Below are 70,091 nucleotides of genomic sequence, written 5' to 3'. Positions count from 1 at the left end.
CTGCCAGTGCATCAAGTGGAGCCGTTCAGCAGCTCCCACTTGGCAGCTGGGGATCTACCGGTTTGAAAAAGTGGAAATGTGTGGATGTGAAGCAGGTGTTGTTGAAAGCAGCTGACACTCCCTGGATAAATAAGAAGTTCAAAGCATGTGTGTATCCTTGACGTTGTATGATACATGTTTGTGTGTGTGCAGTGCTGCTGACGGCTGTAATTATACAGTATGAGTTGTGTGAGCAGGCTGCTTGTGCTGCTGCTCACACTGCCAGGCTTGTCAGGACAAATGAGGAATCTGTCTGTGAGATGTCCCAGTGTTGGCCTCTGCTCTGCTCTCTGCTGCCCTGATCCGCCTTCATCCTCTCTGCCCTTCAGACAGTGAGGAAGAGAAGCAAGAAACTCCGACGCGCTCTCCGAGGTGGCAGTGCAAACCAGTCGATGACCAATAAAGAAAGTTACTTTACATCTAGGTAATAACAAATTAGGGGTTTACTCCTATTTCTTGCATGTTAATGTGTCTTGTTGTAGTTGTTGTGAACAAGAAAACACAAGAAAAAGGTCTCTGACCTTGCCAGTAGTGTGCTGGGCTCATGATGCTTACTATCAGTATAAATCAGTTATAAGGGTCTGTCCAGAATGTTCTTCTAACTAAATGAGAAGCCTTCATCATTTGCATTGCGAGACATGCAGAAGGATGTTCACGTTTAGTGTTGCATGCTAATGTCTAGCACATTAACAATATGAATTTACTACCCTGATGTGTTAGCATCTCCAAGTATGGCTTTAAATAATGGGACATCAACAGCTCTGTCATGAACAGAGGTTTTGGTCAATGACAATTGTAGCTAATTTCAAGTATTTAATTATTTCTGCACTGTATCGGCAGCTACAAAGTCAGTCTCACACCCAGAAACAACATGGTTGGGTTTAGGGAAAGATCATCTTCTCTCTTGGTCTTTGGTGTCTTACGTCAAAGTCCTGTGTTTTGACATCACCATGTAATATTCACCGTAGCCGCTCGACGTCATCACACAGACCTACATCTGCTTCATTTCTCTTTAAGCTAGGTTGCCAATGGCCACGGCTGTTCCTGTCATACTTAGTGTAATTAATACGACAGATCTTCGTCGGATTAATTCTGGTCACTAGAGGTCACCTAATTAGAACATCTACTGATGACATGTAGGTGCAGTTTTCCCCCACTGTCACATTACGGGTGTTATAACCACAGATAAAGGCTATTTAACAGCATGATAACACTTGCGTTGCCTGTTTTCCTGGTTTTGGTTACGTTTTGTGGATTTATGCATTTTCCTAATTTTCAGGGAATTGAACCTCTATAAGTCAAGGTATTGGACTTGAAGACAGATACCACCACCACTTGAAATGCTGGTGTGGTTAGTGGCATGCTTAAAGGCCTAACAGCCTAGAGAGTGCTGGTGTTTGAGAACTCCTGCAGACAGTGGTGTGCTCTATAGTTGGAGTTGAGAGATGCAGAGCAACAAGGAGCCAACAGAGCAAACCAGAGATGCTTTGTCTGGAATGATACTCAACGTCACAAGGATAAGGTGAGACCCACCATGATAAGCATGAGCTCACACAGATCATGGCTTTCTCACCACACAAGCTTCTGTACGTTGTTAGAATATCTACATTCACAATGTAAGACAAAACAAATCTCGGCTCAACGACTGGAGGTAAAGAGACAATCATTTCCTGGTGGAGACGTCCACTTATTCACAAGTAGCAGATTGATTATTCATCCTCAAGTCAAAGCTGCTCGGCAAAGCTTGTCTTTATTAAAACCCATTGATCAGTACACAAATACTGAACTCTGCTAAATGCCTCATAATTTACCTCCTATTATAATTCAGCATATTGATGTGTTTAATGGGTAATTAGTTGTCACATTCATTCAGTACAGTATATGGATGCAGATCAGATAGAGCCAGCTGTGATCATAAACACTACAATATTTATTGTTGTGGCTCAGTCTAAGACACATTTTGAAATGTAGCTTCCTCTGCTAGTTTTGACCTCTAGTTTCTACTTTATAGCTGTTGTTTGAATTGATTTAGTCTTCGTTTCAACACATGGAGAAGCATAACTGTAATGCATGAACACATTTATGTTGAAAGCGAACATGACATGCGTGGCGATCTTACTAAAACGGTATAGATTTTGACATTTTAGTCCAATTTAAAAAAAGCCCTGTTGTCTGACTCTTCCCTTGTCATTCCTGTCAACATTCTGTTTACAACTAGAGGTCTGAAAAGTATCACTCAGTTGAAGAATTTCTCATTTTCATAACATTATTGTTGTTTGAATTCCTTTTGCAGTCTCCTTCTCTCTCTAGGTTGTCATGTTCGCCTCATCTGTTCGGTCTTAAATCGCATTACAGATTTTATTTATGGTTTGCGCACACCGTAAAGACTTGAGTTATTCTTCAATTAGACTGGGAACATGAAATCCAGCAGAAATACAGTTTTTCTGGCAGGGCAGCAGAAAGCGTGTGGCCTCTTCAGGTCTCTCTGATTAACAGATGGGTTTGAAATGAAGACGTACTTGAAGTGGACGAGTGGTCCAACGAGGATCGATGGAGAACAAAGAGGCTGAAATAGGAAGAGATACAGAGAGAATGAACAAAAAGTGTTAGTGGGAGATAAGAGCTGTCCAAAGAGATCTGAGGTGATATAAGAAAACCTGTGATCAGCACATGGGAGGTTTGGAGGGACCACCAACCACAAGGTGCATTAGTCAATTTAATTAAAACCATGCATGCAGCAGTAATTATGGCTTTGGTTGAAAACTGTGTTGTACAGGCAAGAACATCAATATTCTGCAGAACAATCTGCAAAACATTTTTAAAACATTCACCAATAACTGCACATGGCAACTATAGTGTGCTTGAGACTGTGTAGTGATCATGATTGTGACAAGGTGAGGTCAACATTAAGGTGAGGGTCGGGTTAATCTCAGGCGTCTCAAACGAAAAAAGACAAAAGACAAAGACGGTTAATTATAGTTCTGTGACAGGATATGAACTCCAGTTGACTGCATCAAAGTGCAGATGTCGTCCTGAGTGCAGCGCGTTGTGACATAGTTGCAGTGACGTAGTTGCATAGTTGCAGACTTACAGTTTGTCGAACATACATCTTGTTGTAGCTTCTTGTAAAACACTTAACTGCTTGATGCTGCAGTGAAGACCTACACCTTTGTGTCCCTGCATAAACATGGAGACTTGGTTGCTATGGTGGCACGCAGCAACCTCTGGCATGTCAGTGCTCTTGTTGAGTTGCTTCACTTCAGATGTGTAAATAAACAGAATAAACAGATCCCTTTTTGTGGCAAGGTTTGGCTGCATTTGGCAGGAAGTTCTGCAGATCTTGTCGAGTTTATTGGAGTGATTACAATGGATTGCTCACAACACTACACAACACATTACTCACTGTGAAACACAATTGATGCATCTGGTTTTCAGTGAAATTTGACTACACAGCTACATTCTCTACAAAGCTGCTCAGCTGGAGGATAACGTGCCACTGAACCTTGTGCACGTGCTGGCTGTACTATTTGCACGTGCTAAAACACGTCTTTTTTTTTTTTTTGCAAACTTTAGCAACTTTCAGGACAGTCAAAATCTACTTTCCTTTACGAGGACTAGGCAACACTGCAGACATTGAGTTTTCCAGATCAGCCATTATATGACCTCCCAGACTACTGGAACCTGTGGTTCTGGCTGCACTTCTGCATCTATCTACATTTGCCTCCTAGAAAAAAGTGTTTTTTTCTTTGTGCAGCATATTTCTACATCTGGTTGTATTGGAAAGTGTCTATGTGGTCAAATTGATAAAGCTGGTTTCTTCTATTGCTTGTGTCTTGTCCACTTGCATGTGTTTTCTCAAGTTGCAGTGTGTTGATTTGCTGCTGGGCTGACGGTCGTCGAGTTCTGTTAGTGCGGTAGGACCTGCAGTCGTAGTATGGGGAGACAGCTACGTAGCTGGAGGCCGAATTGCCACTAAACTGTTGAAGTCTTTGCTGTCTGCTGGTGGAGTTCACCATTGTATTGTGAGTTCAGTCATGCAAATTTAAAAATGGTTTTGTAGTTTCTATAACTACAATGAGCTCAGAGACCTTTCAGCAACACTTATAATCCCCACTTACAAAAGCCAAATGCATTATCTTCCTTTATGTTACATTGATGACTGAAGAAAAAATGGAATCCACATTTCCCCCAAATAAGCACAATGGAAATTAGCTACATGAGAAGAGAACTGCTGAGATTCAAGGTTGAGATATTTAGAACCCCTGAACAAAAGGCAGCGAGGCAGTGTGACACAAACAGCAAAAGACACAAAGCGAGCGAGAGAGTGAGAAGCAGCCTGAAGCCAGACACAGGCTCTAATGAGACCGTCTTCACTGAGGGAGGGGGCGTGACTGGCGGCCAGGCAGGCGACCAATGTTTTAAAATCCTTAACCATTCACACTAGAGTGCCTCTGGTACCGTGGCTCTGAACACAGTGCAACACCCAAAGCTGAGCCGAGGTCGGGGACTTTTTCTTTTTCTTTGAATCTGATTTCTTTTGTTGACTTTTTCAAAGATTTGAAAGAGTTTCATGAGCCAGAGGACCTTAAAGTCTTTCAGTGCATAGAGGACAAGAAGTGCATACCCAAGAAATTCACAAGGAAGTAAGGAAATCAGCAGAACCCTGTGTAGCTTGTTGTGCAGGGGTTGAAGTCATGTAACAGGGCAACAAAAGATCATTTCAATGTTTAAAGCCAGTTCTAAAGCAGATTGCTGGTTTGTTAATAGGCAGGTAACCATAGCAACAACTAATTAGGTATTCAACAGTTTGCCCATTGCATTCATGGGAAATAAATCGCTGTAATCTAATACAGATAAAATGTTGCAGGTACCAGATAAAAGAAAGACCTTTAAATAATTTTAGCTTTAATATGAAGTTTGATAAATATTCAGAGAAGGTTAAAGTTAAAAAGAAAAATACATTTACAAACATGTTCTGCTTTTCTCTGTTTGTCACAGCAGGTTCTAATACATGCAGTAAAAAATCGACATTTAATATATTCATATGAATAATAATCAGCAACTTCTTCTTTTCCTTTCTGCTGGTCCATTTCAGGGGTCGCCACAACGAATCATCTGCCTCCATTTAACCTTGTCCTAATAATCAACACATTCATGTTAAGGTGATTGTTAAGGTGCTCTTCTGTTTACCACGTTGATGATGTGGTGGATTTGTACTTGTGCGTCAATCCATTTACAGAAGGGTTCAAGATAAATGGCTCCAGGCCCACTGTTGTCTGTCTCCATCTTGACGTTATTGTCCAACACAATGGAGGGAAAGAGCAGCAGGTGGCTACATGGCTCCTTTATTTGGTCTTAACCTGGAAATCAAAGCAATAGCTCACACAGTTGATTTCCAGGTAGATCTCCATGGATGTCACAGCGCTCTAAAGAGACCGACACTGAAAGACATCAAACACGACGTGTACCGACAGCCATTGTCAGGGTCCCCTTTGATTTGCTCGCTCACCTCTGACGACTCGATTCTCGATTGGTTTTTACCTGGAAAAGGACACAAACATCAACAGTAATCGTGTTTTCATGTCACCGCCTCACAATGAATAAAGAGAGAGACAGGACAGAGACAAGACAGAGAGAAGACAATTAGAAGTTAATGTAGCTATAAAAATGTACAGTGTCTTTGTAGTGTAAACGCTAACACGCCCTGATGGGTCCCTAAAAAGACTTTACAGGAAGAAATGTCATCAGTACAGGATGTACCCCACCAGCACCACCTTGGAAAAGCATATATAGTCAATATTTAGTGTCGAAGCCCAGCCAGGACGAGGACAAAGAGGAACCTGAAATGATCTTCATTAATTCAAATCCATTTTAAATATGCCAAAAAGAATTCGACCTTGTTTAACGTTATTGTAAAAAGTGTAGTGGTTTAAAGAGCCTGACTCCATATCTGTTTTGATGGTATTGATGTTCTCACTTACATCCTTCTTTCTAACCACAATTCTACGTGACCTCTGGTGAAATGAGAGTTTCATCTCTAGAGACAGTTACTTTGGTAAATAAAGGGAGAAAACACCTCCGTTAGAAGCACAGCCAGTCGTAACTGGGTGAGAATCAATACTGATCTTGTCAGGTGATCAATTATGAACAAAGACTCTCTAACATCTCTTTACCTGTGGACAGAACTCAGTCTTAGAACCTAATTCTAGGGTTTCTAGGGTTCAATAGATTTGACCATAATAACACATCGTTGTTTGCTAGTTCACTCTAATAGCTTGTTACTTAAAAACATGGAACAATCATGAAAGATGTATGTTGTTGTTGAGCTGTGTGACACACTGTTAACTTTCCTTTTTATGATCCTGCAGCAGGCCGTGTGAACGTAACAGCGTCACTGCAGTTTACTGTGACTGTACATTCAGGAACGCCTTATCTCTGATTGTCTGGAGTTTAATACTGTACATGTGCATTATGTGCTGCAAACGCCACTGAACCAACTCCACAGTACTTTTGTCCTCATGTTTATTAATACAGCTGTTGTGGCTTTGTATGCTGTTTCTGCCGCAGTATGCTCCCGCTCTTCATCGTCAAATGCTATTAGTCGCGACCTAATTCATGAGTGGGAGAAATATTGTTCTTTAATTGCCTCGCATCCTGGAGAGAAGCAAGTGGGTTATGTGTTATGTAATACTGCCAGTCAAGCTGCAGGAAAATAACTGGGAAATTGTTAATGACACAAGTTCAGAGCACTTATCAGGAGGTTAATGAGTAATTACAAAGTTTCTTCTGAAAAGATACGATTGAATTATGGTTAATTGTACGGAACATTTACTCAGCGGACGTATGCTAACTACAAAGTGAAGCATGGTAAACTTTGGCAAACTAGCGATTTATAAATGAGGATTTGGATGAATTCTTACAGATTCTACTAAATGTTAAATTCTTATTGTGAAATAAGAAAAAGCTCTTCCCTCTCATGTCTGTGGGTTGATAAGACATACACTGATGAACCACAGCACTGAATCCACCTGGTGGTTCTAATGTTGTGGTGGATGTTTACCACGATCAATAGGTGTCAGAACACAAAGTTCATTGCAGTTTGGTTTGGGACTATTCTACATGGCAGGAGACTGGTCATACTGACCCCTTCTCTGCATACTGGATGTTGTCCTGTATCATTGGATTGCTCCTGTAACCTTTGTGACACGTTCCATGACCTCCATCAGTCACCTGCAGGCTCAAATCTCCCTTCAGCATCTGGACTCTGTGGAATCTTGTGCAGTTTCCTAAACTTCATTTTAGCTTCTAAGGTGCTTTTCATCAGTGGAGTATAATCACTGAAAATGTCTCTGTTGCCCTCTCTGTTAAGCTGTTTTAGAAGAGTAGTGCTTTAACTTTGAAAGTACACGTCTTTCCGTTTTTGAACGTTAAGACTGAGGCAGCTGAGCGTGTAGAGGTGGTAGATCGTTGCACCATCGTGGAACCACAGAGCTGAAAAGTTTAACCTGGGATCTTTAGAGGTGAGGTGAGTGAGGGGATCATCTCCTCTCTGCTTTTCATGCTGCTTCTGCAAATGGGACCTGTCCATGTGTTGGCGTTCTCTTTGATTGACCCTACTGCATCTTGCTGTGTTTCAATATCCAATCATTAGTTTTCTTTGCTTTCCACATTAATATAAAGATAATAATATAATAATAAGGTGTGTATGAGATGCTATTATGCTGCATTATGTCCTGGTAGAGCAGTTGTATTTATTATTATTATTATTATTATTTTGAATTAATTCATTTTGTAGAATACATGAAAAGTTTTTATAAAAACAAAAAAGTAGTGATTTTACACTACTAATGTGTTTAGTGCAGGTAAACGTGTTCCCTGAGAAACCTGGTTACTTGAGTCCATATATACAATATGAAAGTAAAACCTCTGTCAGATGATATGTCGTCAAATTGACACACATGCAGCTGTCTACTCATCTTTTTCTTTTCATTCATAACATACTTTACACACAAAAGAAGACTCATGAAGACTGATGCACAAATTAAATCTAATGGGTATGTGACACACACTTATGCACTAATTCTGTATGCATACATGATCACCAGATGATTAATCGTAATTGCTGTTCTCTTTGTCTCTTCATCTCTTCATCTCTCTCTTTGACTTACTAATTGCTTTCAGTGAGAGCAAATTACAACCTGTGTTTCCACTGTCAGACTCAGCTTTACTGCAGCATCACTGTGAAAATATGCAAAGAGAAAATGTTTGGAGTGGTCAGAGATGTGATGTGGTCTCTTTCCGTTTCACACCAAAACTATGGACCTCATTTGCAAAGTGCTCTTAAGAAGAAATTTCTTCTGAAACCCCACTTATCCACATTTCGGTGCTGTTTGTAATAAATACGCGGTTATTGCATTATTGTCAATTCTACAGTTGTATAATATAATAGTATTAAAAGTACAATCATATCATTGTCAGTATTAATAATACATTCTTTTATTTTGCAAAGTGTTATGTTTTTTTCTTTTCATTAATAATGTCTCACATACAGAAGCTCTGTGGTCTCATTCGTTTTTATAGTAACTGGTGGGGACGTTTACCTAAAAAGGAACAATAAGAATGAAGGTACGAGAAGATTTAAGAACATGTGAACAACTCATGGAAATAACTTAACTGTTCTTAACTGTTTTCTATGTTAGTAACTCAACTAACGTCTCTGAGCTATTAATAAAAAGTCACATCGTTTAAATTGAGTAGTGAAAACTTTACTTTACAGCTCAAATATAAGATAATAGTCATGGCTAGTTAACAACAAAATAATAATAAGTAATGGGGTAATATTGTGCTAAAAACTATGTAACAGGGTTACATCAGAATATTTTTGACAGCACATCTATTGGTGCAATAACTTTTCTCAGGTTGAAGTATCCCTTCAAAAATCAAAACGGTTCATCGGGTGTTTATGTTGGTTATGTTAAATACAAAGGCTAAGGGGTTGTTGCATAGGACTCATACTACACAAGAATTGTACAATATAAATCTGAAAAGTCAAGTGGACGGAGAGTTTCTGAGCCCCTTTATGTCCAGTGCTGAGGTGTGTGAGGATATCAAGTAAATAGGCAGGCTGCACCTTTCACTGAGAGGTGGATTAGAGCCAAATTAATCAATCAGAAGTTAATACCTCCCTGGCTAGTCTTAAACCACCTCACATATACACACGCACACACACACACACACACACACACACACACACACACACACACACAATTGCCTCTACTACTGCCAGATAACCCTGGAGTGGAGATTGATTCATGAGGCGAGTGTCAAGTTCAAACCAAGGACACCTGAGCACCTGCTTACAGCCAGTATCAGCTGAGCACCACACACAGCTGTCAAGATAAATGCTACCAGGCCCACACACACACACACACACACACACACACACACACACACACACACACACACACACACACACACACACGCGCGCAGAAGCAAATCCAAATATTTAACCAGAAATAATAGGCAGGTCAGGACCGACAGAGCTGTTTTAACAAGAATAAATGCTTTAAACCTGTTGATTGGAAGTCATGAATTAAAATGAATGCTGCTCTTAGATCTACCAGACAGCACACACACACACACACACACACACACACAATAAGACACTAGGTGAGAATTTGGCAGCTAAATAAACAGATAATTATTTAAAGACTTACAGCAGTAAGGTTTGAAAACAGAGCAAAAAGAACGTGAATCCTGTATTTACATTCTTCAGTGAAGGTTAACAACAGGTCAACTGATGCCTAACGACTTTGATAAAAGGTGATAGTTACTGAATCCTGGGAAGGAGGGACTCGTCAATCTGAAATATCGTAACCACATCCACAATAACTAATAACACACAGAGAATAGAGTAAGTAAAGTAAATCCTGCAGGTAACTCTCCTGTTTCTCCTCATGTCTGTGAGTCACAGGTCAGAGGTCACAGCTTTGCACCAAATCAAAATCACGACTCTCTGCCTCCTTCCTAGGAAATGAAAAATCTCTGGAGGCCTCACGGCAAACAGATGAGGTCTGTATAGCAGCTGAGCTCTGTCATCCGGATTAGTGTGTCATCCGCAGCATTAGAGTCCTTGATGGTCGTGTGACAGTCACGTGACCTTTGTAACCTTTGTAACTATTCACCACATCACATTTAAAGCATCTACCTGTAGAAACGCTCTTGTCCAAGTACAGGGTAACTGTGATTTCATTACAATGCAACACATTTGGATTTTATCCCCTCAATTTGATTCATCTTACCTGGATAAATCCTCAAATTAATTTCAGCAACAATTTATTTAACAATTAAAATCATTGTTTCCATGCATTCCTGCACAGACGGTGGATTTTATTTAGTATTTGGACATTAAAAGTAAAGTAGTATGGGGTCAATATAAATAGGGAGAACAATGACAGTGAGTAAAAACCTCTACGTATGGGAACCTGATTAATATTTGAACACAGACGTGAATAACGGGGACTTTTTGACAGTTGTGAGTGATACACAGTATGATTGGAAACTCTGAAAACCAAGAGACTGCAGTAAAATCCAGTACACGATAAAGCTTCACGATCAGTTATTCACACTGTGACCTATAGCAGCCACTGTTAAGATAACGATAAAAAAACATGGTGAAGTTCAACGACAAACACCACTGATGTGTGGCATCTATTCTTTAGCTGTATGTGCTGTTACAGCCCAGCTCAAGTCTGGAGAAAGGAGGAGAGACCACGTGAGCTTTAACTAATACTGTATGTGTCTACTTTATATAACTAAAAGGAAAAAAGTAAGATAAAGCAAACACAGTGAGAGACTGGCTCACGGCCACCAGCTTTAAACTGCAGCCAGAATGAGAGGGGCTGAACCTCAGTGACGGTTCAGCTTCACCCATCAGGCTCCTGCAGAGACAGAGGCCAGTACTGGGTTTAAGGAGTCCTTTGAGGTTTGGTTTTATCTCCGAACAAAGCTGTACAACTCTGAGACTTCTTCTGTTGGTTCCTCTGTTGCATCTTTTTAATATACTAATCATCAGTAGGGGTCAAGGTCTATTCAATCACACTTATACAACTTAAATGTTTAGTCAAGACACACTGGATCCTGATCCACGTCCCAGAAATTAAATTACCACGTGTAAAAGGTTGGTCCTATCAAACTTTGCCTCTACTTCACTAAATAAAATCCTCTACATTATTTTGTGCAGAGAAAGTTGAAACTCTCCAATTCTAGAAGACTGGTTTCACTTTTCAGGCGTTTTAACAGGAAACTTGTCATAGACTGAAAAAGGCAAAGAAGGGAGATGGCACAAGGAGGTACAAAGAGTGGAAAGAATCAGAGAGACCTCGGTTCCTCATGACTGACCAAAACAAACAGGTGACACAGGTGAACACTGGCTTCATGCTCAGGTAGACGTGAGCAGCTGCCCTGGAACATCACATCATTTTTATTGGACTGTTAATAATAATAATAATAATAATAATACATTTATTTATAGAGCACTTTTCTAAACATATGTTACAAAGTGCTTCACAAGACAGACAAGAAACACATGTAGCCCAACAAGCTCAACTTGAGCAAGCACTAGGCAAACAGTGGAGAGGAAAAACTCCCCCTAGGGAAGAAACCTCCAGCAGAACCAGGCTCAAGTTAAACGGCCATCTGCCTCGACCGGTTGGGGAGCAGGAAACAAATACAAACAAAAACAATAATACAAACAACTACCACATCAGTCCTTGGGGAGACCAGTTCCAACGTAAAGACATTGTAATCTAATGGAGAGTCTTCCCAAGGACAGATTTGTTTTAGCTTACAGAAGATCGCAAAAGGCTCGCCGGTAGAGGTATGTTTTAAGGAGAGTTTTAAAAGATGTTACTGAGTCAGCTGATCTTATATGCTCGGGTAAGCTGTTCCAGAGTTTAGGGGCTCTAACTGAAAAGGCTCTGTCACCTCTAGTAGTCATTCTGACATCGGGGACATACAGAAGATTAATAAAGGACGTGGATCCTGTTTCAGGTTGTGGGGATGAGAACAGCTTAGACTCTCAGAGCCCCAGGCAGGTGCAGAGGAACTAATAATTGCTTATTAGATGATATCCGGGTCGATGTTACTTATAGACTCCCAGTCATCCTATTTAATAATCAACAACAACGTTAAAATCCAGAAACAGAGAGGATGCAACATTATGTGTAGGTACATAAAATATTCATACACATGCATGTATGTCACTACAAACATACAGTCACTGGTGCATACAGATGGTTTTCTCTGAGCCTTTGTGTTTGTCTGTAAAGTTAACAGTTAAATACCTTTTCTGTTGCACTAGAGCTTCGACCTGATGATGTGAGTTCTGTATGTTCTTCATTCATTAAAAAAACTCATTCTCAACACTCAGAGGAGAAAACCTAAAGAATCTTTTAAATCAGGAGCTGATGACAGAGTTTTTCCCTAGAATCTTCCCCAGAGAACAAATCTTAGTGTGAAGATCCTAAAGCTCTTCACATTTTATGAAAATCAGTTCCTGCTTTGTAGAGATTGAACCCTCATCAATTGTTCTGCCATCGTGAAACCACAATGTCAAATTAACAAATGATAAGACTGAAGACACAAAGCCTTCCTAATAACTTTCAGGGAAAACCATTACTAAAACATGGCTAAGAACAAGAAAACAATCCATTATTCACTCATCCAGCACTGGCATACTATGTGGTCTAATAAAAACTGCAGTCTGTAAGGGCCACCAGCCGGGATTAGACTAGACTGTTTTTATTTCAGTGGTCAGCCTGGTGCTAATACAGAGTAGGAGGTGGGAGTGCTGCTCTGAATGAGTCAAAGGTCTCCAGAGCATCAGGAGGGTGATGAGATTCAGCTGAATATATACGAGCTCATCTGAAATTCAGGTTTGAGTTCAGGGGATAGCCAGGGAAAAGGTCAGTGTCATCAAACCTGGACTGGACACATTTGGTTCTTGTGTCAGTGACGGAAGAGGGAAGAGTTTGTCCTTCTGCCTCAGACGACCTGCCGGTGCAGACGTCAGAGCTGGGTGGTGATAACACGAGCTACCTTTTGTATTTGGGCTATTTCTCCTCATTAAAGTTGGGCTTGTTCCAATAAATCACTGCATCATCTGTAAAAATCACTCAAACTGTGTCTGAAAGTAACAGAGTTTGGTCTTTAAATCATGAAACATTTCCCTAATTAATCTAAACAAATATGACTGTTAAATAAATAGTATTTATGCAGCTAGTGCAGCAGAGGGAGTAGTGGCACGATGGAATGAGAAGTGCAATCATTTGGAGTTCACTAGTTATCATGGAAATTCAATGAAGAGGTCATGTGCAGGTGTTATGAATCCTGCTCCCTGAAGCACTCTGTTACAGTTTGAGCCTGATGAATCCTGTCATTGTCATCTTGGAATATGTCCGTGACATCAGGGAAGAAAAATTAATAACCTGGTCATTCAGTATATTCAGATTCAGCTGAGCTCATTCTTTGGACTCATAACGTTGATGAACCTAGACCTGACCAACTGCAGCAACCCCAGGTCATAGCACTGCCCCCACAGGTCTGTACAGTAGACACTAGACATGATGGATGCATCACTTCACCTCCTCTCTTCTTACCTCATGCTCCACCACTCTGAAACAGGGTCAGTCTGGACTCCTCAGACCACATGACCTTCTTCCATTGGACAGTTCTTAACCCAGTTTTAGTACTTTCATCAGTCTCCTGAGATGTTTTCTTTGTTGATTCATCTCAATAAATTGACCCTTCCTAAACAGTTGGTGAAGTTCTCTGGAAGTTGAGATCTGGCAACCGGACTTCTTATTTCTCTACTAACAAGTAGCTTCTTCAGTCTGAAGTTGATAGTTGGTTAGAGACACTAATTTATCCTCCAGATCGGTTTCACTTCACATTTAGCCTGAATAGACTCGTTAGATAAAACAGTGGAAGGGGAGGATGTGAAGGATGTAGTCACACCTCTGCCAACCCTTCCACTTAGGTGTAGTGCAGGTGTGAATTGGGCCTCATCGTTCTGAGGATGGATGAAAGGGCAGCATAATAAATAGTAGACAGGTTGTGTCCAAGTCCTCCACCTCTATATTTGAGCATGTAAGGCTTCTCTCACACCTCTCTTAAACCACTTGTCTACTCTGTCCAATATGTGAACATCATTGTCCTCCAATGAGTGTCCTTTGTCCTTTAAATGAAGGTGCACAGCTGATTCGGGTCCTGGGGTGTTGCTCCTCCTGTGTAGCAGCTGTTTGGTTTCTTATGGAAGCAGATTAACATCTTTTCCACAACAACAGGATGTGTCTGTTTAAGAAATGAGAAGCTACTCACTGCATCAGTTTGGGTTCAATAACTTGTTACTAGCTGAATAATTATCATCCGTGCAGTAATTGGGGTTTTCATTCTTTCCTTCACACTGTAGAGGGGAGAAACTCTTTTTAATAGACTGATAAACATGACAAGCATGTCTTAAACAGAATTTTGGGTTTCCTAATCTGTTTCTTTATAGATGACAAGCAAATGACTGGTATTACAGTCCTCTTAAGACAAGTCACACTTTAAGAATCTGTCTGAATGTTCCAAGATCCAAACTATACAGCATTTAACTGCAGCTGTGTATTTAATGGAAAAGCATCTGTGTTGCCTACTCAGACTTAAAACTAACATGTAAAATAAAAACACATTTATGCAGTGAACAGTGTGAAAGGTGCTTTTGACTGTCGAGATGTGTTGTCCCCACTTTAAGCAACAGAAATCACACAGCTGGAGCTAAATTCAATTTCCCTCCCTTGGACATTCTGTCAAAAGAAATAAAAACAAGAAAGATAATTGTGAGTTAGATCTGGAAACTGGAAGCAAACTGGGAGCATGAGGGCGCAAATGTCACTCAGATAATGCCGTGTCCCGCAGGGTAACACTGCCCTTTCATGATAGATCATGGTAAGCTTTTTTTATGATGAGCCATGTCTAAACTGAGAGGAAGTGCTTTTTCTCTGGACTCGATTTCCTGCAGGAAGAAAAAGAGGTAGCACAGTTTAAGAGAGGGAAAATAAAAATTAAAGTTGGGAACGGAAAATTGCACCTGACTCCTGCCATATTGTATAAAATGGAAGGAAATTTGTTGAGCTGATCCCAAATTAAAATTGTTATTCAATCAAAGTGATATAAGAGCACTTGACAGTGTGTAATTGCAATCAGTTTAACTGCTTAATTCGAACAGAGAACCACAGGGAGCAGGAAATGCATAGAGAGAGAGAGAGAGAGACCCTAACCACATGTTCAATGTGCTAAAACTCAAAATTCATCTGACAAAATCAACACAGAAAACGGTTAAGGACACAAGCTAATCTGTATGATCGACTGATGATGTAAATAAGTGATTATGAAATTTGCTTCAGTGTTTGGAGTCAAATATGTGATTGGAATTCAGTCACACACTTTAACAAAATGCTCCAGTGTCTAGAAGGGAAAGGCCCTAAGTGCAGGAAATCTTCCTCAAGTTGCCCCAAATGGCAGCCGCGCTGAAAGGGAAATGAGAAATGGTTGTGCAGAGTGGTTAAGTTGTGTTACTCACATTCACTGCAGTGTACAATCAAGCATCAAAGTGGAGAATGTTTTGGCACTTTGCAGGCAGTTTAAACCATTTGCTGAGTGCAAAAAAGATAATGAGCTAAAGAGACAGAAGACTGAATGAGACGGAGGGAAAGAACAAATGAAAGGAAGGGACGGAGAAAGTTAATTCAGAGAAGGAGCAAAGACACGAAGAGGAGGAGGTGGGAGACAGGAGCTCTGTCTCATCCCTCCATTATTTCACCCAGATTTCAATGAGAGGCTGGAGCCTCCTGATTGAAATAATACATTTGGAGTGTTAGTAATGCCACCTTTAGTGCTTCTGCAGGAGTCGGGTGAATTAATCGCCTCCCTCACTCAATCTCAGCCAATTACATTATCCCCTGATTTATGAAGCAACAGGCCTGAGCAGCACCATAACCTTGATAACAGGAGGTGTTGACTAAAACAGGATCTCTGAGGAATTCTAAAGAGTGGATAAAAACACTGTAGTCATAAAATCACAGTTGAATCTGAATATTGTCATACCAGCCGTTACATTTAGTTCTAATAATCAAGCACTCATGTGTTTCTTAGTCTTTATAGCATAAATAACAAAATAAATCAAATCAAATAAAAAAAAACAAATCTAAGAACAATATGGAACTCACTGAAACAATATAGTGATGAAAAATACAGTATTATTAACCTGTTCAGACCAAAAATAAGTTGCTTAAGTTCTCCTAGAGACTCAATCCGACCACAACTTAGACCCACTCATTCATCACCCTGCAGCTTCATCTCCTGGCCTTCCAAACAGTCCATCAGTATTTGTTATCGTTGTCGTTGCTGAATTTTTTTCATCCACATTCAAGAAATCACTGTGGAAAGACAACTAGTAAAAATGAATAAATCACAGCACACGGCTGGAGCTAACAAACGACGAGCAACAAACCCTCCAATTGAGAGAAGACCACAACACAAAGCAGGAACTAACAAATTGCTACAGGGTTGACCGAGCTAACAAACCACTCACTAACTATTCTAGATACTTGACTTCCAAAGTTAGAGGTCGGGGGAAAAGCAAGTGGAAGGAACAGGGTGACACACTAGTAAAGACAAATTGAAACAGGACTAGCTTATAAATACAAAGACAGTAATGACAGAACACAAAACACCTGATAGAACAACACACCTGGACCAGCTGAGACACGCCCCCGGAGGGAAAACACACCAAACCAGGAAACAAAATATAAGAAACATCCAGGGACACAGCACCAGTTGGTCGGAGGTGGGAACTGGAACAATCAGGGTTTATTGTAATAAAGTAAAAAAAACACAAGACTGGGTAAATTGTTCATCACATTCAAGATAAACTGATAACTGAGGTTGTACACACCAACCAGTTTGCTTTTACTTTTTATTTACGCTGACGGTGGGAGCAGCTCCATGGTTTTGTTCCCAGGAGCATCAGGAAAAGAGAACAACCAGAAAGCAGCAGTGGCACCAGCTCTTTGTCTTTTGACAGGCACTGTGGGCGACTGGATTGTCTGTATCAGCATGTCAGTGGCCCAGAGCTGCAAAATGGAGACCCTGAAACACATTAAAGGCCGGCGGCGTCCACCACTTCCTAAATAGCTTGTGACAGGCCCCAGCCTGGCAGCCTCCACAGAGGCTCCGGCTGCAGCGAGGCAGAGGCTGCAGGTGCCATTGCTCCTTAGACTGTGTGCGAGGGGAAAGCTTCACAGAAGGCCGGACAAAACCCACAGAAATCAATGGATGCTCAGCAGCAGCATCGCAGCTCTGGTTGGCTGCTGCTGTCAGGATGCATGCTGCTTTGTTGTGATTCAAAAGAAATGAATGTCCTTTTCTACCTTAGAGGACTGAAGTGAATGAATGGAAGGATTTGTGTTTTTGAACGGGCCACAAACAGCCGTGTTGAAGTTTGTGTGCATCAGTAAACACAGCGAACATAACGAGTTCGTTTGCTACAACCCACAGTCTCTGTCAGATGAAAGCCGATAATGGCTGCTGACGATATCCACAGGCAGAAATACCAGGTATTTTCAGAGAATCCGGGAGAAACCATTATTTAGAGCTGTTAACAAGAGATTACAAGGCCTTTATGTTTTGACATTTTTTTCTCTTCTTTGAACTCCGAGGAAACTAATTGCCCCTATTGATATTCAAGGTAATGTGTGATGCATCCCAGACACATCAAAAGAAAGAAACATACTCTGCACTGCAGCAAGATGAATGACATGTGGCCATTTTCTCTCTCATATAGGATCCATATACTGTGTCATCACTAACACACTAAACACGTGTCTGAACACCTCATGGGTACATGTAGTATTTTCACATCATGGCTCATTTTGACTCAGAATGTCTGTGTACAAGTGACGGTGATGAGCACATGGGCACTGAGGAGAAAGCTGTTTCACACCTCATATGAAACAGTCACAGTTCAAGACCGATCAATACTGTCACATGATGCAGCTTAACAGTGACGTTTCCCACTTCCACTCATTGATTCTGGATCACTGCGGCCGTGGATCAGTCTGCATGCTGCCAGTAAACACGATTCAAACTCTTTTATCAGTGGCTTGGTCTCTGATTTTCTTTTTCTCTGATTAAGTTCATCGCTGCTCAAAATACTTATGAAGAGTGAAATCGAACAACACGTGTAACTTCTAAACGAGACACCACCTTGTTTTATGACCTCTGGCTAAAAATGGAAGACGAACGGAACAGCTGCTGCAGGTCCACATATTGGATTATAACAATGGCTGTATCTGTGAGGTGACTGCGTGTGTGAAAAGAAATTGCTTGCTGTTGCCGCTCCTGCGACTTGACAGCACAACCCAGGCCAAACAAATGACCATTTGCACATACACACAGACGTACGCTCAGGGTCAAGTGTGGGGAGAGCTGCAGATCCATTATAAAGATCAGCCTGCAGAGGATCCAGGTGTCTAGACACAGAGTGCATTACATGATTAAGGGGAGTTAAGACGCCACACAAACCCAGTTTGTGTGTGCATACCTGTTTGCTTGCACTGTGTGTGTGGTGCAGATGAGGAGAACAGGCTTCTCTAGCAGCACAGAGCGCTCGTTGAGCTCTCAGATGAATCACTCTGCAGCTATCCAATTTATACTGTTGGGAAAAGGTGAATCGATCCAGGCTGGGGGGTTTTCCAAACACGGTGGGAGGTTTGGGAAAAAACAAATAAATACATTTTGCACGTCCTGCTCTCGTGCTGCAGCAACCACTACAACATATTTTAACACAGATCCATCACTCAAGGTCTGTGTGGATGAATGGATGAACAGTGTGTTTGTTATTGTTGGAGCCATGATGACAGTGATATGCTCATTTTAAAAACCACATCCATTAAACCTGAGTTTGTTTCTTATGTGTATATGAACGGCGTCATGTGGGGCAACTAAACTGCATCAATGATTTCACTGGTGTAAACACAAACTGCTGGTTTTGTCTCATGCACAGCTGCAATAGGCAGCAGGCTCTGCACTGTCACACATGCAGTGGAGCACGAACAGCATCCACAAACCCCCAGTGAGGTTTACATTAGCCACATACGTGAAGCTGGATTGAAATAGATTGAATCTAAATGTGTTGAATGCACACATTTGTTTGCTGAACTGTGAACTTCTTGTGTTTGAGTGTTGTTCAGGGTGCTGGATGAACCTAAGCAGCAAAAGCCTTGTTCTTGTAATGTGCGTGATGGCAGAGAATGCTAGTATATAAACCACAATGTCTGAATGAGGAAATAACATCGACATGGCGACAAGAAGAGAAAGGGCTTCAGGGAAAATTCAGAGAGAGGAAAGAATCACAAGGACAAACGGAGGTGGTGAAGGACAGGCTGATACCTGTAAATTGGTTGACCTAAACTTCCTTGTTGAGATGCACCCCATGCCTGCTTGAATAATGACTGAGCAAAATACTGTCTAGCTATCAAACCACATATAAACCTTTATCACTCTCAAGTTTTGAGAGCCCAGAGTAAACAGTTCCCTATACGACCAATATAACCAAAGCTGTGTGTTTATGAGCCTGTCGGAGCTGCATGTCTCACCTGTTGATCACCGTCAGGCGTCAAAAAATCAATCTCAATCTGAGCCTCTATCAGCCGAATTTACACACGGTCACTGATGCATTTTACGATCCACTGCAAAAGTCTAGAACATGGATCATGCTCATCACTGGGTTTGCCTCATTCAGCTACCCCATGGCTGAATAATCAGCATCTGTCTGATGATTTCTGCTTCATTAGACCAACTGCAGAGAGGGAAGATAAAACACAGACGGCTTCAATTCAAACAGTGAGAAGTTCTGTATGTCATTTGGTGTAAACGACCTGCCTCTCCGATGGCCGCAGCTTTAATCTGATGAGAACATGTAATTAAAAATGTTTAAAGGGCTGTGTCATTCAAAGCAGCTAAAGCAAATGATCTATTCATTTCCAGGGTTGGCAGCTTGATCCCAGGTTCCTCCTATAGACATCCATATCTTTAGTTTCTCACATGGTAGCTCGCTGACACTGGAGTGTGTGTGTGAATTATAAGATGCATGTGTATCTTTCGTTTCTTTTACTGAACTCTTAACATGTCAGTTGAAAATTAGATGTGTGGATGTTAAAAAGATAATTTGTGCTCACCTGCACAGTTCAAACACCTCGCTCTGATACCAAACGTCAGCAGCAGCAGCAGCAGTCTGTTACAACCATCACGAACGTATTGATTGGCAGTGATCTGTAGCTGGTTTCTGTATGTAGCCAAAGACTGTTTGTGAGTTACACTGCTGCACGTCCTCATGACAGCCGAGTTCTCAAACAGCTTCACTGTTGCGTCTCCTGTCAGGTCAGTTTAAGAAGGTGTTGTTTTCAAATGTGATGGTTTACATCTCACACGGGGGATCCTTACTAGAGGAAGAGGACCAATCTCACAGCTCCTGTTAGAACATTTAAAACCACTGTAATCCAAATAAACATCTTTTAAACTTTGCTAACAGGTGTTTTCACTCTCTGTGCTCAGTTTTTAAATTATTCTTCTGTATCAGAGTAAGACAAGTCAGGGACAAGTTACCCAAATCCACTGGACTGCTGGATAGTGTAGTGGTAACGTCACGTCCTCAACGCAGGAGGCCGGGGTTTGAATCCCAGCTGCGGTCCACCTGCCTTTGTACCTACTTTGGATAAAGAATCTGCTAAATGACTACATGTAAATAAAGGACCACACTGACTCCCCTGTTAGTTTGATGTCACTGTTTCACTGGGATCTGGAAGACGTGAATCATGTTTAATACAGATCATTCATCACAGTGACCAATTAGTACACGGAAGCCACGTGACTCTGCAAATGTTAATTATAACGTTAACGCTATTACTGGTCTGAAGGACACTTGTTGTTGGGCTTGTTAGCAATCTTCCCTTTAACTGACTGTGTTCTTGCAGTATAAGTAACATTAGGCTCGACACAGGTTCAGCTTCCTTTATTTTCATATTGAAATTCAATCACAGTGTAGGTTGAGTAAACAGGGAGTAAGCAGGGTCATGATCCACGTGGGGGCTGATTACCAGATCAATAAACTTAAATAAAAAGGGCACTAAGGCAATTATGGTGCAACACACTTGATCAAACTGATATGGAGCCATATCACAACTTCAGTGCAGACAAAATAAATAACTTGATACTCCCAAATTCTGTATATTATTTATTTTCAACATGTAGTTCAAAGTCGGGAGTCGGTGATAACTGAAGCACTGACAAGAAAAATCCATGAACAACTTCTACTTTTATTATAAAGATTTTTCTCTTCAGCATCTACTATTTGTATCATGAATAAAAACATAGTCAGGGAGTGGGGGATCATTCTGCAGGTTAGAAATCTGTGTATTGGCTCAAAATAGTTTGATGTGATGTACAGCATTTACACTCGTTGGGTAAAAATAATATAATCCTACAAAATCTTTTAATCATAACCTGTGAATTTCAAATATCCCTCTGTAGAACTGTGACAGGATAGAATCTGGAAGAGGTGATGTCATCTACAGGGGAAGTTCAAGATAAGTTAGGTGGTCCTTTAAGTCTTCATGCAATGAACTGTGGGTTTATATCACATCATCAGACAGACATGCAGCTTCCACTGCTTTGACCTCTGCTGAAGTGCTGATTGGACATGTTGTGTCACTGTGATCTGTTACTGTCAATCACCATCAAACACATTCTGAGTCTGCAGGTACGTTCTTGTGGCCTTCACGTGTCAACTTCCTATTATTTTGGAGTCATTCTTTAGTTTTTGCATGATACATCAAACACATCGCACAGAATATATGAGAGGACAGTGATGCATATTAATTTCCACACTTCTCCATCTTACCTTCAACAGCCCCAGCAGCTTGTTACCCTTGAGTTTTGATGCCTCCTGGAATCTTTGCCACAGCCTGCTAAGAAGATGACTCTCATTTATCTTTTTAAATAGGAGAAACATATTGAGGTGTTTTGCCTCTTGCAACAAACCACAACCTTCCCCCAAAACAAACTTGCGTGCAACATTTCCAAACCAATTAAGGACGTAATTAATGAAACCCAGCACCTGTAGTGCCAGAACAATCACCAGAGAGGGGACAGTGAAAAATGTAGCAATCAGATTAATCAAGCAAAAGGCACAAAACAATTACTCACAAACCATCTAGAGTGTGGCACCGCACTCAGAGAACAGGTGATAGTTATCATTAAATTAGGGACAAATCAGTGACTTGGGCTTTTTCATCTTGTGGGACCTTGATGAACTGCAGGCTGGGCCCCGCACTCGCTGTGGGCACAGTGGCAGACAAGGCAGTCCATATGCTCGATTGTTTAAGGAGAGAGGAGGAAAGTGATAATGATTAATGAAAATGTGAGTGACTCTGCAGCAGCAACACAACAACAACATCTGGTCCTGCATCGGGCTCTTGTGTACATCAGGAGAACTGGTGGGGGTCCTGCAGGTGAGCACGCACAGCCTGCAGTGCTGGAGAAGGTTGTTGGAGTTTGGGGGGAATTCACTGATTCACTTACCACTCACAATGGCAGCACAAGTGGAAAAGTGGATTCCTTTTCTTTCCATACTGGATATCAGCTGGCTGATCCTTGAGCCATTCATTCATCATGTGGCTTCGTTCATATGTTGATTAAAAATCCAATTCATGGAAACAAGCAGGAAGCCAATATTGTGAGAAGTACCATGTTCGTTCTTGCATCACTAAGGTTTCTTCTATGTTACTGTGTTGGAGTGTGTGAGGTTCATGTTTAAAGCTTGTATTGGGATGGTGCATAAATGGTTGAGCACACTGGAGCTTGGGATGAAAACAAAGCCTGGACTGGGTGTGATGGAGTGTGAAGCGTTGTGCATTTCAATCGCGTGAAGTCTCGGCTGAGCAGAGTGAGGTGTGAGAGGTGCTGTCCGTGTTGCTGATTAGTCTGGACATACATTACAGGTCGGCTGAATGGAAACGCCACTGATGGACAGTGTGTAATAAACCATGATGACCTCCTGTTAATCCACACACTGCTGCACAGAGTCACTAAAGCACAGCCAATGAATGAAAGGTGGCCCAGGAGCCACTCTGGGCCTAATGTGGTCATGTAAACTGTCCCTTATTTTCTAATGGGCGAGATGAGATGGGAAATAATGTCCAAATAACCTCACCCACATAACCGGAGTCTGCAGTATGTGACAGCGCTGAAGTTACTGAACATTTCAAGTACCTAGTTCAGCTCATTGTTTTGGTTTTATGGCTCACACTTGGACAGCAGAGACACAAAGTTAGCGACTAGCTGGTGAACAACAGTTAACAACAACTGACAACTAAACATCACTCCGAACAACTATTGTCAGAACCTTCTGTGGGTTATCGAAAACACTAGCACTTCCTCACTTTCTACATGAATCCAGCTGAGAGGCTGCTCTAATTTAAGTATGAGCGGCTGCTTACAATTCAGTTCTGTTAATGTAGTAAAACATTTGTTTGACATTTTCATAGTGAAGTACTGTACCGATTATTCACCCATTAACATCTACTGTAGTTTCTAATTACTTCTAGTGGTAGGAATCACTCATCCTATGTGTCGGAACCCTACGTGTGAGGCATTCAGGGACAGTACATAGTGTAGGTCACATTTCAGGAAAAGTTCATTTTTTTCAAATTTGCTTGGTTTAATTGTAAAATTTAAAAAAATTGTGGCTTTGCAATTTAAAAACCACGTTGTTTTGTCATATTAATATGAAAACAATTCATCGTCAACCAATCTTGGTCACGAGACGACGCTGTAAAGATCTTTTATGACTTTTTCTGCTGAATACAGTGGAAATCTGTAGTGCACATGCGGTATTGTACGTGTTGGGCTTATTAAAATGTACCCATACAGTCGGTATTTTCCCTTTTTGATTCACTGCACTGAGTTAGTTTTATCTGACAGTTTGAGTGATGTGGTTCACCAAAGTCTGCTGCTCAGCACAGATACCAAAATAACCAAATTCAGGCACCAAGTGGTTTCCGTTTGGTTTGGATTAGTTTCTTATCTGAACTGTACAGATGGATTCTACGCTGCAAACACATTCACATTTTTTTTCATTTTTGTTTCATGAGGTTTTCAAAATTGGCCCAGTTCGGACACCAGAGACGCACAATCCCATTATAAGGAATCACTGATTGTGAACTACATTTGGAAATGTGACTAATTCTCTCTTTTTTATTCCTCTTTTAACAGCTCGACTGGAATAGGAACAAACAAATCAGCAATGTCCCACTGTCATCGTCATTATGAAACTCAGTTTGATGCCAACATCTTTCATTAAAAAAACATGCAGCCACTCGCAGCGCCGTCAGTTCCCTGGGTACAGAAATGCAACTCTACCCATGGACACAGCGCACGCCAAGCTCGAGGACAACTACTCCGTGCTTTAGGAACATTTTCAAATAATAACATTAAAAAATAATGGCTGCTGAAGTTGGCTCCGAGCAAATCGCTTTAAAAGCTTTCCATTGTCTAACAATAAAATTTTTAAATCAATATTTCATTAACTTGATAGAGGTGCAATGTTCCTTGTTAATAAAGCAGGTTTGGCTCAGAACGGAGTTAATGTTTAGAGAATTTCAGGCAGAAAGGTGGGTGTTTATGTTGTACCTGGCCTTCACACACACACACACACACACACACACTGTCATCATTTCAGAGCACACTACATTAACTTCCAGGAGACCCGCTCTAACATTAAACCATCATTTCACCCTAAAATCGAGTGAATTGTGTTATGGAGACCTGTTTTTCATCCCCATAGAAAGTCATACAACATGGGTAACACACACACACACACACTCAGTAGATACCTTCATTCTAGCGTACAGCATGAGACCCACACACACCTCCCTTGATTGTTTCTGTGTTTATGGGCCATTTTATGACCGGAGACTCTCTGATCTCCAGCATCTATGGGCATCAGGTGACTTTCCCCGCGGCAGCAGTGGGAAACAAACACAGGCTCCTCTGACTTTGGTGACAGCGAAGGTGCAGCCGCGGCACTAACGCTGTAAATAATGAGGCAGCGATTCAGAACAGCATTAGCTCACACGGGGGCTGTAGGCTTCATACTTAAAGGGGTGGTTGGAACTAAGGTGGAGTTAAATCGATTTACGACCACTGAGGGGCATCATTTTAACATAAGCACACAGCTCAGTCCTTAAAGTTTGGTCTAATATCTTACAGTACATCGATCCTATGAGTTGACAAACTCACGACACTAGTTTGATTTGATCACTGACAGCTGATTTCAGTGGGGGGTGTACTGTATGTGGTAACCTCACACTACGCACAGAGAAATGTGTTGTGGTATCTGTGGTATTTGTAGTCGTAGTAGTATTTGTTTCTTCATGTCAGTGTCAATTGCTGCCTTGTTGCTGTGGAGAGACTTTGTTAGATAAAAAACAATTTTAACAGGAGTTGGAAATTATTATAGCTCAGGTTAACAATAAGGTCCCTGTTGGAGCCACATTGTACCAGACTCAGTGTTAATCTGCTCTCATAACTGACCAGGGGACTGAACTCTACAATGAACGTTGACCAAATCTAACGTTTGTTCAAGAAATAAAAAGAACGTTGTCTTTAGAATACAGAAATAAAAATGTTAAATGCTTTAACTCTTAAGGAAAGGATTCTGGGAAGTCAAGGTAGTTTATTTATTATCAAGGTAATTTAATGATTCAATTCATCATTTTAAATGAAGAGACAACAAGTGAGAACAACCAAATGTGTTGACAATAAAAAAGTTAAATTAACTTAATTTACTTTTAGCAAATTAAACTAAATATCTGAATGAGAATTTCCATTTTTTAAGTAGTAGTTATTTCAACACTGAAGACCTTATATACATCTATCGCTCACATCTTGGCATCACAACATCCCAGGCTGAGATCTTTTTCTCTCTATTTACCAGTGTTTCCTACAAACTGTAGTTGTCTGATGCTGATTATGATGGACTCAAAATTGGCCCAATTGTTCCATGGCCACTAACCAAGCAGGAAGTCTAGCATGAACAAACAGACAGAAAACCATATGAGGTCCATTTGAGGTGTTTTCCATCTGTGTCGTTCTCTAAATAGATATTTTCATGTATTGACTAGTGAAGAGTGAATTATTTTTTGGACACAGTCGCTCTCTGTTGATGCCAAATCCCTGATGGAGCTCAGAGGGTTTTCCACATTAACAAACTAAAAAACATTCAACTTTTTCTAAAATGTGGTATAAAACTATTAATAGCAAACCTCAGCTCCTGAATGGGCAGCACAGATCATACATATTACATCAGCTTCTGCTTCAAACACACTGAAAGAGGAGAACGTCCGACAGTCGTTCATGTAGAAACATAAGCAATGCTGTTTATGTTTTTTACATTAACTCAACATCTGGATGAAAATGAGAATCAATCAAAAGTTTCCCAGAGGCTGAGTTGGGAGTGGAAAGTTTTATCTTCAAGACCAGCAGGAGTTCATAAATGCAACTGAAATATACCAAAGTATATCAGCTGCTGTTAACCGTTACAGGGCTGATTGGTCCAAATAGCCGGTGCTTGTTGTCAGAGTTGAGAGAAGGACACCTGATAGCTGTAAGGTGAGGAATCTGCTTCACATTTGTTTGTCACTCTGCAAAATGTGCTTTACTTTGATTCAGTTGTAAATAGATTTGAGTGGAGAGCAGCCACTGTTGGGTTTTGGCATCAATGCAAATGTCATTCGGGGCTGTGTACCTGGACACTTGATTCATTATTGTACAGTTGTAATGAAATATTAGAGTGCACACGTACAGTGGGAGAATTACACAAAGTCAATTTTACTGTAACAGTCTATTTTCAGCCTACTGCACACCAAGAGCTGCAGCATGCATGACAAATTGAAAAACTGAAACTCATATTGATGAAATGAGCGACATGCAGCACACACACCCAGCAGGATTGTGTCCGATTGGTTTTCTGTGTCTGTATGTGATGTGGGACGTGATCCGTTGGATAAATCTGGAGACATGTTAAGGGAAGCCATCCTCAGTGGTCTGTGAAACGTGATTGTCGAGCTTTGAGCTGCTGCTGCTGCTCCCGACATCGGGTTTGGAGCAGGAGGGCTTGGATGTAATGCAACAGTGACACCCAGTGCACCCGAAATGCACGAGCGGCAGACAGACAACGAGAGTGAACTCTGTGGTGGGTCATGAAAACCTTTATAGGAATGATCTGTCACAGAAGCACTAATGTATTCCAGTCTGAATACCTTGAGTTATTAATATGAGTATCTAAATCTGCAGTTCAGGAAGTTGGAACCAGAAAGACATCAATAGGTTTTACATTAGTTACTCTGGCTGCTGCAATAGTGATCTATAAATCTTCACTTTTTAAATTTTCATCTGTCTGCTCTCAGTTGTCTCTTTTCTCTGAGCTTCAGTTGAAAGAGTTTGTGGACCTAATGATGAAGTCATCCATCACACACACACACCGGCGCTACTCAGCACCCACAGGAGCAGGTTGTACATGAAGAAAGTGGCTTAAAGAGAGTGACTCACAGTCATGAGCATAACCTGTCATGCTGCTACGTTTAATGAAACAATGACTGGTTGGAACATGCTGAGCTGAGAAGGAAGGAAATAAGTCGACGTCCCGAAAGAAAAAGTCAAAGAATCTGAGAGTTTAGCAAAATAATTAAAAGAATCAACACTAGTTTTACAGATCAGAGTGTGTTTAGAGTATTTGTCATTAATATCATCATATATAATAATCATGTTTGATTTCCACAAAAAAATCACATCAATGCTAAAACAGATCTTTACAAAGTGGTAAAAATGAATTCTAAATCTAAAACTGAAAATAAGTAACTCACCTAGACATGTATAAGTCCTTCAATGTAATTCACCTAAATCAACACTGGTGCAGCAAAATGATTTCTGAAGTCACACAATTAGTTAAATGGAGAACACCTGAGTGCAGTGAAGCCAGAATAAGGAAGTCCTGGTGAATCAGAACACGGCTCAAAACCTACAGCATGAAGCCTAAAGAACATTTAATGGACTCCTCAGAGAGGGTTCTCATTGAAAAGCTTGTGTTAGAGCAACAGTCTCTCCTATTTCAGCCCTTGAAGCCAAATTAAATCATTCAACGATTCAAATGTCCTTTGAATTATTTCAGGTTGATAATGAAGGAGCCATGAATAAGTCTTTTAGGATTCTCCCAGGAAGAAGTGGAATCAGGAGGCTTCAACCCAACAACTCCTAAAAGTAACTTTACAAACACAGAAAATGAATTTGACCACATGTGTTCAGCTGAGTGGCTTTTAATATTTGATTCATCTGGATTGTGCTAATTCAGAAAAGGTATAAATCCTCTGGTCTCTTTTAGAGTAAGGATGACACAGGAGTTCTTTTGAAGCCCTCTCATGTGGATCAACTCATTGATAATAGAAACCTTGACAGTCACCTTTCAAGGGCAGGTTGACACTGTACTAACAAGAACAAATCATTAGTACAGTGATTCTTAAAAATCGCAGCTGTTATAATTTCCATAACTAATCTAGTGACATAATGAACCTCAGGAAAAAACAGACAAGCAATCCAGCACTTTCATCACTGCTACTTTCTTTTGTCTTACAAACAGATAGGTCCCTGTCAGCTCCACAAAGACTTGAGTTTTTTGTTTCCAGGGAAGAAGAGTGAACGCAGCTTTATTGGAAGCTGTCCAGAGCACTAACAAAGTGTTTCGTGTCTGGATTTGTTTCTCAAGGGCAAAGCATCCAGCTCCAGCCAGCAGGCAGTCTGCTCTGTGGTGTTTGTGTAGAAGATTTAATTTGGGAGCTAACACCATTTTGGGGCTGTCGCTCTCTGCACAGCGCCACCACAGAGAGACAGACTGAGAGAAAAAAACATAAAATAGAAAAGTTAAAAGGAAATGAATAACACCCCAAGGCACTCCCCACCCAACTGGCTTCTGATTTCTATTTGTTTCTCAATCTGAGCCTCCGCTGGGCCGCTCGGCACGTTGACCGACAACTGACATTAAAAACAAATGAAAGGAATCGTGATGACATCCCGTTCTTTTATCCAGGTGTGTGACCGTGTGTGTGTGTGTGGTGGCCCGGGTTGTGTAGTGCATGTGCTCGTGTGCAGAATATGCACAATTTCACCTGTCATGAATAATAAAGTGAAGACGATTTGAATGGTTCCTCCAGTTAATTCCCGACGCAGGCAGCACTTTCTGCTGGATGAGCTCATGCTTGGAAAGAGAAACAATACATAATTGACTTCATGTAACCACTGAACTCCACCATCACGTCCCTGTGGAGGGGGGGTGGGTGGCAGAGCTGGATAGAAACTGACTTTCTCATTTTGATCACTCAGTCACGTGACTTCTCATGAAAAACACAAAGGAGGGAATAAATGTTCCGATGCACCAGTGACTCACAGCAGAACACATTTGGGTTCTGTAATGGTGCCTTCGCTTTTCACGTACTTACAGCGTGTGTGTGTGTCCTAGTTTGGCCAGCACAGAGAGGACCAGTTTGAGTACTTTGCTATTGGAGTGAGGACATTCTGGCTCAGCTCACGACCACTGTGCAGGTTTTATTTCTTGGATGCATTTTCCTGCCATTCCAGACGACCATAGGTTTCTGTTCATTGGTTCATTTATCTACACGCTCTCACACAGCCGTGTCGTATCTATTAATTAACCACTTACACAAACTTGCTTTTATCTGACGTGAAGCCCAGATGGAGGCTCAGCCTCTCAGGTTTATTGGACGAAACTTATCGAAACGTATCTGTGTGTCTGTGGCCGCCGGGTACAGACACTCATCATCTGTTCAATGCTGCTTAAACGTGTGTGTTTGTATGATTATACTTTGATTTGTAGAAGTCTAAATCAATGCAGCGCTTTGTTGTGTGAAAGAGCACTTCCTCTTTTTCATCCTTTGCTTCCTGTTCTTTACCAGACAAACTGAAGGGATTACTGTCATCAGTTTTAACTGACATCATGTGTTAAATATCAAAAATTACTTATAAAACTCATATCAGCCTCAAAATGATAAAATGGACTGTACATAATAAATATTCTGCTAAATGGTTCCTGCATGTTTGTGCTGAAGGAGGTGAACAACAGGAGGAAATACAGACAGTGAAGTAGTGAGAAGAACAACAACAAAAAGAGGAAGATGAAGCATTTTCCTCTTTTCAGAAGTCATTGCTGGTTTGTGCTTTGGGACTGAGCCAGTCTCCAACCTAAGATTGAGGGCGCTTGTCTGCTGAAATTGGGGCCAGTATATGGCATTTTATTTGGAAATACACTCAGGGCTGCTCAGAGCTGACAAGTCTTTGGAGGGATGCAGTGATGGGCAGGTACACAAGCTGGATCACTCGCATCAGGAGCAGGAAACTGAAGACCAATTAGGAACAGCGGAGACTAATATTGAGGCACGGTGACCTTTAGAAAACGCAGATTCCCAAAGAGGACGTGTTGTCGTGTCTCGTCCTCTGTTCACATAAGATGCTTATTTTTCCTCCAAATTCAATTTATTAGGACAATAACAGACTATAATAAGTTGGAGGGTGAGGAGGACATGAAAGGTGCAATGTTAAACAAACACACGAACAGGAAGAAGACGAGGACGAAAAACTGACTGAAATGTAAATAAAGTCAAACTTTTATAACAAGCAGTGTTAAAATGACTTTTCATCTTACATCCAGGGTGAGAAGACTGCTGCTGGTTCACAGGAAATCTAATTGACAAAGTTGCTCCTGTTTTCAGCAAAGTGAAGACAGTCGCTCCAAGATTATTGTTTCCTGTTTTATGAAGGCAGCCGTGTGCAGAGCTGCAGTCCAAGTGAAGGGATGAAGAACAGTGAAGCTGACAGCTTTGTTCTCAGGGGAAAAGTTGTGGTGACTGCTGTCGTGCTAACACAACTGCCAAACTCATCACTGCGAAGCCCTGACAGTTCGACACACACACTCAGAGTTCTGTTTTTGTGAGGATGTGTGTCACTGAACAGATTTACTGAGGTGCAGTGGGATGTTTTTGGTGCTTTGGTGACTCGCTGTGAGGAGACGCCCAGTAGGGGACGTGTCGCTACAGAGGACCAGAGGCAAAGTGCAACAAATGTTTAATCTGCTAAAAGTGAAAATGTGCAATTATTGAAAGATAAAAGCAAAACAGTTTCAGAAACCCCCAGAGATCCTGTTGGTGTGTTACAGCTGCAGGACAGGGGAGAGATATTCACGATTGATCTATTTAATGAACAACGTTAGACATATTAACAATTACTGCATTACCCACTATAACGTCTTTAAATCCAGAACCTAGTTTCAGTTATTCACCTGTGTCAGAGCTGCACTGGTAAACGCACATCAGTGAAACACACCCTGCTACACTGGGTGACATGTTAACAAGAAAAATAATATCAGAGTGATCGTTTGAAGAAAGAGCAGTGGGGAAATGTCGAGTTAATGTTTGTTTCCCACCAGCTGCTCCTGCTGTGATTTGCTTCATAAATGTTTCCTTTTGCTCACGCTCACTAAAACTTCTTAAATGTTTAATACAGACCCTGATTGACAGCACACTTTGTTGTGTTAAAAAGAAAAAAGAGAAACTATGTGCAGATTATATACATCTCACCAATGTCCCAAAAACATAAATTAATCTTAATTTGGAAAAAAAAAAAAAAAAAAAAACTTACTCAGCCAGCAACATAAATAACTGAAATACTTGATTTCAGAAGCTTCTGGAACCAGCACAGTTTCCACGACAGTGACCACAGCAGAAAAGACTAATTCTCTTCAACCTTAAGTTGTGTCCTTTCTAACAACTGCTGGAGATGAGAATGACAACTTTATTTATGCGAGGGATGGAATTCACCCACCTATGAAATAAAATTTCATTACCTGCTGTAGAAAATGATTTAATTAACTTCCCTTTCTTAAACTAAGTGTTTTATTTAAACCTGCATCATTGCCCACAGTCAACAGTGGTCAATTAAAAATCTACATAGGACAACAGCAGGAAGTCTCATTAACATTTATTTACACATATCAAAAGACAAACAGATATACAGTGAAAAGTACAGTCAAACGTCTTATCACATGACCTACAGGCTGTGGATGATGGTTCGGTTCTTGAGGTTCTGGACGTACTCTTTGGCCTGATCGAAACTCGTCTTCTCCTCGGGTTTTGGTGGTGAACCCTCCACCAGCTTCACAAAGTAGTGGCAGTAAACTTTGTCCATGATACCGAACATCCCACGGCCATGGTAACGGATGCGCTTCAGGTACTTCCCTTTGCTGGAGAAGGACTCAGCTGCAGGACAACGAGACGAGAAACATTAAGATAGAGACAAGGAGCAGAACAAATCATTCATGTTGTGAAGGTGACTGAAGAAAAACAGGTTAATAAGACACAGCTTATCTGAAATAACGGCTGCATGTGTGTACAGCATCTGAACTCATTACCTGCTCTAACTGAAGGTTCATTTTCCACCTTTGAAATGTGTTTTCTTTGTTTTTGGCACAATAGCTGACAACATGTGGACACTAAAAGCACATTTCTGAGTAGTTTTAGGAATTAAAAAGGTTTTTCTATAGCAGATCACAGAAACACTCAACACTAAAATACACTGAATAGTTCAAACAGAAAATCACTTCATGAGTTAATGTGTTCACTAGAAACACACAGCAGACTGCTTTTAGTACAGCAGGGTAAACTGTGTTCCTCCTGTAAAGTTACTCACCTACATACAGGTTGGATTTGTACTCTACGTTGTGATTCTTCACTGCCATCTCCTGAGCTTCGAGAAGGACCTGAAACAAACCAAGAGTCGTTTTACACTCTTAAAATGGGGAATGTGTCCAATATCATTTGTGGAAGAACAATTACACTTTTCACAGGTTTTCTAACTATGGATTTGCTCTCAGGTGAGAATAGAATCTATGCACTAAACAGCACAGTCAGACCCATCTGAGTGCTGACAGTGGTATAATACTATAGGATTTAAATTACCAAACAAAAGAAATTGGTTTGTTATTGGTGACAGTTGAATATTTAATTTTGAACACTTAGTATTGAGACTGCAGCCACAAACCTCTCTCATGACTTTGGCTCCCTTCTTGTCATTGAACTCCAGCTGTGCAACGGCTTCATCGATGCTCATCCCTCGGATCTGTGAAGGAGAACAAACAGTGAGATGAATCTACATGTTTCCCTCACAGATGTTGAACTGCCCGACGCTGCCGATCACGCGTAACTCTCTCACCAGGAGAAAGGTGCATGCAGCAGATTACGACTTAAACTAAGCTCCTCCAGTCATAGTTTTCATCTTAATAATGGAATTATTTAAAGAGTGAAAGGTGCAAAACAAAGATAAATGTAGGTCTTACCATTTTAGCCAGGTACCACATCTTGTCTTTGCTGTATTTAATCTGTCTCCTACAGTGGTGGATCTCCTGTGGGAAACCAAAATGTTCAGAAACCAACAACCCTACAGTTCATCTATCAACTGAGTGAGCAGGTTAGAAACCAGCAGAAGGACTCACTGCTGGTCTGCGAAGCTCATCTGGCAGCTGAGGTGGATACACCTTCAGGTTCTTCCTCTCCCAGTTTTTAGACTCCAGTGATGTGCTGGTGTGGACACATGCGAGCTGCTGGGGGCCGACACCCAGAACCTGTAGTCTGAAGAGATGGACAGAATGAAGAAGAAGAAGAAGAAGAAGAAGAAGAGGAGCCCAGTCTCACCGTGGGGACAGGACTCGACTCAGCTTTCTAACAGCCTAATCTAACCTAATCTAATCTAATCTAGTCTAGTCTAATCTAATCTAATCTAATCTCTGCGCTAGCTAAATGTTCTCTGGCTTCTAACGTTACTTTATCACCCGTCCTCCCGTTTGTGAATGACTTTATGTCAATAGGAGTACTGCTCAATATGACCATGCAGAAATAACTAATGTAAATAGAAAGTAGATAAGTTAATTTCCCTGCAAACCGATATGAGAAACATTTGTCCTTCTGCAGTGACAGTGCTAACTGAGCTAGCTAACGTAATGCTATGATGCTTTCTGGTAACGATGCACTTACCTTGAGTGGAAGACCCCAGCTATATTCCTAATAAACGAGAAACCTGGAACGAAGTATGAACCAGTTAAAGCATCGCGGACCTACACACCTAATGTCACAAGACTCAATCTGTAGTTTGTCTGAGTTTCTCTTACCACGTCCTGTCATTGCGGCCGCCATGTCGCATTTTTACGACTCTGCCGCTTCTCTTTACGGTAGAAAGGTTCAGCGTTAACAGCGACAGTTCTTCTTCAGTATTCGAGCTCTGAGTTTTATCCTGTATCCTGTCGAGTCACAACATGTCCCGATAATTTATCAGAAATAAAAAAACACCGTGTTACACATGATGTGATTGAATGTTTGAAGCTGCGAACTCCGCATAGTTTGGCCCAGCTGGGACCCCGTACTCTGCACCGGTAAGATTTACGACACCACGCTGGCCGTACGGCCGCTAGTGTTGTAGCTACGACAGGCGACATGTGAGAAGTTGAGTTTGTGTGTTTCAGGTTGTGTTAAAGAGAAAAGTCACCTGTCTGAGGCGCCATGCACGAAAGGTTGCTCCCCGCGTCTCCCAACTGGTACTGTTCCCGCTGCAGTGACGTGAGCAGCCGCGGTTTACTGGGCGTCGGAGCCAAAAACATCATTTATTTGATTGACGTGTCTGCATCTTTCTGCAGGGTCGTAGGTGAGTTCTGTCTCTGCGGACTTCACCCAGAACACGGGCTGTTCGGACGGTTGTTCTTAGGGTTCTGTAGCCAGTACAGGTGTGAAACAGGTAAAAGTCGTGCCCGGGTCAGATGATCTCAGGTGTGATGATTAGTCTGAATGAAAAGCTCCACCTGAGAGTCTGAAGGAGGAGGAGGAGCTCAGGTAGCTCAGGTAGTTCTGGAAGAAGATGTTAGCATGAGCTGTTTTACACTAAAGTGATCACCCAGTCCAATCTGATGTTAGCTGTTCATTCTACTAGATAAAAACATGTCAGTATAGAGATAAGTTCTGGATCCTTTTATTAATCCAGCTCAGTAACTTCTTTTACCTCCAGTAAATGTTCACTTTAATTCACCTTCTGTAACAGAGTGTCTGTAATAGTTGGACATTTTAAACCTAAATGACATCAGAGGAGGTGTTAATCAACTGTTCATTGTTCCCCAGGACTAATCCTCTAGTTGATCATGGAAATCAACATTAGTGTCTAGTCATCGTTCCATATCTCTGTTAATTATATTGTGTATCAGTGGCTCACTTTCAGACCCCGGTGGTCTTTTTCCTGTCTTTGCATTATGATGACACTGACATCCTGGTCCTGGCGTGTTTTTCAGGTGAGCTCGTCGGCCATAAAGACTTGGTATCTGGCATTTCCTTCTGTCAGCATGCAGGACAGAGTCACATGTGTGTCAGCTCCTCCACGGATGGAAGTATCCGCTTCTGGGACTCGGACAGCAAGGCTCTTATAAGGGAGCATGCAGCTCATCAGGTAAGTGTCATTAATGCATTTTCACAGCATGCTGGCGCCCTCTGGAGACTGAGGGCTGCTCTGCAGTAGAAGAAGAGGGTCATTAGGAGCGAGTTTTTGCAGCTCTGTAGCTGAAGTCATGTCTCTCTCTCAGTCAGACACTGTCTCACATTTTAGTTTCAGTGCTGCCATGGTGAGCTTTGGAGAGTCTGACAGTTTTTCCTCTGCAGCATGACAAACATCTGTGGAAATCCACAGAAATGTCTCTAGGACCTTTTCAAAAATCACTGTCACAATGATTATATTTGCGCTGCAATATTTGCTTTGAATTATGTCTTCAAGGATATTTTGTCAGTGGTTTGATCTGAAATTGAACGGTGACAGGAATAGGTTCGAATTTGTATCTATTAATAGGTCAGAAAGTGCAGGTGACAGGATGGTAGAGTAAAAGTGATTATAGAAATCCATTCAATCCAATCAGAGAAGTATAGTAGAGTTTTTTTGGGATTTTGTGTTTCCACCATTACAAGACATTAAACCGATCAATCCTGACTACTTACTGTGATGCACAGTATCAACAGGATGTCAGTGAAGTTGTTATGTCCACACACAGAGCCCTGTCTCAGCGGTGCACTGGTCCCCGGTGGATAAAAACCTGGTGGTGTCAGGGGATGAGAAGGGCATCGTTGTATGTCACTGGTATCACACAGGAGACACCAGCAGCTTCTTCCCCGAGCCCAGGACCATCTTCTGCCTCACCTGCTCCTCTCACACCTGGAACTTTGTGGCTGTGGGGTAAGAAGAGCTCAGCTCAGTGTGACAGATCACAAATGTTCTAACCAAAGATCATAATGAGACGCCTCGTTTCAGTTCTGCTCGTCTGTGCCCATTTCATAACAACACTGCTGTTATTCTGCCTAAGGTACAAGGATGGGATGATCGTATTGATTGATGTGAGTAAGAAAGGTGAAGTGGTGCACCGGCTCCGTGGACACGATGATGAGATCCACTCACTAGCTTGGTCCCCATCGGACAGGGAGGACGCCTTCTACAGCAGACCTGAGGACATTGATGGTAGCAGTGTACCGTTGCTTTGTAGAAACACCAGTCCTGCATTAGGCTGGTGCAGTAGAACCTGTGTGTTACTTTCCTACAACTGACTAGATTGACCAAAAAAGACAAACTAAAATAAATAAGTTGTGTTTGCTTGTTTCCATGATGTATGGGCTTTTTTACCACACTACAGCAACTAATGGAGCGTGTGCAGAGGGGGAGAAGGGCTGCTATCTGGCCTCTGGAAGCAAAGACCAGACAGTGAGGATTTGGAGCACAGCTAAGGGCAAAAGTAAGATATGAAACTATGTTATGACCAAAGTAGATTTTGTTTATACCTGCAGTACATTCAACATGAAAGCAATATATTTATATAGGACAGAGGATTCTCTAGTTTATGAAACTGGATCTTCTGGTAAAACTGCTCAAAGTCCTCGTGTCTTTAAAAGAAGATGGAACTTGACAACCTTTACATTCTTTGTTTGCTCCTGTCTCACAGGCGTGATGACTCTGAAGCTGCCGTATCTGAAGAAAAGAGGCTCTGCAGTCGATCCCGGGGTCAAGGAGAGGCTCTGGCTGAATGTCCACTGGCCACAGGGACACCCCACACAGCTCGTGTCCAGCTGCTTTGGGTACCCTCACGTCTTTTAGTCAAAACTTCACAGATCACCTTATAGGTATGACTTGGCTTATGTGTGTGCATCCTTTTGTGTCCTCAGTGGCGAGTTGGTGATGTGGGACTTGACCAGGTCCGGAAAGCAGAAGTGGACTCTGTTGGGGGGATCTTCAGAGGGTCAGAATCACACCAGGATCGTCTTCAACATGAGTTCAGTTCACCTGCAGGACGGCAGAGAGCTGCTCATCAGCACCTCTATGGACCGAGAGGTGAGTGGATCTTTGGTCTAAACATACAGACGGACATGATTATTTGAATGTAGGTCATCTGTGTTTTAAAGCCCCCGGTTCTTAGATACTCTAAACAGTTTGTTTAATCAACTTGTAATTGCTGCTCTTACAAAGCAAAAGATGAACTCGGGCCTAAAACGGCTCACTAACAACTGAGTAGTATTTTACTGGGAGCTGAACTGTAAACTGGGCTGGTTTAATCTAGGGGGCAGCTGATGTGGCTGCACACCGACTGTACAGATAAAACATTCAAATGAAATCTATGAATGCGAAGTTTACCACAGTACCGTTACATCGAGAAAGGTGTTTGAGTAAAAGCTATTAGTTAGCTTATCGAGCTAACCCTCTGAGGACTGGTGTGTTTTCAGCCTCCACTTGACTTTTTATTTTCCAGATTAAATGCTGGGACCTGGCCTCTCTAGACTGCTGCTGGACCCTGCCCACCCTGGGGGGTTTCGTCTACACCCTGACCTTCTCTCCCGTCGGTGCTGGGTGTCTGGCGCTGGGCGTCGGTGACAACATGATCCGGGTGTGGAACACACTGACCACCCAGAACCAGTACGACACCAGGTCCTTCTGGCAGGGCATCAAGTCAAAGGTCACAGCGGTATGTATGAGTTAATTAGATTGAGTCTTATTGGTTTGTTGATGAAAGATGAACTTTTATTGTAATGTTCTTATTATGAGGAAGATACTGAGGAAAAACTGACTCTTCATATCTATACTATACACACAGTCTCTGACATCAGTGGGAGAGGTTATGTAGTTTTTAATCAGAGGAAACCATCTGAGCAGTGCTGAACCATTATCCAGGAAACAATGACATTTCTCTGCTGTTGAAATGTCTGCTTTTTAATAAATTCTTCAACTGAGCTGCTGATAAGGCCAAATGCTCTCTTATCAGCCACTTGCAGTCAGAGAAGACATTTGTAAACTTGTTGTGATTCGGGTTTATCAGCTTTAACGTTACATCTTCAAATCTTCATCCTGTCTGAGACTAATGATGAAGGCTGAATGTCACTAGTCATTGCTCATTTCAGAAAATCTTGGATGATATAAAAGAAACTTTAGCTAAGATTTTCATTCATTGCAGCTGGCGTGGCACCCGAAGAAGGAAGGATCCTTGTCTTTTGGAACAGATGATGGCAAAGTTGGCATCTACGATGTCTTTTCAAACAAGTAAGATTCATGATCCCATATTGATGAACGCCCTATGTCTCTGTTAATCAGGCGCAGTGCTGCTGTTTCTGTCTGTGCAGACAAAGAAATTCTAATTCTTCAAAGTCAACTTAAAAGATATTCACTTCATTTAAAAACCTCAGCACACTGAAGCTCCTTCGTTATTGCACAGAAGTAGGATTGTGGACTTTGTTCCCTGTCACTTCCTGGTTACAGCTTTCTAAACCTGACAGTGGATTAAGAAATCTTGAACCCGTTCTTTAAGTTTGGAAACTTTCGGTGAAAGTTATGAGGTTAACTTTTTGTTTTTTGGGGGCATTGTGGATTCTTCTCCAAATCCCTGGAGGCCCCTGAGTCCCATTTTCCTGCAGCTGTTCACGTCATTTATCGTTTGTTCTGCTTCGTCTCCTCCCAGGCCTCCTCAGATATCGAGCTCCTATCATCGCAAAACAGTGTACACGTTGGCCTGGGGACCCCCAGTCCCCCCGATGTCGTTTGGTGAGTTCCTAATTAACTCCTAGCAACTGCTGCTGTTTGTCCTAAAGATTCTGACCCAGCAAAAAACACCGGCAGCGGGATACTGAGAAGTGACGAGTCAGCAGAAAAGTAGCCCGAACATTTCTGCACGCCCTTTTCTAAACGACTCTGTAATTGAATGAGCTGAGAAAACACTTACAGCTCACCTCCCCCCACTTCAGCCGCTCGTGGGGAAATCAAGACGTAGGAAGTTAATTTTACCAGCTGTCACTAGATGGCATTTTGATTAGTGTATCAGTCGCCATCCTTTGAAGCAAGAAACGTAATTGTTGCTGTGCCAACAATCTGCTGATGGCTCCTAACGAACAAAAAGAGCCGCTGATTCGTTTACCCGTAGCGCTGGTACTGATTCAGCTCATGTTTCTGGTGGAGTTCTGCAATCCCATTGGTCCAGATCATCAGAATGTGCTACAGTGAGTGTGCAGAGGAAATTAGGACCAGCTGCTTCCTGTCACGTTCGTTAGTCTTCTTTATGTTGAAATGCTGAAATACTGAGCGTGCACCAACACAGGGTAAGCTAAACATTGTAGACCACCTGGCGTTTCCCTGAAGTGTAGTGATAACTACATTTCCTGTTTAGATAAATCAGATGAACTGGATCACTGGCAAAGTAGAAGGAGAGTGTAAAGAATGAATGTTTTTCAAACATGATTCACTTTCATTTTAAATGAGTTTTGAATCTTTTTCAGCTGCATGTGTGTGTTCAGGCTACAACATACCTCTATATGTTTGTTTTATACTTGCCAGGCGCAGCGGGAGGAAAGCCGTCCTACAGCCTGTATAGCTGTGCTGGTGAAGGCGTCATTCTGCAGCACGATGTGTCCAAGCTGAGCGGCGAGGCATCAGACATCGACAAGCTGATCAGAGACACCAACAACATCAAGGTGGGAGGGAAGATGATGATGATGATGATGTGATGATCTGTGCTAAGATAAAGTTGTGGGCTTATTCTAAAGTGGTTGTTGGTAATAACCTCACCACACAGTGACCTCAGTAATAAATGTACAGTAGAATGTTTAAAACAGACACTATACCCTCGTAAAAGATTCGTGGTCTGCACTGCTTAGAACAGGTGTACCTAGTGTAGTCAAAGGCCAGTAAAGTAAAGCAGGCATTATTTGTGTTCTCTCTGCCTTTTCTACGTCCGTGTGCAGACTTCAGAGAACAGGAGCAGTGCTCAGCCACAATAAAACAACCAAACCCAAAAACAAAGTCACCTCAAGGAGAACAAACTGAGGAAATGCAGCTTTTCAGGGTCACAGCTTTAATCAAGCAAATATTGTGGCTCCTGGCTCTGTGACAGTTTGTAGCATGATTACAGCTGAATATGAATTGATGGGATCTGAAAAGGTTAAAAAGGTGATTTCTGTTTCCCAACAGCACAAGCTGTCTCCACACACCGACCTCTGCTGGAAGCCAGATGGGAAAGTGGTTGCCATCGGCAACGAGGATGGGTGAGTGAATGGCCGAGCCCGAGCCTTCTGATAATATTCCATCAGTTTGTGGAGTCCTGGGAGGGACCGACTGTCCACGGACGGTGCAAAACGTAGCCTGCAGAATAATGACAGTGTTTGTGTGAACCGTCGTACTGAGTCATGCTGAAAGTCACCGTCTTAAAAAGTGGAATTAATTAATTAAATAGCTATTAATACAAATTCGACTGTTCACTTTGGAACTCTTTAAATGTTTACTCTGAACATGTCTTCATACATTTGTTATTTTCAGTCTTTAACGTGCACTTACTTTAAATTCGGTGTTTTCGTCTCCCCTGTTTTATAAATGGCTGACCTCTCTGCTGCAGCTGTATTGATGTGTATCAGGCTCCTAGTCTGAAGCTGCTGTGCAGCATTCAGCAGCACCACAAGATCATCAACACTCTACGGTGGCATCACGGCCACACTTCCTCACCTGAGCTACACTGCCTCCTCGCCTCAGGCTCCAGCAACGCCATCGTCTATGTGCATGACCTCCGCTCCATCATAGGTGGGAGGAGACTATAAACTCACTGTATTATTCCATCTGACCAAAGTAATGGTCTTAAACCTGACATTCCTTTCAACAGCTTGTATTTCTATTATATTATGTTTTAAAATTGTTCTATTTAGAACCTCAAGAACCAGATCACATAAAATTACAGTCTGGCTTTAATAAGCCAAACCTTTTGTCACTTCCACAAAATGTGAAAGCTGCTGCACTTATGTGCCTCTCAACAACTTTGAGATCAACGTCACATCTAACAGGTTTGCTTTTGTGCAGAGAACCCCTCAGAACGTCCTGTGGTGCTGACAGAGCCATATCGCAGGTTGTGTGGTCATACGGCTAAAATCACCAGCATGGCTTGGAGCCCACACCACGAGGGCCGGTTGGTCACCGTCTCCTATGACGGCACAGCCCAGGTCAGTTCTAGGCCTGCATCAAGATAATGCTGTCATCAGATGCACCAAACCTGGACTGAATCAGCTCAGTACATGTTGCTCTTGTTTGCTGCTGAGTAAATCTAAGTCAAGTTTCCACTCCAATGTTTTTTCCTGGTGCAGGTGTGGGACGTGCTGCAGGAGGCAGCTGTCTCCAACTATCGGGGTCATGTTGGTTACCTGCTGTCCGTTGACTGGTCACCTGTGGATCCCAATGTGATCTGGACTGGAGGGAAGGACTTCACGGTGCAGGAGTGGAGAGTCTCCGAACAAGAGTTTACAAAACCACCTAAAGGTGAATATCGGAGTTTAATACGAACTACGCGAACACTCAGGGATGAGTTAACAACTGTACCACTCACCTACTTGTCTTCTCAGGGAAGAAGATGGTCGAGCTGAAGGTGAAGATGAAGACCAAACCCAAGCAGAAGAAAAAGAACAAGAAGCAGTCAGGGCCTGGAGGGGCTGCGTCAGCAGAGATGAACGGACAGCCAGCTGAGGGAGATCAGGGCGGGACAGGACCGGGGCTGTCCAGTGAGGAGGACGAGGATGAAGTCAGCTCAACAAATAGTTCTGTGCCTCCAGCAGGTAACAGAACAGAATACCATGCTGTAACAGACTGTAATGGGAATAATAATAATGGGACCTCTGAATATCAGGCTAAATCTATTCTGACATTTAGTTTCAGCCACTTCTGAAACGCAGAGAAAACCTGCTGCTGCTGTTGTTAAGAGCAAAGACAGACCAGGTACAGTAGGTTCCTTAGTTCTACAAAGCTACTTCAGCTGGATGGATTATTGAAGCTCTGTGTGTGTGTGTGTGTGTGTGTGTGTGTGTGTGTGTGTGTGTGTGTGTGTGTGTGTGTGTGTGTGTGTGTCCAGACACAACCCTGCTGAAGAAGAAGAAGCCTCGCTCCATGCTGCCACTCAGCACGTCCATGGACCATCGGCCCAAAGAGGAGCTGCTGCAGGACTGCATCACTCTGGCCTCAGTCAAACACAACAAAGGTCTGGTTTACTGGTTCACACATTAATTATAGTGTCGTTATAGTTATATCTAGTCCTGACTTCTGTAACATGGACAAACTATCACTGTGCCAATCAACCCTGTCAAGATGATTTAAAAAGCAGCGGCACATCTCATTTTTGATCGATCAAAACTGACCACACTACTTTCACACCTGCTGCCCTGTCAGTAGACGGCGTCTGGTAGTTTGCTGCTCACTTGGAAACTGCTTTGAGTAAAAAGCGTTTGTCAAATGACTGAATATATGAAGAATATGTACTTTAAAGTTATTTTACATATCCTATTTTAATGTTCATTTACACTTTACAGAAGTAGAACTGGGTGCAAACAAACAACTGTGACACTACCCTGTATATCTTGGTAACCTGACCGTGTATTTGTGTGTACCCAATCATGTGGATTCCAGTTCCCCCTGCAGGCTGCGTCCCAGGCCAGGGAGAGCACATCCATCTGGGCCTCTTCACAGACAGACAGGCTCTGCACCGCATGTTTGAGGCAGAAGGTATGTTCTTCTGGGATTAACACAGTTAATAAAACAAAACGGTGTTTGCATCTTCTAGAAATTAATCTTTTGTTATTTTGTACATTTACAGTTTCACAAGTTTAATTGAAGCTACAATTTTCAGCTTTGGTTGAGTTAGTAGAAGCTTAACAGTAGCATGAAACACTTCAGAATCAGTCTTATTATTTACTGTAAATTAGAAGTTACAGAACTCACCAGCCTGTTGATGTTAATGCTGTTTTGTGTAAATCACAGCTTGTGTCACTCTGCTGTTTGTGTGTGTGTGTGTGTGTCACTCCTCAGTGGAGGGTCATGTGGAGGCAGGTCACTTCGAGTCCGTCGTATACCTGCGGCTGTGGAGTGGAGACCTGGAGGGGGCGCTGCAGCTCGCCACAGAGAGAGGAGAGCTGAATGACCACCTCCTCTCCATCGCTCCTATGGGTAACGACTTCACTGATTTATTGAAACTCCTCCTGCGCTGTTGAAACATTCGCCTCTCATCAGTTTTTGCTTCTCATTTCCTCAGCTGGGTTCGAGGTGTGGAACCGAACAGCGGAGGCCTACGTCAAGCAGCTGTGTCTGCAGGAGCAGTACCTGAAGGCAGCGTCACACCTGCTGTCAATCAACAAGCTGTATGAGGCCGTCGCACTGCTGCACTCTTACAAGCTCTACAGGTGTGAGGTGTAATCTTTTAGTTTTTCATGTGGAGTTATTGATCAAACAGCCACGCGGGGTATTTTCTATATATTTATATAAATTTCATCGTACTTACTGTTTTCAGTCAGGTCATATGTCGTACACTAGCAGAACAGGTGTGTGTGTGTGTGTGTGTGCGCGTTTATGTCAGGGAGGCCATAGCTCTGGTCAAAGCTAGGCTGCCAGCAGATGACCCCATCCTGAAGGAGCTGTACACTTCCTGGGCTGCCACGCTGGAGAAAGATGGGCATTTCTCTGCTGCTGCTAAATGGTGACTGCTCGCAGAACTCGACCTTTCTCACTTTTGTGTCAGAGTCAATGCTCATTTAAATCTTTTTACAAACGTCCGTTAACTCGTTTTTTCCCGTCTCCCAGCTACTTGGCTGCTGGTGCCAGTTTTGATGCAGCCAAAGTCATTGCCAGAAAGAATGACGTCTCCTCGCTGATGACGGCGGCCAGCTTAGCAAGAATCTCAGGGGAGGTTGCTCTGGCTCAGTCGCTGGCGCTGAGGTGTGCTAAAGACCTGGCTGGGGTTCAGGATTGGGTCGGAGCCCAGGATGTCCTGAGCACACAGGAGAGCCTGTTGGTCAGTGGCAAACGCATCATAAACGGAAGATTTATTTTTACTGTGTTTTGTGTATTTGTTGAATGAAATGAGCGTAACTCAAAAACAAGTGACCGTGTTCTGCAGGTCCACAGGCTGCACCTCTGTGTTGCTGAGCTGCTGGCTGCCATCCTTGTGGACTCCAAAGTCGTACCTCAGGCCTGCATCTCCACGCACCCGTGGGCGTCAGTGGGCGAGTGTCACATCAGTTTTCAGGCTCTAGTGAGAGACGTGTGGGACGAGCAGTTTGGTGTTTCACAGAAGTCATCGGGACATTGCAGCGCCGCAGCTCTGCTGCAGGAACTGAAGTCTGTGGAGAGTCCAGCCCCCACTGCCAACGTTCCCCTCAGTCAAGTACAGTCTGTTCTAACTGCTGTCTGGATTTTATACAATAAATCAGAGCAGAGATAAGAACATTGACTTAACTGACCTCTGTCTCTGTCGGTCTGTGCATCTGTCGTCAGGTCCTGCTGTGTTCGTCCCTCCATCTGACCCGCGCTGTGCTGAGTTGGCTGCTGGACAATGATGCACAGCTGATAAAGGAGCTGTGGCAGGCGGTGGCGTGGCTCCGTGATGCCGGACACTCGAGTGTCTCTTCAGAGCTTTGCAGGCTGCTCTTTCCTGACGGTGCGTTTGTGTGTAATCAAAGAATCTCACCTGTAATGTTTTCAAAATGTTAATTTTAAATACAGGTTTCAGCAGGAAGGATGTCTTAGTATAACATTTTCACATTCGCTGTACATTTAAATTAATCACATGTGGATCCTGAAGTGTCTGTCACCACTGATTTGGCGACACCTTGTGGGGACTGGTGGTTAAGAAATGAACTAAGCTCCTACTTTGAAAAAGATAAAAATGTGTTATAGCATTTATGTCTTTTGTAGCTGAAATGATAAGTGGCTGGTTTTATTGAATAAGCCAAACTGACTGTGGTTCAGCCTTTTCCAGGTTTTGCTGCTTTTCTCTGTTTTTCTATCATTCTCAAGTGAACATCTTTGAGCTTTGGGTTGTTGGTTAAATCTGTTTTAGTTTCTTTTAGCAGCACTATCCATATTTCTTTCCTCAGGTGATGTTAGTGTTTACTCCAGGAAACATCCAGAAACACTTAATCACACAGAAGAAGACGCCAAAGCTGCTGCCATCAGTCTGCAGGCCTTCGTCTATTACAACCGTCTGTACGAGCGCTGGTGGAACAACTCACCTGAGGATGGATCTTCCCTCTCAGCAGCCAACTCCCGTCCCACAGACGAGGTGAATGACGAAGCTGTGAACGGGGGATCGTCAGAGTCAGGAGAGAATGTGTTCTCACCAGAAGTTTGTCCGCCCAGAAGGTTGGAAAAATGGGACTTTGACGTGTCTCTGCTTCTGTCTGAGACTCACGCTGCTTGTCAGGCCATGCAGAGGTCCATCAGAGAGATCCAGGAGCGGCTGGCCACCATGGTGCTGCAGCACAGCAGAGCCCAGGGAGGGCAGCTCGAGTCTGGGGAGAAACAAGAAATATCCTCCATCACAGAGTCTCCAGACAGACAGGGGTCCACTGATGCTGAGCAACAGTGAGTTCTACTGATTATCAACTCTTTTATTTTTCATTGCATCATGTTTGAGTTTGAAACTACAAAAGTCAACTACCTGGACAAAGTTATTCCAAAAGTAAACACAGTCAACATCTCTAAACATGCTTACTCTTCTGATCGGTCAGTGTGATCCGTGGTTGCATGTATGACTCATTATATTCTTACATACCAGCAACGTTTTAGTGGTGCAAAGTTTCTACGTTTACTTGCACTCACGGCCAAACATTTAGGCAGTGACACATAATTCAACAGAAGCCTGAAAGTTGTTATCAACCTCGAACACTGACAACAGGAGAAAGAAATCACCAACAGAGCTTAGAAATGTTCTGCAGGGTGAAAAGAAGGTGGAAGTTTGTGGAACAAACATTTTGGTCACACCCAAAACCTTTGGCCATGTCTGTACTAAAGTCTTGAAGAACTTGTTACTACAATACTTGTATTGTGTACTGCACTACATTTCTCACCTCTACTTCTATAGGTTAAGATTCAACATATATCAAAGTTGAATCATCTTAAATTAACTTTACATCAAATGAAAATACCACAAAAAAGTAAATGTACTTTCTGACACTGGTCTTTAGCTGCCTGATTGGATATGTGTGCAGTTTCCTGCTGTTGCCGTGTACGTTTGTCCAACAGTGTGTCGTCTCTTCCTTCAGACCTGACAACCAGGAGTCTCTGCTCTCTCTGTCTGCCAAGATGTTGGAGTACCAGAAACAGCTGGCTGACGTGCCGTACACAGTCAAGGTACAACTCCAAACTGATGATGAATTAAGTAGAATGGAGTTAAATTAGCATTAAGGCTGGTTTGATGTACTACAGCAGGTTTAGGTCAGTGCTCCACTATCTGAAACTGCTGGTACTGAACCTTCACCTTTGTGTTGTTTCAGATGTATCCTCGTCCAGATGTTGTCGAATGTTGCCTGGTTCTCCTACACTTCAGCGAGTCTTCACCGTGTGTCTCCGAGTCCCTGCAGCAACAGGCCAAAGATCTGCTGAGTAAATATGGAACAGGTGCGTCTGTCCTGAAGGCCTGCCAGAGATTCCTCACCTGAACTCGTTACTCATGGACTGACAGAAGCACTTCCACTGTACAGCTGTTGGATAAAAAAAATCCCTTAAATTCCACATGATTGAACAGACTGAGTCAGTTTGGTTCTACGTCCAGTCGTGGCTGAAGGAGGCCGTCTGGTTTCTGTACTCTGGAGCTGGAGCTGTAGCTTCAAAACCGCAGGTCATCCAGGTAACGGTTGAATTTCATTTGTTGCTGAGCAGGATTCCATCTTGTTCACCATTTGAGTGCTCATATTTCTATTGGTATTTTGTTAACATCCATTCCACAAGAAGATTTATTAAATATTGAACCAAAAGTTGAAATCAGTGGACTGCAGCTTGAACAGTTTGTTACGTGTAAGTGTAGTTTGTAAAAACCCAACCCTGACTGGACGTGCAGGAGATTCAATAGTTTTCCTTTTCCTCCTCAAGTCTGTCTTAAAGCAATGTTCACTTGTCCATTTGCACATTGAAATTTAGTTTCGACAGATCTAAAATACCTAGATGTCTTTTTTTTGTCTTAGTTTAAAGTCATTTATAACACTGTATTACAAATCTTTGGGTTTTGTTTGTGACACGCAGCTGATAACAAATGCCTGATAAAGTTTCTATTGTTTCTACTTGAAAATGTCCATCTCTTTAACTGCTTCAATCATCATTTCAAACCTCCAAAGAAAAAAGATCGATCACTTAATACAGTCAAAATACAAAACAATTTAATATACAAGTGTTTAAAACAATGTCGAATGTAAAAACAATAGTAACCACAACATCTGTAGAAGTGACGGACAGCTTGGTTTGGTGGTGAATGTACAGAACGACAGTAGTTTACTTGTGGAAACACATGCATAACCAGACAGTTACACACTGTTAAAAGTTTCTGAAAGTTGAAAAGAGCTAAAACATTTTATTCTCAAAATTATACAGTTTAATTTACAGGCCCTTCCAGCGTTAATAAAAAAAAAAAAAAAAAAATCCCTGCAACAAGAGATGAGTCCTGCTGATGAAGAATCGTACTGTTCGTGTTACACCTGGTCTGAAATCACAGTATGATACAGGAGCTGGTCCCACGCTCTAAAGAAGGGTGTCGCTAATGCTGTAATTAAACAAGAGCTTTAAAAAAGTGTTCTGAATATATGGCTGTATACTCAGTAAAAGCCACTAAAAGAAGATTGAGCCAGTGAAGAAAGATCCACTGTTGCCGAGTCCGTTCTACAGTCATTCACGAGGCAAATGTAAAGAAACTTTGAGTCTTGTTCAGGGATTGAAAGCTGATGGAGTTCAGGGGGAATCTGCTGGTTGGCTTTAAAACAAGTGTGATTCCACTTGACGGGTCGAGCGTTCGGTCAGTGCTTGTTGTTCGTCTCCTCCTGGCCTGAGTTAGCGATGCCATTCTGCGGTTGGCTGGACCCCGAGCCCAGGCCGTACAATCTCCCACAATACTTTGCATCATCGATGTTGTCTTCGAAGAAAAGCTGTGGGGAATTAAAAATTATATATATATAAATATCCACTTTGATGAAATAAAGTACGTTTCTTACACAACTCGCATGATCTGACTGCAAGACCTCAGTGCACCATGGGAAATGTAGTTCCTAATGCATCAGTGTAATGATGTAGTGGTAAACTTGTTTAAATTTGTTGACATGATTTTATTTCCCCTTTATAAAGTAGTATTCCGTAAACAAGGTCGTCTGGTTTAAACTGCACCTGTCGTAAAACGTTCAGGGAAATCTGAGGAGTTTCTGATGATACGGAAGCTACAGGTTCAAACTTCTGGATGTCTGTGTTCATACCTCCTTCATCCTGAAGAAAGCCATACCGGTGAGCAGCGAGTCTGATCCAGCCTGATGCTGCCGCCCGATCCGCTTCAGCTCTAGCTGGTCCGCCACTTCCTGTAGTCCCCCCTGCACAGATACGATTTCAATGGTGTAATGTAACTAATTACATTTAACAGCTAGTTACGTTACTTGCCTGGCTCAGATTTAGTAATACAGAACATACCTACTAATTAATTAATAATGTGAAGTTATTGTGGGATAAAACGTCCCAGCAGTAATAATCTTAACCAGCTGCAACTTTAAAATGATGTTTACACATTGATACATAAACTTACACGATCCAATAATTCTACACAATGAGTAGTTTTCCTTTTGGTACTTTCAGTATATTTTAGCTCTTTTATCTAAGCAAAAGTTTAAGTGGCTGTCTTCACTGTGGTATTACTAATTTACTGAAGTAAAATATCTCGGTTCTTCTTCTACTGCAGTACGAGGTGGTGAATGCATAAACACTAATTATTGTGTCAAACTGCTGAGCTAACTGCTAACTAAAGAAAACTCATCCCCTGTATGTTGGTAGGATGTGATACCTTTAGGTTCTTGCAGCTCTTCATCAGGTACTTGACATCATAGATTGCAGGAAAGAACAGGTTGAGAATCTGGAAGAAGTCGTGCTCCTCCTCAGGGAGTCGTGCGTCTGTCAGGAGCTTCACCAGGTAGCCAAAGTCATAGCCACTGAAGAACAGAACAAATAATGGTTCAGACCAGAATAGTTAGATGACACTTAATATTTCTTCAGATTTCTTGATAGAGATGAAGAAGAAGAAACCACCATTTCATAAAAATTACAGCATTCTAAAAACCAGCATCAGAGATACAAAAGCTGAGTCTGAGCAGAACTGAACTGACCTGTGGAAGGAGAGCCACTTGACATTTTCACACAGCACCAGGCCAGACGTCATGAGGAGCTCAGCAAAGTAGAGCGTGTCAATTCCCTCTTCTTCGTGCTTTTTAAACTGGAGGCCTGAGTTCTGAAGCAGGTCTATGGAGTCCTGTGAGTACATGTCTTCTCTGTGTGGAACAAGAGTGACTTTGATTTCTCTTTACATAGATGTGATGGTTTTCAATAAAAGTTTTGTTGTTCAGTATGACACTATCATGTTGGACATAAAAAGCTGAAGCAGTAAAGTTTGAAAACATGTTATTTTGTCCAGTGTTTATATCAGTTAGGCTGAGCTAAATAACAGAAGAAGCCTGTGTATGATGTAGTACAGTTAACAACAGCACAAACACAGATTAATCAACATCATTTGATTCAAATTGAACTTTATCACAATCATGGGGGGGAGGATTCACTGCAGAACCTTTCTATTGGACTGACCTAAAATCCTGGCAACTGCAAACAGACACCAGTGATTCAGGAATCTAATATTCTTATCCTTTCAATATTTCCTCCACTATCTGTTTCTAACAGTTTGTGGATGGGAATCAAAGCGCAGACGGTGTTCTTAAACCTCTGACCACTGTCAGATGAAAACAACTTGTTCAAATTCAAACAGGATTGAAAATGGAGAAGGGGAAAAAAAACTGGCCACTTACGTGAGGTTGAACTTGAAGTTGAACTGCCAAGTCGTCGTGCCAGGGGGATAGTTTCCATCCTCGTTCATGAACGTGAGCCCCAGCTGGATGATCTTCAGGAGGTCCACGTTACACCTCAGCAGCTGGTACTGGTAGTCCACTGTGCTGCGAAACTCGCCAATTGGTCGGACAACCACTCCGGGGAATTCTGTGTCCTGGTGAACAATAAAGACAAATGATTTATCGGTCTACGATGAAGCATCTACAACAGTCTCCTACAGAAAAGGTCCATCAGATTTAACACATTCAAAACACCACATCCTTTCTTCTAATCCTGCTGTGAACAAATTCCCTACACTTTATCCCGACCGACTCTTACCATGGCAATGTAACTGTAGCTTTGAATGATCTGTCGGATCTTCCTCATTTCCTCCTCCACATTGCTCGCCCAGACTTCACAGATTATCTGACTAGAATCTGTAAGTGCGGCTGGCATGTTGGCAGGTCGGGAAGACAACTAAAACCCCAAGAATCGTGCAGCACTTGTGAAAGGGAGGCTGTGTGATGAAGACAGACAACTCTAGAAGGGGAGGAATAGAAGGTGTTAGCCAGTACATTTAAAACTTTTGCTGTTGGCAAAACAAATGCTACACAGAAAAATTCGCTATGTTAAACACATAGATAAGACGTTCATAAAAAATGAACAAGTAAACCAATGTGAGACAACATCATTATGGGGAAAAAAGAAAAACATTACTCAGAAATGGTTTAAACAGTACAGATAAGAGTGATGCAACTCATTTAAAGAAGCAAACCAACTTTCAATTATTTCAGCTATGACTGTCAGATGTTTCTATTTTTAATAATTTCACATTTGTCTAATAAATAAACTTTTAATACATTAATAAAATCGTGTCTTCAAAATATTTGAATTTGGTCTTGGGGGGCATAGAATAAAAAACATTTAATTTAGAGTGATATTCATGAAATAAACCACTTAAGTTGTATAAAAAGCTAAAACCAATATCTTGTTAAAACATAGAAGAAGTACCTTTGTTTTTAATCACATTGATCATCTCAGTACTCCAGTATTAAATAAGTACTCCGCTACAAGCAGAATATCATTTCACAATATCTACTCAAGTTGAAGTATGTGCTCTAAAATGAAAGTTGAAGTACTCCTAAGTACTAAGACACGACCTGATGACCCATACACAGGTAACCACGTCTTGAAGGGTTTAGAAACTCTTTTCCTGAGGCGCTAATTCAGCTGTGCAGCTACTTTCTGCTGCTAATGTAACGTTAACATGCTGCGTTTCAATGAGGTGTTTATATCAACCCAACACTAGCGTTTAAAATGCGAGGCTATGTGACATTTACCAAACATTTAGATATAGCTCACGGGTAAAAGGGAGTTTTAAAAAACTATTAGTTTTTACATTAATTCACTTTTTGTTGCCATGACATCAAAATGATTTTACCTCATAACGTTAGCTGCTGGCTGTGTCTAATATCAAGCTAACTTAGCTAACGTTAACACAACTGGCATCTAACAACACTATATCAGATCTGATGAGTGTTGTTCTGAAGTAAAAGTCTTGGTGAGAAGTTTTTCATGTTTTAAACTTCACAGTCTGAAGTTTTATTCTCACCAACAAACAACGGTGCAGTTTGGGAATAAAGCGTTAGCATGAGCGGCTAACGTTCACAAGCTACATCTCACGTTGTTAAGGAAGCTTTATCACCAGAGCAAAGAAGCTCCAATGTTCACCTCTCAATATCTGGAGATATTTACGTACAATGTAAATACACCACAGTGTTGCTGTAGAAAGTATAAGAGTATAAAAAATAAAATGTTACCAGATAATTTCCTCGACGTATCCTGCCAAGCTAATCGCTAACGCCACTGTATCTTCTTCGTTTACTCTCTGCTGCTGCTTTTCTTCTTCTTCTTCGCTTTGTTTGGATCACACTGAGACTCCACACCGCCACCTACCGGATCTTCATGACGTTAGGCTTTATATGGGCTCAGCGCTTTATTCATCTTAAAGAGTTATAATAACTCTTTTATAAAGAGTATAATAACTCTTTAAGGTGAATCTAATTTGTTTTTCTGATCAGAAAAAGGCGTTCAAAAACTCAAGAAAACTCAATTAAAAAAATTCTAATGTATTACAACAAAGCACACCTTTGTATTTCCAGTTTTTTTAATGACAAGGCTAGTCATCCTAAATATTTCTGTTATTGTCAACAAATGGCATAAAAAGACTAAAATCAGTCTAAATATATCTCAGTGTACGTGACACTGCTCGACTGCTGACTGTAGTATGTCCACAGAGACTGATCCAGAAAGGCTGAGTCCACGATAGCACCTAGTCTTTGCTGGTCTAATGCTGCTTACGTCAGGGTCTGGATGAGGATTATTGTGACCAAAAAGACCAAGGAAATGTGTTTTTATAAACCAAGAAACTGTAGTCTTGTGACGAAGACTGATACTAGTCAAAAAGAAATCAGGAACAGACACACACACAGACAGATTGGCCATTCAAGAAAGCACATTTATTTGAAAACCATCTAAAATACCTGATGTACAGAATATTGCTTGACATGTCCACAACACAGCTGTTAGCAGGTTAGTGTCCCTCAGAAGACAATCACAGTCATCACAGCGAATAAAAACATAAACACACAATGTTCTTACATTTTGTGAATAATAATTCAAACACAGTAGAGAAGGAGACAAATTTAATAACTGGTCAAACATCTACTTTCTGTGTTTGTATGTTTCTCTTTGTGGACACTGGACAGAGATGAGAGAGGAGAATCTGACCTGTGAGGATGAGGGTTAGGGCCTGGTTACTGCGATGCTTATCGATTGTTATGTTCTGTGATTTACCAGGTCAAAACTTCTGAAAGTGTTTTCACACTTGTTTAAATCTAGAGAATAAAAAGACAGAAGGTGTTAAAGACAGCACAGATTTTTAATTAGATGTCATGGTGCTATCAAAGTTGTCAGAAATTACATTAACTATAATCTGTGCACTGGAAATTTGGACAAGTAATAAATAGATAAAACAGTGACCTGGTGACCACACATACTGTTGGAAACCACATGACCTGTTTGTGCTCCAGGACTGTTAACATGTTGGATTTGAAGGGTTAAGAAAGAAGCACAGTAAACCAAAGTATTCTCTGTGTTTTAAAGACAAAATACATTATTCATATATCATGCTGTTGATTTTGTTGAGACGTCTTTAAAAATACCAGTGGTGTTTCCATCCTGTTTGGTCATTTTTAAACCAAATGTTCTTTGAGGCAGAATTGAGACTTTTAAATACACAAGTGCTAACAGGAAAAGTAGTGGAAGAACAATAAGGTGCACCTTGTTTATTATTCTCCCTTGGCAGGTGCTGGAGGATCCAGACCTGCCCCAACACTGTACTTCAGAGAGTCCATCAAATGTGCTTTACAAATAAACCAGCAATGCACAGAAAGTTAACACTGTTTGACAGGAACACGCTTTTCCTCCCAGGCATAAAACTGAGTTTGTCCTGAGCTGAAAACCAGATAAAAGCCGAAGCAGGGATAAAAAAAAAAAAACAGGTTTAAACGTGTCAGTTCTCTGCTGTGAGTCCCAGCGTGAAGCGTCACTGCTCTGTGGATTCAGCACTTCTCTGGATGTGGGAAATCTCCAGGATAGGCATGAGGAGCTGGAAAGCATCCTGGATGTAGGAAGCACTGTTTGAGGCCTGTGATGATCAGAGATTCATAAAAAATGTTAACAACAAATTGCACCACACAAAAGTCTCCACAGTATGTCACAGTTTCCTCCAACAACACACAGCCAGGCAGAAGTTAGTACCCCCCTTTAATTCTATTTGTTTGTATAAAAACATAATAAAAATCAGCTGATAGGAGCACAACATTTAAATCTTTAAATATTAACTGAATTAAATAAAACTGCAGTAAGTAAGTACATTTAATAACACTGACAATCTGTGTGCGCAGTATTTCACCAACCTCTAAAAAGACTCCTGTTATCAGTGGGTTGAGGACGTCTCCCTTCTCATTAGACTGGAAAACGAAAAAAAGTTTCAAAAGAACAAACTGAAGTGATGAGTGAAACCTGAAAATGACATTTCTGACAATGCAAATAGCAGCAAGCTCTGCTACAACAGCTTTGACATTTAAAGGAACCCAGGGTGAAGGGAGTAAAAGATGAAACAGGTCCCCATCAACTGTAAATCTAATGAATGCAGATGATATTTATTTATTCTGATTGTTCAAATAACATGATGAGGAAACTAGATGACCGTTCCTTCCATTGGTTTGGTTTTACAGTAAACAGTAAACAAGTATTTTTCATTATGTGTCCTACTTTAATATTAAAACTATGTTTTATTTTATAACCAAACTGAAGGAGTAGAGATGTAATAATCCCACCTACCCCTGCAGCTGTTAAACACGAAGTGAACTTCTTGGAAAGCAGTGAGATTTCTTTACACAAAACAACCGTTAACCTGAGGACACACACAGACATTCAGTTAGAGAACAGATCAAACAGGTTCAAACAGAATCCCTGTGTTGTCTTACTGTGACAGAACGCCGGCCTCTGTGCTGCTGTTGGAGAACAGGATCATCTCAGCCACTTTGTGGAAAAGCTCAATGGATCGAGCAGTCAGCTCAGCCAGGCTCCTGATGGCTGCGGCATGAACGTCCTGATGAGAGATGAGCGAATGAAACATAAAAACTAAAAAGCATCCAGTCGAGCAAAGGAAAACACTTTAGAGTTACAGTGAAACAAATCCATCTAAAACCATGTGTCCATAAATCAATTACAAGAATTTATCTTAATCAATAAATGCACCCTGGTTACTTTCCAACTATCCCGTCCCCACTCACCTGGTCTGCCCATTGAGATCATTTAGTTCTCTGAAGAAGTGAGTGCCTAGCTAAAATGTTGCTAAAAGCCACAAAGCAGCCTGGGAGCTACATCCTGATTTGAGGCACTTTGTCCACTTACCTCTACAGAGACGGTTTTCTTTACATCCTCCTCGCTCTCCTCCTCTTCGTTCTCTGGATGGGTCATGTCAGTGATCTGCCTGCAGGCACTCTTACAGGTCTGTTGGAGGTAAGAGACTAAGCTATGAACATACCTGCCACCCCGTTTACACACAGGTGTTTACATGGACTCAAGTAACCTGGTAGTAGACATGCAGAAAAAGCGAAATCTGATTTTGGAAGTGTGGTCCATAGATTTTACATTTACATTTATCAAACACTTTCATCCAAAGCGACTGAAAAGTGAGATAAAAGGTACAAAGCAAAGGCAGAGTAAGTGTAAGGAGGTGAGAAGGACCACTACTGGAGGTGGGACACAGCTGGGATCCAAACCTCAGTCTCCCTCATGGAGGGCGGCGATCTTACCACTACACTATTCACTGTTTGGGTTTATGGAGATAGAAAAGACGCTTCCCGATCGCTTTTCCTTTTCCAGAGACTGCGACACACACACACACACACACACACAGTCTCTGAGCTCCTATTTACAGCACAAACTGTCTGAATTAGAGAAATACACAGTGAAAAGTGACTTATTTCAATGTCCTGGGGGAACTGTGTTGGTTTCAGTTTCCATGGACTTGATTTAAAAACGAGGCCCCATCACTTCTCAGCTGATAGTAGTAATGCGGTGAGTGTCTGCAGCCTTTGTCCTGCAAATGCGCTCTTCCAGAAATTATACAGAGTAATCAGCGTTCTCCAGGAGAAATCTACATCAGGAAATCAGGTTTCTCTAATCCCCTACCCTGATTACGGTAACCACGTTTCCTGTTTACATCTCGAGAAAGCCGACGGTAACCTGGTTACTTGAGTGCAGGTAAACGCACTGACCGGCTGACAAACATGTGACTGGTACCTTGCTGAGTTTGTCGGCTGTGGAGGAAACACTAAGACCCTCCAAGGCCTCTGATATCTCCCTCTCAAACTCGGTGCCATCTTCATCTAGAATCAGAACATAAATCGTTTCAGATGATGTACGCTTCTTTTCCCTCTTAGTGCTGGCATTTTCATACAGTCGGTGTCTTACAGAGACATTACCTTTCTTCTCATCAACATCCTCATCATCAAACTCCATCAGTGAGAACGAGTCTTTTATATGATCAAGCTCTTCCCTCAGCTCAACCAGCTTGTCTCCTGAGAGAGTGGTCAGCACTGATTTCACCTGCAGCACACACAGACAGACACAGATATTAGGACTTTTACCAAACGAATCTACACCACGTAGCCATGGACCTTATGCTGTAACCTACACGACATGCACCTCCCCCGAGATAAAACTACCCCATGTGGAGACGACGTATTCAACAACTGTAACTAAACACTAGGTACTGGCTTAGATTCAATGAAGAAGCATCAATCAAGCTAAACTTAACAGGTCTTTGTCAACTTAGGCAGTTTGCACCATCTTAAGTGTCATCGTATGGACCTGAACACTAATGATACCTTAGACTCACTCTCCCGAGACAGAATCTCCAGAGCCTCGAGGTGTGACAGACCCTGAAATTCATCAAACAGCATCCCGTAGTGAGCGACCACCTTCTTCTCAGAATCTGACGACTCTTCCTCTGCTGTCTGCTGCTCCTCTCGCTCCTTCGCTTCCCGCAACACCTAGAAGACAGACAGAGACAGAGCTGAGAAAGTGACAGTGAAAGAACTCCAGTAGTCTGGCTCAGAGAATCCATACTGGCGATCACAGCATCCTCTCTAACCTGAATCATTAAGATTATCTTTATCTATTTTCAGCTTCCATATCGTGTCAGCCCACCTGAGACAGAGTGGCGTTCCTGTTCATCAGTCCTTTCGTCTTCTTAAAGCCGGGGTCGCCTTCCGCAATCACATCCATTGTCTTCTTCCCAATGAACTCCAGAGCATCCAGACCACCTGTGATCACTGTCTTACCCTGTGAAGGATGTTTTGCACAGGGAAGCCATCTCTTCAATTATCAATATTTAACATGAATTTACAAAACAACATATTAAAACTATTGTGTTTATTATTAAGTAATACTGGAGCATCTTTTCTCCTTATTACAACTTCACAGTGTTCCTTAATATGTGTCCTAAAATGTTTTTTGAGTATTTGGGAATAAAAATGTATGGAAAAAGGTAAAATCTCCCAAATAGCACAAACAGCACTCGTGCACAGGTTCTTTCTGCTTACAGTGTTCTGGACAACGCTGGTGAGCGATGACAACATTCCCATTGCGCTTCCCACCGCTGACGATCCGTCTCCCACTGCTGCGTCAGTGTCACTGCTGGCATCACCTGCACAAGAAGAAATAGACAGAACTTAGATTTTTTGTTGTGAAAGGTTTTACACACTATGAGACAATATGTGATGATCTTTACTATCACCAACAAGTCCCAGCTGATGTCTGTCTCCTACATTTCACACAGGAAACAGTAGAATATCTCACCCTGCTGTTGCTGTTCGTCCTCCACCTGTGTTGACAGTTCAGTCGGACTCGGAATTCCCAGTGACGTCTCAGCCTTCTCTATCACCTGAGTGAGACCTTGGCCTGGACACGGATGACACGTGTGTATGGTACAGAAGACATTTAAACAATAACATACAGGAACCAGTGAGGTGAGGCAGCATGATTCCAAACGTAATAATCAATGTTTTCATGAAGTTAATGCAGTTGTTTTCCACATAGAGAACCAAAATGAATACCATACATGTTGTATAGATTACAGGAAGATTGTCTCATGTGCTCTGTACTCACCCACAGTGGCCACAGTAGCTGTTGCTGTGGATAAGATGGTTTTCCCCCAGCTACCCCAGTAGCCCCAACCACCCTGAGACACGGTGGACTCACTGGATGTCTGAGAGAGAGGAGAGAATGAAGACAGGAGGACGATGAGTAAGTACGTTATGAATGAGAAAGAAAAATCCTAAAAAGAAAATTCAACTGCTGTTGAGATTGAAGTTTGGGATTTGAGGTGAAGTCTACTGATAAAAGTCAACATTTATCACTAGTGTTGCCACACTTTAGAATTATGCAACACAGGATATGTCATCAGCCTATTACCACAACATTACTTCATCTTACAGCCACGTGACTGGAGTCAATAACATTTAGTATAGAATGAAGTATTATAAGTTCACACTGGTAAAGGCCAGATGATTGCAGTAGTATTTTTGCTGTTTGACTGTATTTGACTGCTGGACCCAGACTGCTATTAATAAAGTGAGAATACATTCAATTGTAAAAATTGGATCTAATATTTGTCAAGTTAAAAGAATAAGCTCTCAAACTGTAGATATATAATATGTTTGCCATAGTTTCTACTTGTGTCTAATATAAACTGAGTGTGTGAAAGTGATTTTCTCATCAGTACTTTTGGAGGCTGCTGTTCTACTTTTGATGTCTGCTCAGCTTCAGCTGAAGTTTTGGTGTCCGGTCTCCTCCTGGCTTTCCTCGTCGGGGCCACGTCAGTGGCGATGTCAGGTGTGGTTGGGGTCGAGCCATCAGGAGTACTGGCGGAAGAAGCATCCTGACTATTTGGTGCCACCTCTGGACCCTCTGCTGCTGTAGCTTCACTGTCTGACATCTTACTGTCTTAGTGCATGCCTTCAAAGTGGGAAAAGAACAGGAGATCAGTATTAGAAAGAAGAAAATCTAATTAATGTCATGCACACACACACTGCTGTTTTTGTAATGAGAGTATTAAATGCTGACAGTGAGGAACAAAAGTGAAAAGATTACTAAAGGTTAATCAGACTTTTTGGGGAGTTATAAACACTCCCAAGCTGGTGAAGGCAGGGTACATGTGTGAGGAAGACAGCTGATTATTAGTTAATGATCTATCCGAAGATGTTGAGGTGTTTTGTAACTGAGGAGATCTGATAATCAAGTTGTAATGTTTCAACAAAAAGTCAATCACTCTTCCAGTTATTTTGTATTAACATGCTGAAATTCAGAAAACACATCCCTTACTACACTTTTCCCAGTTTACATTACAGCACCACCTTGGAAAAGCAGAGAGTCTTAGTTTAAAGTCGAGTCCAGGTTTTCTGAACTACAGGGTCCAGATTCACAACCAAGCTACATGTATAACTCCATAAATCCATTATACTGCATGTGGTAGATCTGTGTATACAGTATGTGTGCTACAGAAAGGACTGGCATGAAATGAATGTGTTATGAAATAAGCCAGATAAACCTTAAAGCATCTTATTAGGATTTAGTTACTGTATCAGAGCTGGTTTGTTTTCACTGACACATCCAGCTTGTTGCTAGCACTTTGATGAGCTACAGTCATTCCTTCATCTAGCTCACGCTGTCTTTCTGTGATTTAGTTGTTTTATTAGCTACCAACACAGAAGTTAGATGAAATAAACCACGTTTATTGTGCTGAGACCTGCTCACCTTTCTGCTGCCCAGCTGTCAGTCCTCAGGTTAGCAGTGAGCTAGCAGTGAGCTAGCAGTGTGCTAACAGTTTCCGTCTCCAAATTAAAACAAGATTAATTGGTTTTCACTCGTTTTTCTATCCTTCGGTTGGTACACGTTGCACTTTTTAGAGTTTCACAGGAAACTGTTGAATGATTTATGGTTTGTCGCTGTTTTTGTCCTGAAGGATTAGCCACGTCACAGTTTGTTTTTTACTGAGCAGCTATCAGGATACAAGTTCCGGTTACACGTTTCAAAATAAAGCATCTTGACTATGGAACTATAATTAGTAATAAATAGTTTATTAAATGATTGATTTCTATCGCGAACTGTTTGAAATATTGATTTGATTCTGATTTAAGATTCTCTCTGATTTAGTTTTAAGATTCAAACTTTGTTAAACACTTTTAAAAGATATTTAATGGGTAAGTGATTTGTGTGGTCTTATTTTGAAGGCAAACGCTGCCTACTACCGGTCTATATTTCCTTTCAGGTAACTTGACGAACTACTGAATTTATTTATTAAAAATAAAAAGTGAGAAACAGCCAAAATCTATTTATTAAACCTTTATAAAACCTTTAAGAGCTCAAAATAAACATGTTCATATTCCAAATTAATAAAAGAATAACGGATAAATACCAAACACAATTAAAATGTAGCCTATAAAAACATAATGCAGCATACGATTTTAAACTTCTCACATTTAGCACATTTAAATGAATAAAGTCAACTGTAAAATAAAATACGGAAAATAATTGTGCTAAATCAACTATTATTATTGAATTAAATTCATACGAAGCCTGTAGCTAGTTGTGTTCATAATTCAATAAATGTAAAAATATTAAATTATAAAATTAATATAGAAAATAATTGCTTTATAAGTATTAAATAAAATGAAAAAAACATTTCAACGCTCTTTTTTTACAGTATGTCATACTCAACCCCATCAAATCAGCTCACCTGCATGGAAGTCCCGCCCACTCCGTCCTTACCTGTCCAGAAGTAGGAAGTGAACGGAGTGGACGGATCCTGTGTGCTGTTGGTTAATCTTTACTACCTGAAGGTAAAAAAGCTGAGTAACAGAGAAGAACTGGAGTAAAAGGACTAAAACATATTTGTACACGCTGTCCAGCAGCAGGTGGGATCCACTGGCTCAGTACCTGTTGGGTGTTTGGATTTCTGTCTGCTCCTGGTAACGTTAATCTCTGCACGAACTATCACTATTTTCATTAGTTTGGGTTTCAGCCACCACATAACATGACACCACTAAACAGTTTAGATCAGCACAACAGAAGCAGGAATGCCTGAGAGCCACAGTCCACTTACTGTTTGTCTGACTTGTTCCCCATGAAAAACTAATTAAGACTATAAAAGTAAAAATGTCAATGATAATGTGTGTGATTAGTGCAGTTAGTACCAATAGAAGACAAAAATGTTTAATACATAGGCTTTATTATTAACACACTGAGGAGCCAGTCTCCAGTTTATGTTGCTGCATTACTCACGATGTTTTCTTCCTGTTCTACAGGTTTGTCTCGTCTAAATGTGAGAAGAAGCTGCAACTTATTTCGAATATGTCAGCGCCTCAGAAACACTACCTGCTTCTCCTAGTCCTGCTGCTCAGCGGCTGGTGGGCAGACGGAGCTCAGAACGACTCAGATGTGGAGCTGGTATCCCCAGAGTGGGTGGCCAGTGTCCCTTCCAGCCGGGACATCGTGGTGAGGGAGGGATCCAGCACGCTGATCGAGTGTAATGTCACTGGAAGACATGAAAAGATCAAGTGGTACAACTCTAAAGGGACTCTGCTGGGTGAGGGTGAAGGTAAGAGGAGGAAACTTTAGGTGGTGGCATATAGAGCCATACAGTGTGTTCCCATTATCATTTCACCAGTAATTCCATCACAGTGGGAGTGTCACTTCTTTTAATGTGTAGTTTCTAAATAGTCCCCAGTACACGAACAACATGCTTCAGTAAACATGGATTAGTTGAATTTAAAGTAAAATCCATCTGGACGATAAGGTTTTTATTGTCAAAATCAGCAACATTTAAAATACAAAAGAACTCTGCTTTTAAAGCACTCAACTTAAACATACAGCAGAAATAAAATAAAATAAAATAAAAGATTAAAAAACATTATAATATAAAGTGACAGGATCCACAGTCACAAGGTTCATGATAAGAGCTGCGCTTTGAAAGGAGGGGATAGCGTTGGTCAAGTATTTGGAGTTTGCAGAAGATAAGATGTGTGGGTAAAGTTTGCTAAAGTTCAGACAGTATGTTGTAAGGAACAGTTCCTGCAGAACAGTGTGCAGAGTATTTTTTGGACTCTGTTAAAGTGTGGAGGGAGTGGAACAGGTATAAAAATTTAAATGGATCTATCTTTCATCCAAGGACCACAGCAGAGGCAAGGTAATACTTTAATGACTTTAACTGATTATTTTAAGAAATCTAATCAAAAACCATCAGAACACAACAAATCTACAGTACAAAAATCCAGAATACATCAATAATTGTAGTTTAAATAATGAAACATAACTAGGGAGGTGAGATATGGTAGATAACAAAGTGTGTTACTCCATCAGAGGCAGCAGTGACATCAAATTGACAGAAGCCTTAAGCTGTGTAATCAGGAAAATCAGTCTGTAGGTATAATAATAATAAATTTATTTATAGAGCACTTTTCTAAACACAAGTGCTTCACAAGACAGACACGAAACACATGTAGCCCAACAAGATCAACTTGAGCAAGCACTAGGCAAACAGTGGAAAGAAAAAACTCCCCCTAGGGGAAGAAACCTCCAGCAGAACCAGGCTCAAGTTAAACGGCCATCTGCCTCGACCGGTTGGGAGCAGGAAACAGTTATACAAACAAAACAATAATACAAACAACTACCACATCGGTCCTTGGGGAGACCAGTTCCAACGTAAAGACATTGTAATCTAATGGAGAGTCTTCCCAAGGACAGATTTGTTTTAGCTTACAGAAGATCGCAAAAGGCTCGCCGGTAGAGGTATGTTTTAAGGAGAGTTTTAAAAGATGTTACTGAGTCAGCTGATCTTATTTCCTCGGGTAAGCTGTTCCAGAGTTTAGGGGCTCTAACTGAAAAGGCTCTGTCACCTCTAGTAGTCATTCTGACATCAGGGACATACAGAAGATTTCTACCAGAGGATCTCAGGCTACGTGCAGGCTCATAAGGCTTTAAAAGCTGGGAGAAATAGCTGGGGGAAAGGCCATGCAGAGCTTTAAAAGTTATTAATAAAATCTTAAAATCAATCCTATAACTTACTGGCAGCCAGTGTAAGGAAGTTTTCTTTTTCTAGTTAAGAGTCTTGCAGCTGAGTTCTGAACAATCTGGAGCCCATTAATAGATTTCTGGCTGAGACAGGTGAACAGACTGTTGCAATAGTCGAGGCGTATCTGACTCCCTCGGTTTTTCTGGGAGGAACTGAGGCCTGATCCCAGCAGGAACAAATGACCTGTGTTCCTCCATACACTGTAGTTGGCACGGCCTCGTTTATCTGTCCACTGTCACCAGCTGGACACCGTCCAGGTGAGCTGGGACCGACTTCGTTCAGTCACGTTCTCGTCCATTTTTCTCAGCGCTTCTCTCCAGCTCCTCACCTTCGCCTCTTCGGCTGCTGATGGATTTCAGCTCTCTCTCCTGAGAGCATCCCGGCCTTTTGCAGGGCTACTAGCTAATAGCTTGCTAGTTGTTAAAGGGTGTAAACCATGCTGTTTCCATGGTACCTTGTGTCTCCAGACACACATGGATCAGATGCCAGTAAGTCCACATCTTCCATAAAACTAAACCAAATGTCTGCTGATGGTGGAAGAGGAGACAGGAGAAAGTAACAGCAAACAGTGCAAAGGTCAGACCACAATGTTGGCTCCAAAATGTTGTTCTGCCCATTAGATGCGAAGAAATCACAGAAATCACAACACGTACAGGTTAAATTGAGCAGTACAAACACGAACCTTGACATTTAGTATTATGGTGTTTCTCAGTGATTCAGTATTTGTTTTCATTCCATCATAAAGCATCATCAGCTGATCGCTGTTTCTTCCATCTCTGAGCCTCATGTCTGTATAGTTTGTGGTCAAACTAAAACTCTGTCTTGTCATCTTTTCTCGTGTTTTCTCTCCAGGTGGGAAGTGGCAGATTAAGGAGAACGGCGTCCTGAATATCACTGAGGTCTCCTTTGAAGACCGTGGCCGCTACACCTGCGTCACATCCAGCAGGACCAGCACGGCCGAAAGCTACACCGTCACTGTGCGTGTGGCCTACACAGACAGCGGCCTGGGTCTGTACTATGTCATCATCTGCCTGGTGGCGTTCACCGTCACAATGATCCTGAATGTGGCACGGATCTGCATGGTCAGCAGCCATCTCAAGAAGACGGAGAAAGCCATCAACGAGTTCTTCCGCACAGAGGGCGCAGAGAAGATGCAGAAAGCCTTTGAGGTCGCCAAGCGCATCCCCATCGTGACGTCCGCCAAGACGCTGGAACTCGCCAAGGTAACGCACTTCAAGACCAAGGAGTTTGCCCGTCACATGGAGGAGCTGGCACGCAGTGTCCCTCTGCCGCCCCTGATCCTGAACTGCCGAACATTTGCAGAGATGACGAACCCTGTGCCGGACCCTGCAGAGCCAGATGGGAACCAACAAGCTGTAGGCCCCTCGTGCTCCCACAAAAGTGGAGAGAAGGAGGTGGAGGTGTGCCAGGTGCTGCTGCCCAGTGAAAGCCAAGTCGACCCCGGAGCACGTGTTGACATCAGTGTGTCGGTGCACTCTGTTTGTGAGAAGGTCACCAGTGAAGAGAAGGGAAGCTCACGAGCAAGTCTATGAGAGCAGCATACAGCTCAACCCAGTCAAAAGCCCACAAGAAGAAACACTTGGTGTCAGATGTCTGAACTGCACATGCTCAGAAGAGAGGGTTGGACTTTGTTTAGATCCTAACCATTCAGATTCTGCTTGAGTGAGAAAAGAAACCTGAAATACACTGATACTGTGAATAACATCTCGTTCTATGTGGTTATTAGATTCTGGTTGTTTTCCACTTGTTCTTCCTTCAATGAGATGAAGCATCCTCTGATTGTAGACAGGCCAAACACTCTGCTGCTTTCCCTCGTTAAACTAACACCTGTCTCCCTTGTCTCCTATGTCATTACATGCACATTGGATCCAAGTTTGCTTTCAGAAATCAAAGAGCAACAGTTTTAGTTTGTTTCTCAGTGATTTCAGACGACTAATGATGTCAGAACTGTGTTTTCTTTTTGCCTCTTGTCCTCCTGTTATCCAGGTTGACAGATCAGCTTCCATCGACAAAATGTTTCTTGTTTCATTGTGACAGTTGTTTTTGTGTCAGTGCTTCCTGTCGATTACCTGACGCTCACACGACAGATGTGATTCATGATGTGAGTCATGAAATAATCACATAAGACTTGATCACAACATCTATTTGAGTCTTTGTCAGAAACAGCAGCAGGTTGAGTTTTGCTTCCAGCTGATTTTCAGCCCAGTTTAGACGTCTCCCACAGATGGTGAAGATTAGACTCATTGGTTTAACTCAGGGTAAATTGTCTTTGTTAGATATGTCTAACTAGAAATACTGATCGTAAGTACTTGTTAAGGTTTCAGAACATGATCTGTAAAAGATGTATAAAATATTTCGAGCTTGTTTTCAGCCATGGACGTAACAAACAAATCAATCATATGGAAACTTGAACGCTGGTGTATCTGTTGTTAGAAGGAGTTTTTGGATTCTAAACATGTAAAACTGTGAATATGTTCCTGAACTTGATACAAAAGCGTTTGGTGATATTTTCTAGTTGGCTGAATTTTACTATATGTTTGAAATGAAAATTATTTTAAGGTATTAAAAAAAAAAAAACCTGAAGTGAATGTTCACAGAAAGAAAATGCTTAAAAGCTGAATTTAACCAGAAGCTGTTTGTCTGGTGGTTATTTCTGCTGCTTCAGGTAACATTGCTAATGATCCACTGGGTGGCGCCATTGGGTTAAACATCAGTGATTCGATGGGACGCTGGCTTCACTGCTGGACTGAAACCTGCTGAAGGGAGAACATTAGCACGTTAACGGCTGCTGCTGAACACCTGATATTACTGAGGAAAGGGAGACTTTTAAGAGTCCCATCTGTCTGAGTCCCAGATTTCAGTGGCTTCTTTACACAACCAGTTGAAAGATCTGTCAGCCCACAGGTCGTCCCTAGAATTGACAGTAAAGTTACTGTGGAGTCGATCAGCTGACACTCATCAGCTGTGGTCAGGACAGATATCTTTAACGCTGTACCTAAAAAAACTCCTGCACCCTGTCTACATGCACAGTTACTTTGGAAAGTCACAAAACCCTTTGGCTTTTTGCATTCACTGCTCACTACGGTAAGTGTATTGTAAAATGGAAACGAGAACTCTTACACAAGTATTCACAACCGTAATTCACTCAATACTGTGGAAGATACTTTTATTACAGCTCGACTCTTTGCAGCTCAGTCTCTGGATTTGGACAGTTTATCAATCTCTGCAGCTGAGACTGATGCTTCATTAGGTTCATCCTGGTACCAAAGGTACCAAAGTGTTACAGTAGAGCTGTGAAATATAAGGTTGGAGAGCAGCCCAAATAACAATAACCTTGGGCCTCTGCTGAATAACTCGAAAAATCCATCCTTCTTCCCTTTCCTGTCCTCTCTGGAGGTGAGCTTATCTAAATAGAATTGATTGGCTCGAGAGATCATTCATCATGCTGAGCCGAAGTAGACGTTTAAGGAGAGGGGGAAGGAAGATTTTAAGGATAGGGTATTTCCAGCAGGCCCCCAGTGTCATTGAGGTAAACTAAACAAATCGATCAGGCTAAACAGGAGGAATGGTTTGTGAGGGAAGAAATAAAGCATATACATAAGAGATTGATTAGTTTAAAGGACCCGTTTTTAGCAACGTGTGTGTACATTATGTAGAGAAATGAATGAAGCTGCTTAATGGAGTGAATTTGGGCCTTTTTTATTTTTAATTGCTCAAAAAATGAGGTCAGTAAAAAAGTTTTAATTTCATTATATCCCAATTAGCCTGAAGAAACATGGCAGATATAACAGAGCCAAAGACAGGTATGAATTAGATGTGAAATGATAAGAACAGTGCCTGTCATAGCTTGTCTGTTCATTATATGAGTGGACTTGATGCAGATGAGCAGCTGTGTGTTCTAAACTCTGGTATTACAGCAGGTTGGTGCCTCTCCTCCCTCCACACCAAAAAATAATGTGGCCTCACAACCATCAGTGATTTATTGTGATTTATTGCTGCTTCACAGTTCAGTTCATGCTGGAGATGAAAAAGCGTTGGGATGAGGTTGAGATCAGGGGTCTGTGCCAGTTAAGATCTTTCATTCCAGCATCTTTCATTGTTCAAACAGTTGAAACAACTTTTACTTTGAAAAAGTTTTTAGGACAGTATTGTCAAAAACACCTTTGTGGTAGCATCACAGGAACTAAGAGATCAAAACCCGTCCCAGACCAAAAATACATAGAATTGCACACACAGTCATTTTCATGATGCCAAACAGAAGGAACAGGATTAATGTACCCAGATAATATTCTTACTATTCCCATATTAGCCTGAACCCCCCAGTTCCTTGATGTTACACCTACTGATTTCAATTCAGCTCACGTTTTCCTCTTTTCCACCAGGTCACTTTCAGATTCTACAGTAAAGAATCAAATCAAATCAATTAGTGTGCAGCAGACATTTGTACAGACGTGTGCAGTGACAGAATGTGGCTCTCTAGTCTGTGGAAAAGTGAATCTGTACTTAAAAGGGTTGTAAGTTGAACCCTGTGAACCAGCCCACAAGTAGAATTATTAAAGTGATGACAGTACTGTATAAGTTAAAGCAGCCTGGACTGGCTTCACTGACCTCTGTGATCGCTTCACTTGCTTTGTATTTGTTGTACTGTGTCTTCTTACTCTGTAAAGAAAAGCACTGTTTACTACTGCTTTTAAATAATTTAATCCTGTACAGTTTCCATTTTTATAATATATTTAACTGCATCCAGTCACAGCAGCCTATTTAAATGTACATGTCCTTCTTTTCAAATAACCTCCAACGAAAATGGAACGGTCCAGGCGAGGTCAACGCCTGGCACCCGAGTCCTGTGCTGTCTGTGGGGCTCGGGTGTGCTAACAAAGGGATGGGGGTCTGTGACTGACCTGATTCTCCAAAGGACCCTGCTGTCAAGCACTAATGGGAAATAATGGCTGCAGCAGCATCACAGTGGCGGGCGAGACTCACTGGGGACCGAGGTGAAGGTATTGGGGTCATGTCTTCTGATGCCTCCTTGAATTCTTGGACAGATACAAGCTGCACAGAGACAAAACATCTGGAGGGAAAGTGTGGAAATGATGTTGGGCAAGTGAAGGTCATAGCTGAACGAAGCTGGTTGATTGTGTGTCCATGTCTCAGTGGGGTCTTTGGACCACTACATCGTCACACCGGATAGATCCCAGTGTTGATTACGAACCATTTGTCTGTCCTGGAAGTAAAATATCTTGAATTTGATCATGCTGGGTTGATATTGTTTGAACATTTTTCAATGATCTTTGTGAAAAGAACAAGACAGAAAATTTCTTAATGTAAATTAATTCACCAATGAATTCATGTTATATAACTTACCATGTAAATGTACTTATTTTTTTTTACTTCTAATTTGCTGTGCGCTGGTAAAAATTCTATATGACACAGCAGCAATAATTAGTGTCGTCTGCTTCACACTTGATAAACAGGTGCATGGGAAATTAAATCATCCAAAACCACCATAGACTTTCATCTAAACTCTAAAATGCTGCAGTTCTAATACATTTCTGTGTTGCATCATCAGAAGAAAAGAGAAAAAAACACAAGCTACAAAATCTCTTAAAATGATTTGGACAACTACACAGCAGGTGAATGAATTCCCAAAAATCATCAACAGAATATCAGACAACTAAGACTCACGAAACAATGTGACTCCTGTCCTAAACATTACAAAATATTAAAAGCCAAATGAATACTATAATTTCATTTTTGTACAGTATTTGTTTAAGGAAGGTTACGGTCTGCTCATTGGCCGACACATACCTGATGTGTTTAATCACTGACCTATTCTTCAGTTTCAGAGAGTGGACTAGAAATGTCAGAACTGGAGTATGAAATTGCCTCTACTCAGGGATCCAGGTTTGGTCTTTGCGCTCACAACAATTTGAGTCCCGAAGGAGCAAACACGGCCTGTTGCAGGCTGTAATTTGTTGCATTATGTGCTTCTCAGCCCATAATTAGGTGCATGAAATTAAGGCTCTGGGTTGTGTAGAAATAGCCTCAGATGTTCCAACATTTCCATTATCATTCTTCAAACCAACAAAGGGAATGGTAATGGTTTCTGTGCTCTGACCTGCAATTTAAAAGATTCTGACTGTGTTACTGTACAGTTTTCTCATCGTTCATTTTCCTGTGCACAGACTTTTGTTTTTTCATGGTCATACAATTCTGACTTCCCTTAAACAGTTTGACATATCTGGCACTGACACTCGTCCTGTCTCTAATATTTATGACCAAGAGGTGAAGAAGATGCTGAATTGGAAACAGACATGGGAAAACAAAGCAGAGGTGAAGCAGAGATTTCAGATGAAGTGGTTGGTTTGTAAGTTGTACAGTTTGTCCTGTTAACAGCACCACTGCTAAAAAAACAGTGCACAGATGTTGAGTGTCCCACATGCAGGGTAGGGTGTCTCTCCATATAATCCCAGACGGATGCTGAGAACAGGGCTCCATGTTTGAGTTTACCATGTCATTGTGTTGGTCACTGGAGGTGGTGCTTTACGGTTGTGGTCTAAATCTGGGACAGATCAAGCGTATCCCTGAACCCTGATCATTTTCAGTAGGTTACACTGATCAAGCAGACACTGACATGTGAACAAGGCAGATGGACAGTTAATTGGATGAATCCACCTACCAGCTAAGTCATATCTGTGAG

The 70,091-nt window shown here is 41.7% G+C and overlaps 5 protein-coding genes across 7 annotated transcripts; 2 read left to right on the top strand and 3 right to left on the bottom strand.

Moving 5' to 3' along the window:
- Window positions 1-32,220: 32,220 nt before the first annotated feature.
- Window positions 32,221-34,890, bottom strand: mrpl22 (mitochondrial ribosomal protein L22). The gene is made up of 8 exons (XM_026371060.1): window positions 34,795-34,890; window positions 34,421-34,549; window positions 34,287-34,329; window positions 33,749-33,884; window positions 33,593-33,658; window positions 33,298-33,375; window positions 32,947-33,016; window positions 32,221-32,516 (listed from the first exon to the last, which is right to left on the bottom strand). Exons 2-8 carry the CDS (start codon window positions 34,443-34,445, stop codon window positions 32,308-32,310), a joined length of 627 nt encoding a protein of 208 aa, XP_026226845.1. The 5' UTR covers window positions 34,446-34,549; window positions 34,795-34,890; the 3' UTR covers window positions 32,221-32,307.
- On the top strand, window positions 34,620-47,882 carry gemin5 (gem (nuclear organelle) associated protein 5). 2 transcript variants are annotated; one of them, XM_026371058.1, is made up of 28 exons: window positions 34,620-34,950; window positions 35,585-35,739; window positions 36,332-36,513; window positions 36,641-36,792; window positions 36,965-37,063; window positions 37,271-37,403; window positions 37,491-37,656; window positions 38,072-38,284; window positions 38,771-38,856; window positions 39,272-39,354; window positions 40,147-40,277; window positions 40,774-40,847; window positions 41,195-41,376; window positions 41,650-41,789; window positions 41,931-42,102; window positions 42,186-42,395; window positions 42,490-42,555; window positions 42,689-42,814; window positions 43,240-43,335; window positions 43,639-43,776; window positions 43,862-44,009; window positions 44,183-44,302; window positions 44,407-44,617; window positions 44,723-44,989; window positions 45,100-45,262; window positions 45,702-46,188; window positions 46,869-46,956; window positions 47,100-47,882. In XM_026371058.1, exons 1-28 carry the CDS (start codon window positions 34,809-34,811, stop codon window positions 47,262-47,264), a joined length of 4,395 nt encoding a protein of 1,464 aa, XP_026226843.1. In that variant the 5' UTR covers window positions 34,620-34,808; the 3' UTR covers window positions 47,265-47,882. The 2 variants fall into 2 exon arrangements, with proteins under 2 accessions (XP_026226843.1, XP_026226842.1); XM_026371057.1 differs by having other exon boundaries at window positions 40,141-40,277.
- Window positions 47,883-47,956: 74 nt separating this feature from the next.
- cnot8 (CCR4-NOT transcription complex, subunit 8) lies at window positions 47,957-52,580 on the bottom strand. The gene is made up of 7 exons (XM_026371059.1): window positions 52,482-52,580; window positions 51,001-51,201; window positions 50,643-50,836; window positions 49,953-50,114; window positions 49,634-49,778; window positions 49,059-49,169; window positions 47,957-48,737 (listed from the first exon to the last, which is right to left on the bottom strand). Exons 2-7 carry the CDS (start codon window positions 51,115-51,117, stop codon window positions 48,609-48,611), a joined length of 858 nt encoding a protein of 285 aa, XP_026226844.1. The 5' UTR covers window positions 51,118-51,201; window positions 52,482-52,580; the 3' UTR covers window positions 47,957-48,608.
- A 578-nt stretch (window positions 52,581-53,158) lies between these two features.
- On the bottom strand, window positions 53,159-60,294 carry fam114a2 (family with sequence similarity 114 member A2). Its single transcript, XM_026373052.1, has 14 exons — window positions 60,055-60,294; window positions 59,024-59,256; window positions 58,408-58,507; window positions 58,099-58,200; window positions 57,843-57,946; window positions 57,448-57,582; window positions 57,126-57,290; window positions 56,721-56,844; window positions 56,539-56,624; window positions 55,645-55,743; window positions 55,215-55,339; window positions 55,069-55,141; window positions 54,642-54,695; window positions 53,159-54,370 (listed from the first exon to the last, which is right to left on the bottom strand). The coding sequence occupies exons 2-14, from the start codon at window positions 59,234-59,236 to the stop codon at window positions 54,269-54,271; spliced, it is 1,482 nt and encodes a 493-aa protein (XP_026228837.1). The 5' UTR covers window positions 59,237-59,256; window positions 60,055-60,294; the 3' UTR covers window positions 53,159-54,268.
- Window positions 60,295-61,064: 770 nt separating this feature from the next.
- LOC113168855 (microfibrillar-associated protein 3-like) lies at window positions 61,065-65,095 on the top strand. 2 transcript variants are annotated; one of them, XM_026369893.1, is made up of 3 exons: window positions 61,065-61,139; window positions 61,605-61,897; window positions 64,223-65,095. In XM_026369893.1, the coding sequence occupies exons 2-3, from the start codon at window positions 61,651-61,653 to the stop codon at window positions 64,921-64,923; spliced, it is 948 nt and encodes a 315-aa protein (XP_026225678.1). In that variant the 5' UTR covers window positions 61,065-61,139; window positions 61,605-61,650; the 3' UTR covers window positions 64,924-65,095. The 2 variants fall into 2 exon arrangements, with proteins under 2 accessions (XP_026225678.1, XP_026225677.1); XM_026369892.1 differs by having other exon boundaries at window positions 61,075-61,268.
- Window positions 65,096-70,091: the final 4,996 nt, after the last annotated feature.

Source organism: Anabas testudineus, chromosome 14, assembly GCF_900324465.2.
Source record: "Anabas testudineus chromosome 14, fAnaTes1.2, whole genome shotgun sequence".
Classification (NCBI taxonomy): Eukaryota; Metazoa; Chordata; class Actinopteri; order Anabantiformes; family Anabantidae; genus Anabas; species Anabas testudineus.
This window is presented reverse-complemented; position numbering and strand designations above follow the sequence as displayed.

Bases quoted from the DNA above. Each gene is read 5' to 3' on its own strand.
- gemin5 (XM_026371057.1), top strand. From the start codon at position 34,809: ATGCACGAAAGGTTGCTCCCCGCGTCTCCCAACTGGTACTGTTCCCGC. The intron at 37,064-37,270 runs GTAAGATATGAA...CCTGTCTCACAG, and splicing joins GAGCACAGCTAAGGGCAAAA to GCGTGATGACTCTGAAGCTG. The intron at 40,278-40,773 runs GTGGGAGGGAAG...GTTTCCCAACAG, and splicing joins GAGACACCAACAACATCAAG to CACAAGCTGTCTCCACACAC.
- fam114a2 (XM_026373052.1), bottom strand. From the start codon at position 59,236: ATGTCAGACAGTGAAGCTACAGCAGCAGAGGGTCCAGAGGTGGCACCA. The intron at 55,744-56,538 runs GTACCAGTCACA...TACCTCCAACAG, and splicing joins CAGCCGACAAACTCAGCAAG to ACCTGTAAGAGTGCCTGCAG. The intron at 54,696-55,068 runs GTAGGTGGGATT...TTCGTTTTCCAG, and splicing joins CGTGTTTAACAGCTGCAGGG to TCTAATGAGAAGGGAGACGT.
- mrpl22 (XM_026371060.1), bottom strand. From the start codon at position 34,445: ATGGCGGCCGCAATGACAGGACGTG. The intron at 34,330-34,420 runs GTAAGAGAAACT...ACTTCGTTCCAG, and splicing joins GGCCGCAATGACAGGACGTG to GTTTCTCGTTTATTAGGAAT. The intron at 33,885-34,286 runs GTAAGTGCATCG...CCATCTCTTCAG, and splicing joins GCTGGGGTCTTCCACTCAAG to ACTACAGGTTCTGGGTGTCG.
- LOC113168855 (XM_026369893.1), top strand. From the start codon at position 61,651: ATGTCAGCGCCTCAGAAACACTACCTGCTTCTCCTAGTCCTGCTGCTC. The intron at 61,898-64,222 runs GTAAGAGGAGGA...TTTTCTCTCCAG, and splicing joins TCTGCTGGGTGAGGGTGAAG to GTGGGAAGTGGCAGATTAAG.
- cnot8 (XM_026371059.1), bottom strand. From the start codon at position 51,117: ATGCCAGCCGCACTTACAGATTCTAGTCAGATAATCTGTGAAGTCTGG. The intron at 50,837-51,000 runs GTAAGAGTCGGT...ATTGTTCACCAG, and splicing joins GCTACAGTTACATTGCCATG to GACACAGAATTCCCCGGAGT. The intron at 49,779-49,952 runs GTCAGTTCAGTT...TCTGTTCTTCAG, and splicing joins AAGTGGCTCTCCTTCCACAG to TGGCTATGACTTTGGCTACC.